Source organism: Pteronotus mesoamericanus, unplaced genomic scaffold (genome assembly GCF_021234165.1).
Source record: "Pteronotus mesoamericanus isolate MK-2021 breed Mesoamerican mustached bat unplaced genomic scaffold, CSHL_Meso_final contig_46, whole genome shotgun sequence".
Taxonomy (NCBI): Eukaryota; Metazoa; Chordata; class Mammalia; order Chiroptera; family Mormoopidae; genus Pteronotus; species Pteronotus mesoamericanus.
Window position 1 is genome coordinate 1,807,823 of NW_026555170.1, and position 60,948 is coordinate 1,868,770.

The 60,948-nt window shown below is 49.7% G+C and overlaps 2 protein-coding genes across 2 annotated transcripts; both read left to right on the forward strand.

Moving 5' to 3' along the window:
- Nucleotides 1-32,192: 32,192 nt before the first annotated feature.
- On the forward strand, nt 32,193-42,321 carry LOC129074147 (dehydrogenase/reductase SDR family member 4-like). The gene is made up of 8 exons (XM_054577842.1): nt 32,193-32,325; nt 33,331-33,508; nt 36,981-37,082; nt 39,042-39,112; nt 39,207-39,258; nt 39,560-39,694; nt 40,289-40,344; nt 41,863-42,321. The coding sequence occupies exons 1-8, from the start codon at nt 32,195-32,197 to the stop codon at nt 41,975-41,977; spliced, it is 840 nt and encodes a 279-aa protein (XP_054433817.1). The 5' UTR covers nt 32,193-32,194; the 3' UTR covers nt 41,978-42,321.
- A 918-nt stretch (nt 42,322-43,239) lies between these two features.
- On the forward strand, nt 43,240-59,596 carry CARMIL3 (capping protein regulator and myosin 1 linker 3). The gene is made up of 40 exons (XM_054577749.1): nt 43,240-43,279; nt 44,746-44,840; nt 45,145-45,195; nt 45,293-45,352; nt 45,437-45,552; nt 45,772-45,869; nt 46,110-46,180; nt 46,291-46,364; nt 46,570-46,645; nt 46,728-46,816; nt 47,276-47,370; nt 47,603-47,689; nt 47,899-48,008; nt 48,147-48,224; nt 48,783-48,859; nt 48,943-49,047; nt 49,143-49,212; nt 49,673-49,754; nt 49,883-49,979; nt 50,123-50,177; nt 50,257-50,429; nt 50,659-50,727; nt 50,945-51,038; nt 51,123-51,221; nt 51,636-51,764; nt 51,926-52,039; nt 52,441-52,616; nt 53,431-53,518; nt 53,657-53,794; nt 54,079-54,142; nt 54,280-54,488; nt 54,864-54,964; nt 55,567-55,882; nt 56,229-56,357; nt 56,988-57,054; nt 57,159-57,248; nt 58,796-58,914; nt 58,999-59,179; nt 59,334-59,444; nt 59,571-59,596. Exons 1-40 carry the CDS (start codon nt 43,240-43,242, stop codon nt 59,594-59,596), a joined length of 4,119 nt encoding a protein of 1,372 aa, XP_054433724.1.
- The last annotated feature ends 1,352 nt before the right edge of the window (nt 59,597-60,948 follow it).

Sequence of the window (60,948 nt, forward strand, 5' to 3'; positions counted from 1 at the left end):
CATTTTCCAAGCAATAAACAAGGAGTCAGATGACTGCACTTTATTGAGAAGCGGAAGGTCAGGAAAAAGCATTAGACCCATTAGTCTGCTTCCTACATCCCCATTCTGTACCACAATGTCATTTAATACAGAAATCATCTTAGTAGATTTAATGGCTTGGTTACAGGCACTGGCTGGGGCAGGCATCCCAGAGAAAGTGTCCAGGGGGGTACACTGGGGTATTCTACACACTCGTAGCCCCCCTCAATCCAGGCTCTTGGGCTCACTCTCTTTTCTGTACCCCCCATAGACTTCTGTTCTCCAATATGCAGAGCCTACCCCAGTATCTCCAGGCAGGAAGGGAAACCCTGTGGGAGGACCTATCAATGTCCAAACCGGGAAACCACACAGCAGTTAAGAAGGGCTGTACCCCTGGGATCTGATGGCGTTACCTGGAATTTTTTCTCTCCGGGGAGTTAGGATGACTCCACCCTTCTTGGGCCTTTGCTGACCCCTTCAGGTGAGGGAAGGAACTTCAGCTGTGTCCACACCAGCATTAAACTCCCATCTACCCTGGACCCCCACATCTCTCTCACCTGGCCCTTTACATAAGAAAGATGGCCAGAGTCCCCAGGTTTCAGGCTACATGGAGGAAACCCACCTGTCAGGGCATCCAGCAGGAACAAACAGGACCTCCCCTTGCCTATCAGGAGAACTTTGTAAATGCAACCTATCTTCTCACTGTACGAAGAAGCATCCCCTGGGCCCCAAAGGCATTGCTAGAGGCACCCAACGTTCAATTCTTCCATTTGCCATTTGTTTGTGACTCTCTCCCCCTTTTGAAGGAGATCATACTCCGGAGAACTCCTAGTTTAGAGACATTTAAGGCTGCTTCCCCAAGTGGGGCTTCCTGCTGGTGTGGGCCAGAATTCAGACCCGAGGCAGTCACCCCAGAGGCCGTGGGCAACGAGAGTATTGCACTGACTCCATCTGCTGCCCCTGGGGACTATCTAAGAGGCAAAGTCTCTCTCTGACCCCATTGCCTAGTACTACATACCATCTCCCCAGCCTCCCCACTGCTCTGAGAAGGCTCACCAAGACCGAGGTTGTGGGTCACCAAGACTAAGGATCATCCTCTTTTAGGATGAGACTCCATCTCAGCAGCTTTCCTAGAAGTATCTGTAAGTATGGACAATGGTGTTTGATTCCTACAGAGTACCGGTTTTGGGTATAATGTGCCATGTACAATGCGTGCTTTTTGCCCAAAATTTTTGAGGGAAAAATAAGGGTGTGCATTATACATGGATATGGTGATTTCTTACCATGGGTATAAAAATCCCACGTATAATGCGCACAAAAACCTGGGTGTGCATTATACACGGCTTTTCCCAGCACCTCACTGGTCAGACTGGCAAAGGCAGTGTTTTTCTGTTGTTTGTTCAATTTTTTTTTTTTTTTTTTTTAGGGAGAGAGAGAAGGGAAAGAAAGGAGAGAAACATTAATGTGCGAAGAGAAACATTGATTGGTTGCCTCTCGCACACCCCCAGTTGGGGACCTGGCCCACAACCCAGGCATGTGCCCTCACAGGGACTCAAACTGGTGACACTTTGGTTCCCAGGGTAGCACTCAATCCACTGAGCCACACGGGCCAGGGCCAGTGTTTTAATGGTGGATGTAATTAAAGGAGAGTTAACAAAGGGCGGATTAAGGCCTATAAAATAGGGATTAGTTTTGGGCAAAATGGCAACACTTATCGAAAAGGTTATCCTCTTCCCAGCAGCTCAAAGCCCACATGAGAGTGAGCGTGAAATGTTTAGGCTGCCGCACTGAGGATGCCTTAGAATTCTGCACAAGAAGTAACATAATCACCCTGACCAATGTGGGTCAGCTGGTTGGGCGTCATCCTGCAAAGCAAAATGTCACAGCTTCGATTTCTGGTCAGGGGACACGCCTGGGTTGCAGGCTCCGTCCTGGTCAGGGCACATAGGGGAGGCAACCAATTGATGTTTCTTTCTTGCACCAATGTTTCTCTCCCACTCTTTCTCCCTCCCTTCCCCTCTTCCTAAAAATTTTTTTTAAAAAAAGAAAATTTTAAAAAAAGAAAATAAAATAACATAGTCAATGATTTCTGCACAGTAAGCTTTCTTGGTAGAATCCAACCTGGAAGTTGTCCTCTCTTCAAAAGCCAGGACTAGTTATAAATAGCTCAGTACAGAGCAAAAAGAGATAAGCCATTCCTAGACACTAAGCAATATGCATTTTTTGCAGAGCAAACAATATACTATCTGAAGCAGGCTTAGTAACAGCCCCCCAAACCTGTCTCTATTTTAATCCCCGGAACTTGTGAATGTTTCCTTTTATGGCCAAAAGCACGTTGCAGGTGTGATTACATCAAGGCTCTTGAGATGGGGACATTATCTTGGGCTATCTGGGTGGGCCCTCAATGCCATCACAAGCGTTCTTGCAAGGGTAAGGCAGAGGGAGATCTTACTACAGAGAGGAGCAGGTAATGTGATGATGGGAGTGGAGGTTGAAAAGATGCCCTTCGAACGTGCAGGAAGGGGCCACAAGCCAAGAAATACAGGTGTCACTAAAAGCTGAAAAATACAAGGAAATAGATTCTCCTCTGAGAGCCTCCAAGAGGAGCCAGCCCACCAACACCTTCACTTTAGCCCAGTGAGACTGATTTTGGACTTCCGACCTCCAGAACTGTAAGATAATAAGCTTACATTGTTTTAAATCACTAAGTTTCTGGTCATTTGTTATAGCAGCAATAAACATACACTATCTTTAAGTCTATTACTGTGTGTTACTTTAAAACGTTTTATTGCCATAAATGACACACAATAACTGCACATATTTAAAATGCACAATTCAATACTTTTTGACATCTGTATATACCCATGAGGTCATTATCACAATCTAGATAGTGAACATACTCGTTACCTCCAAAATTAACTCCTGTGCCTCTGTAACCCCTCAATCCCTCCCTCCCTTGCAGGCAACCACTGGTACGTTTTCTGTCGGTATAAACTCGTTGGCTTTAGATAGATGAAATCATACAGCATACACTCTTTTTTGTCTGGCTTTTTTCATTCAACCTAGTTATTCTGAGATTCATCTATGTTGCATGCGTACCAATGCGGTCCCCCACCCCTCATCCGCAGTTCTGTTTTCCATGTTTTAAGTTACCTGTAGTCGACCACAGTCCAACAATATTAAATGGAAAATTGCAGCTATACACAGCTCATAAGTAACACGCCATCGTGCTGCTGATAGCGTGATGCAGTCTCTCTCCTTCCCACCCAGGACGTGAGTCATCCCTTTGTCCAGAATCTCCACGCTGTGTACGCTCCCTGCCAGTCTTCACTCGATGGCCCCCTTGGCTATGAGATGGACTGTGGTGGTGTCACAGTGCGTGGGATCAAGCGACTCTTATTTTACTTCACATGACCCCAAGGTGCAAGAGCAGTGATGCTGATGGTTCGCATATGCCAAAGCCAAGCCGCAAAGTGTTTCCTTTAAGTGAAAAGGTGAAAGTTCTCAATTTCATAAGAAAAGAAAATGAATGATATGCTTAGGTTGCTAAGTCCTAGGGCAAAAATGCACTTTCTATCCATGAAATTGTAAAGAAGGGAAAAAGAAGCCATGCCAGTTTTGCTGTCGCACCTCAAACTGCAAGCGCATCTCGCTGTGCAGGCGTTTTTTTCATCTCGCATCATCACAAGAAGAAGCAGTGTGGGCACAGGACAGTAAGGTATTTTGGGAGAGAGAGACCACATTCACATAACTTCTGTTGCAGTTATTATTGTTACTATCTTACTGAGCCTAATTTATAAATTGAATTTTATCTTAAATATGTACATATAGGTGAAAACATAGTATATTTAGGCTTCGGTACTATCCATGGTTTCAAGAATCTGCTAGGGGTCTTGGATGATATCCCCTGAGAATAAGGGAGGACTGCTGTAGTTAATTCTCTTTTGCTGCTAAGTAGTATTCCATTTCATAGATATATTTTGTTAATACCCTCGCCCGTTCGCAAACATTTGAGTTGTTTCCGTTTTGGCTCTTATAAATAAACCTCCTACAAACATCCATTGTGAAAGCCTTTGTATGCTTTTAAGTTCCTTTAGTAAATACCTATGAGTAGAATGGCTAAATCACATGTTAAATGTATGCGTTTACTTTTCAAGAAACTGCCAAGCTGCTTTCCAAAGTGGTTGTACCATTTTACATGAAGATAAGACAGAGCTAGAAATTTTTAAATGGTAGTAAGAGGGAGGAAACTGGAGAAGAGGAAAGGGGTAGAGGAGACTAAGAATGAAAAGAGCCCCGGCGAGGTGACTCAGCTGCTTAGAGCACCATCCCATACACCAAAAGGTTGCAGGTTCAATCCCTCAATCCCCAATCAGGGCACATACAGGAGCCAATCAATTGATGTTCCTCTCTCACATTGATGCTTCTCCCTCTCTCTAAATCAATAAAAACACTTCCTCAGGGTGAGGATTAAAAAAAGAGAGCGAGAGAGGGAGAAACACAAGAAATGGGTATCAGACATAGCTAGAGACAGGTGGCTCATGCACCTCAGGCTAGTTGAGGTTTAATAAAGAGACAATTTTCAAAGAGCTTATGAAACCAACAATGGTTACTGCAGCGCCTTGGTTACCACCTCTAGGCATGAAGGGCCTCAGAAGAGGGAGATTCTGGGCACCCGCAGAGAGCGGCAACAAGGAGAGGGCTACCACTGGAAGTGGGATGCAGCCATCCCTCTTAAACTGGAAGGGAGACAGCTGGTGTAATAAACACCTCCGCCGCCTCTGCACCCCCTCCACCCTATCTTCATCTCCTGCTGATAGTTTCCGATAGTTTCCATTAGCCAAACCCAACCAAAAGCCAGAAGACATCCGAGTATGTTGATAATGTCCATATGGACCAGCGTCCCTGGCTGGAAGGAAAGTGGATGGGCACCTAAGCAGCAGCAGCGGAGGGGCGGGCCGGGGGGGTGGAGATACCCAGGACGGGAGCCAGCAGAGGAAAGGGGCATAGAGCTAAGCTGCTTTTCCATCTGCTTTTATTAATGATATGAAAAGACTGAGAAAACAATATAGAATGATTTAGAACAGGCCAAGGGAAGACAGTGCCTTGCAATGTGCGCTACTATGCACCAGAATTGGGATTACAGTTTGTCCACTCAGTCTTGAAATCTATCTTGAAGGAGTTATTAACAACAAAGTGATCAGTTCTAAAACCGACACTGCTACAGATCTTAGCCTGATTGTAGTCTCATTAAAAAGGAAAAGAAACTCTTTTAAATCATGAAACACAGTGTCCATGGATTTGTGGGAATGTGGGCTAAAAAAAGCAGATAACCAGCAGGAAAGCTAAGTCTGAAGACCAGAGATGCTTCATAGAAAGACACAAAATGTCTTTAAACCTTAGAGAAGACACAGAAATTTAAGTAGGATGGATCCTCTTGGCAGACAGTTATTCTTTGTCTCTGCCAGATGACCTGCGATTTGGGGTTAATCATCTCCATTTTATTCATTTCAACATGAGAACTGCTGGCGAAAGAACAAGATGATCAAGGGAAGAACTCAGTGTCTCGTTAGTAAATCTACTGGAAACTTTCTCTGCATTCTTTTTGATTTTTTTAATCTCATAAAACCCCAGACTTCATCTCCCTTAAATTATACCTACATTTCATCTTTTATGGAATCTTTGAGATGTCCATAAACAAGCCATTCATAATAAAGTATTTTTAGAATTCTCTCTTATATCAGGTGGGAAAATTGAGGGGGATTTTTTCTCATTGACTTGAGTAAAAACTGAAGTCTTGAACATATCAGTGCCTGGTGTGGAAAAACCAGCCACTTTTTACAATGTGGACACTGAAGGGAAACCTTTGGATGATCAGTAGCAATTTTGAAATCTGGATATGCAGTCAAGTTCCCTATAATGATGCTTTCCTGTGGTGGGGGGGAGGCAGAGACAAATGTATTTAAAAAGTAAATAAATTTTTAAAAAAACTAAAACTAAAAAAAAAAAAATGATGCTTTCCTGTGATTTGGATTTTTGTTCTCCTTGCTCAGAACCTCTGAAGGAGAAAGTTAAGAGAAGTCAAGCTTATTGCTATGAATTGTTCTTTCCAGTTCCCACAGTCCAAGAACATAATGAGGTGATGCTAATAGGATAAGTAGCCTGCTGTGATTTCACACATTTTGATAGGTGAAAAGAAAGTTAACAAAATTATCTATTCATCTTCTCACACATGTAAGCCATTTCAGGGGTGGAGTAGAAAGAATGGTTAAACATGAGGTTAGCAGTTTGTATTCTAATTCCACTTATTTTACTAACCAGCTATGTGTACTCAGGTAAAATTCACTCAGTTCCTCTGTTTGCTTCCTGTAGTTTTCCAACGGAATAATTATATGTAATGAGAATAATCCACCTGACAGTGGGCATAAGATGATTCCACAAAAACAGCCCAGGACAAATTGAATGGTGTGAACGGGAGGTGTCACAAAACGCAGGTAAGGAACAGCCCAGAACAGCACGGCAGAGAACAGAAAAGGACCAAACACAGCACAGAGAAGCAGAGCGCAGGAGGCTCCTCACAGAACCGTGGCACAGGCTGAATCACCACACCACACAGCGCCAGGAGCCCTCCCTACGTCAGTAAGTCAGCAGCAGGCATTTTGTAGAGCATCATAGAGTCTCCTTGGGAATACAGGTGATGAAGACTCTAAAAAAGCAAACTTTGAGCAAGTGCATAAGCGAAGGCCCTGTATTGGTCTTCAAGGGCTGCCAGAACAAAGTACCACAGGCTAGGGGCTTTGACAATTGAAATGTATTTCTCACAGTTGTTAAGCCTGGAAGTCCAAAATCAGAGTGTTGGCAGCTCCACCTTGGCTTGCAGATGATCATCTTCTCGCTGCGTTCTCACGTGGTCTTTCCTTTAAGACCCTACACCTCTACTGTTTCTTCCTCTTCTCACAAAGACACCAGTCATACTGGGTTAGGGCTCCATCCTTATGACCTTACTTAACCTTAATTATCTCTTTCAAGGCTGTGATATCAAAGAGAGCTCTGTGCAGACTGACATGAGACAAGAATAGTAAGAGGCACAAAGAACATGGAAAATATAACAGGGAAACCCAGGCAGAGCAAAACACTGTTCTCTTAGCCATATCTGGGTAAGAGTTTTTACCAGTTCCCTGAGGATGAATTGAGAAACAATTTTTAATTCATTCAACGAAGATATTTTGAGCATCCTCTATGAGCCAGGGACTGTGATAGGTGTTGGAGGTATTAAATGAATTAAGCAAGAAAGTCATTAGACATGTAGCTGTAATACCATGATGGCCCACGTAAGCAAACCCAAATCTAAGCCTATAAAGGCCTCAAGGTTACAAAATTGAAACCTAAGGACAACCAATCACACACAACCGGCTTTATGCTATAGCCAATCAATAAATTCCTTGCTTTTCTTCCGCCTTTTCTCTGCAATCGTCTCTCCCTGAGCGCCTGTGGGTGGAGCATTCCTAACTCCTTCCTGTTTGGCACTGCCCAATTCAAATAGATCTTTGCTCAAATAAACACAAAATATTTTATATGCCTCAGTTTACCTTTTAACAGGGGCCAGGGATGAACTTTGAGCACAAACAGCTCACCTTAGAGCTTATCGCTAACAGGGAAGACAGTGTGGGGTGAAGAGTCGGAGCCTCGGAGCTGCAGGAGCTCATAGACTACGAGGCTGAAGAAGGGGCGAATTCAAGCAGAGAGACCAGCAGGGCAGAGGCCAAAAACAGCAAGCGTGAAAGGCCGGCTCCCGAGAGCAACGGGAGAGGGGAGTGGCAGACGAGTCTGGACACAACCTGAGAGACCTGGCATGCCTGCTTAGGGATTTCACTCCTTATCCTAAGATCAGTAGGAGATCCTTGAAGGGTTTCAAGCAAGAGCTGACTCGACTAGGTATCAGTTTTAAAGAGATCACTCTGGCTCCAGTTTGGAAAACACATCGGAACTCCCTATATATCATTTCAAGTTTATTATATAAGAATATACCTGGTCGCCTGTATTCCCATGCCATGGTATAAAAGAGAGTTTGTCTGGTCTTTGTCCAGGGTTCCTGGGACCGAGCTTGTAAAACCCTGGGGATGTCCCAAGGAAGAGAAGTGCACTTGTTATTTGTGAGTTCCCAGGTCACACCTGCATTTATGCTCGTAACAGGACTCGGCGTCTGCCGGACTGCTTCAGGGTGGGGCCTGGTCACCAGGGAGACCAAACATCTGTTTAGAAGGTTGGGGCTTCAAGCAACGCGCTATCAGCCCAGCCTCTGTCCTGGTGAGGAAGGGGACTGCTAATAGTGTTCAATCACTTGGTCTGTGATTTAGTCAATCATACCTTTGTGATAAAACCTGGACACCAAACCTCAGGGGAGCTTCCAATAAAGGGGCTCAGTGTACCCAGAGGGTGACAGGTCCTGGTTCCCCAGGAGAGAGGGCAGGGAAGCTCGGCACGCAGGGCTCTCCCATACCTTGCACCATGTGTCTCTTCATTGGACTGGTCATGTTTTGTATCCTTTATAAGGAAATGATAATCATAAATATAGTGCTTTCCTGAGTTCTGTGAGTCATTCTAGGAAATTATCAAACCTGAGGGGAAGCTTCCAGACTTGTAGCCAAACTGGTCAAAAGTATGAGTGGCCTGGGGACCCCCAAAGGGCACCTGGCATCTGAGGTGGGAGCCGCCTTGCGCAGGACTGAGCCCTCAACTGGTGGGGTCCGCCCTAACTGCAGGGGTAAGTGCCAGAATTGGGCTGAGGTACGCTGGCGGGGACAGACCAGTGGGCTGAAACAGAATCCAGGCCATATTTTGTCTTGGTCATTCTTAATTTCAAATCAAAAAAATATTTTGTCAAAGGGAGAGAAAAAAATTGTCCCTAAACTAAGTAATGGGCAGATTTGTCTGCATTTCAGAAAAACCCCTGGCTTTAGGCAGCTCAAAATTCAGCTGTTACGCAAGCCCCCTGGATTGATGCCATTCCTGCTTTCTTGTTATTGGCCTAAACATAATTGGGGGCTAAATTGTTATTCCCCTTTCAGGCCACACTGCAGCTGCTTGTCACTTGTTTCTGAGAAGAGCTGCTTTCACTGGCACTGAGAGTATGCATGCTTGTCACCTGAGACTGTCGGGACATGGACTTCCTTCCCCACAACCAATGGGCGTTTGATGTTTTGGTGACCTTTAACATGAAACTGCTACCTTTCCAGGGGCGTCCACCTGCGGCGCACAGGCCGCATGCAGCCCAGGATGGCTGTGAATGTGGCCCAACGTAAAATCGTAAATTTACTTAAAACATTATGAGATTTTATTTTATTTATTTTTATTTTTTACTTTTTTGGTGACTACATGTCACAATGTATTTAATGTATGGCCCAAAACAACACTTCTTCTTCCAGTGTGGCCCAGAGATGTCAAAAGGTTGGACACCCCTGTTACATTTTAAAAACTAGCTGCTACATAAATATCATTTGCCAATTCTAAAACCCCTCCTCTCATACCCTTTCTGGACAAGCACCCTCCTGTTAAAAAATTAAACATTGAATTGTGCTTAAGATCAATTCATTGGAGAAAAAATGTTTAATCTCTCCTAGAAAATTTCAGGTTAGTAATGGGCAGGGGGAAAAAATATCTCACCTAGAATGCTGCCTTAATAAGATCCATTTCTGTCTAGAGTGATCACAGGTTATACATTTAATTTGTCCAAGCAAGCCACAGTAATTAGAAAGATCCCGATACTTGTAATTAGTACATCATTTAACACATTCTTCCATTAAAGGTCTTTTGGCTTTTCTAATCATCTGTATTATAAGTTTGGTTATCCAATAGTTCATAACTAGAAGTAAAATCCCATTACACATGATTCTCAATAACAGTTCTTTTCCAAGTCATCCACAACAGCAATGCTTCTGATCCTAGTGGTAGCCTGTGTAATAGTCACTGTCCAGGAGGAAAATCCCCAACTGCCCACACTCTTTGTCACAGATAGGCTAGAAGAACTCAACCAGATCCCGGGGTGCCCAGTCTCTTTACCACATAGAGCCAGAAGGACTCCACCCGCCATGAAGCAACTCAATCCCCCGCCCCCCGCATTCCTTTGCAGCAAATGCCTTTCTACCACTTTCTTTCCCCCCTCACCACTACACCCATACCAATCACTCCCCCCAGAAAAACACACAAAAGTTAATTTTCTTAATACTTAGAAGTTGGATGAAAAATAGAAATGGGTTGGCAAGAATCTTTCCCCTTGTTCTGGGTGCAAAGCTCTTGATGCTTCACTTCAGAGTCTCCAGGCTGTGATTCTGATTCATCTCCAGATTCTACCCCCCTTGTCACTCCTCTCACCTGCCTAAGGCTGGGTTTGCAAAAACCACAGGGTCGAGAAAGAGCACGTGGACCCAGCCCCGCTTCCCGTGCTGCCTCCTTTATTTTGTGCCACCAAGACTAAACTTAACTACAGGTTCCCATTCTTGATCAACCTTACCAAGATTTCTAGGCCAACACTAGAAATACATCATTGCTAATTTCGTTCCTGAGTATACAAGAAAATAATATTCTCTATCGCAAGGTAGAAGGAAGAAAGTATATGGCATATGTACTCTATTTATTTATACCTGTACATACAGGCCCACACACATTCTGTTTCTATATTTTGGCTTTCTTTTGTTTCAGTGTGATCTGGGATTTTGCACCTTCTCATATAACTTTCCACTTTTTCCAAAAAACTTTGCCTTACAGATGATATTTAGAGATATTTTCAGGTAGCAGTTACCAGGAAGAAAAGAAAGTCGAAGTGCTTTAATAGGCATTTATAGTTTTCATCAAAATAAATGTTTAATTAATACAATTGGTCCTCCTCATCAATATATAAATGTAGCCTCATTAAACCTGGCAATGTCATTGATGAGATTTTTTTGATCCCCAATAATAGCACCAACTACAAAGCCAACTAAGATTTTTGTGTTATTCTCATTCCCAAAGAAAGGAAAGGGGAATTAAAAAAAAGATAAAATCTCCTGGGTCACAGCAAGAACTGAGAGGACTGTTTCACCCATCTCTTTGCATGAATTTTACACATAAAACATACACATAAAAAAAATCTACTTCAAACAAACCACTATCATTAACTCAATCTGATCAATAAAGTCAGCAGAAGAAAGCCTACCCCCTGTCATTAGAGAGAAAATACACCACCATTATTTAGGACACCTGGGGACAAAGAGATCTAAGGTTTTTCATGGCCCTGTTGGTTGGAGTGTCATCCAGATGCACCAAGGTTGAGGGTTCGATCCCTGGTCAGGGTACATACAGGAATCAACCAAAGAATACATGGAGAAGTGGAACAACAAATCAATGTTTCTCTCGACATTTCTCTCTCTCTTTGTCTCCCCACTTTCTTCTCTTTAAAAAAAAAGAAAAGAGAGAAAAAGGAAATAATAGGGAAAGTAAATAGCAGTCTTTTAGATTCTGTGAATGGGGGCAATAGGGCTGAAATTGATAATATGGGGTCTTCTTAAAATCCTTGTGCTCTTTTCAATTTAATGCTAGAGCTCTGTTAAATTGGGTGGTAGAAATAATTAAAACATACGCATTATGAGATAAAAACAGTACAGTATGCCCTGCTAGCTGAAATGGACTTCAGGTCATAGGAAAGAGTTTTCCTCCTCAGCTACAGAAGTCACTTTTAATTTCCTGAGGATCCAGGACAGGCAGCAGAGTTGTTGTGGAAAAGGCTCAGGGACACCACCCGGGAGTCATTTGGTGAAGCTGGCACTCATGGGAGCAGAGTCAGCGGGGGCCTCCTGGCCCCCTGAGGAGAGGTGTGCTGGGGCCAAATGAACGGACCGTGCCTTGGAGATGCACAGCAGAGGGCCCACCCTGCGGGCTTCCATCCGGTCGGGTGCGCGTAAATCTGCGTTTTACACAGGAGGGAATAGCGTTTTAGCTATGCACCCTCGTCCCAGCCTTCGGTGCCTCCTACTTAGGGGAATCTACTGTCATGCCACAGCTCCCAGACCCTGGAGAACAAGGGAGCCCCTCAGACCCATGGGACACTGAGTCTGGGAGCTGGCAACTTAGAGAGAGGCCCAGGGTCAGGGTCAGGCTCCAAACAGCCCTGCTGGTCGCCACAACACACAGCAGTATCCAGTGTGTACATAGACATACACAAGTATACAGTTGTGTGGGGTTTTATAATTAATGTGTTTTCATTTTTAGAGGGGTTTTAGGTTCTGGGCTCTGGGCGACAATGATGTGTCCGTGTAGGTTCATCCGTCGTAGCGAGCGTGCCTTTCTGGATGACCATGGGAAGGGGCCTGTGCGTGTGTGCGGGCGGCAGGGTCATGGGCAATCGCTGTGACTCCCGCGCAGCTGTGTATTTTTAACGTTTAAATTAAACCAAATTTACTTTTACTTGGCTTTTTAGACAGATGATATTTTTAGACATGTCCCTTCATTGAGATGACCTAAAGGACATCGGTGAAAACTGTAAGGTGATGTTTTTTAACCCTACCTTGAAATCTTGGTCCCCTCGAAGATTCAAGAGAGCCGCTCAGAGCGTCACCAGTGACAGCCTTGCTTTCAAAGTTGCTGAGAGGAAACACCATTCACGTCCACTGAGCGCTTCATGCTGTGCCACCGTCCGAAACTTTAGCAAATTGGCTATTCCTCCTGTTTTTCTTTAATTTCTAATAGCTTTGCCATCACCATAGCTAGAAACCATAACATCATCTTTGCTCTCTCTCCATGCATCACTCCCCCCATTCCAGCCAGTCAGAATAATCCGATGCTACTTCACAAGTCTCCAGCGTCATGTCACCTATTCTTCAGGTCCTACGCTACCTTCAGTCCCACCCTCACTCCCCACCCTGGACTTCTGCGACAGGCCCCTGGGCGGCCTCCCGTCATGCCCACCTGGGCTCCACAGCCACCAGCTGTGTCCGTCATTCCTTTACTAAGTGTTGATTCCTTACTATGAATAAGTTTACGTGTGTCTCCCTGAAGAGACAAGGGTGGATAAGATACCTCCTCTGCGGGTCTCACATCTAAAAAGCAAATTCCCGTTAGTCGCTCGCTTACCTGAAATTTTTAGGGGATCCCCATTGCCTGTAAGATGAAATCAGAACTGCTCAGCATAGCCCAGTTCGCGTTGTTCATACTCCTGGGACGTGGCCCCCATCAAACTTCTCTGTCCGGTCTCCCCCAGTCTGCCACGTGCACCCAGGCTGCACCCACCTATAGGCTATTCACCCTTCTAAGACTCCCATAAACCACATCCTATTTACCTGAAATGCCCTCCCTCTAGGAAACTCTTGGAATTTTCTTCAAAACAAATGATACTTCCCCTGTCTTCTCTCCCCAGGCTCAGTATATTTCTCCTTCCTCTGGGCACCCCAGCACCTCACATGCAGCTGTGTGATTTCCTTGGATGTCCGTCTCCCCAGGGCACAGCAAGCCCTGGAGGACAAGGGCCAAGGTACTTTGCAAGGAGTAGGCGGGCAACTTCATTCTCTCAGCGCCAGCTCTCTCCGAGGGCCTCACAGACAGCCTGTTCAGCCCTCCCAACCATCCCAAGTGGCATCAGAGTGTGAAAGAAAAAGCAGAACACAAGAAGTTGGAGTTTTCCCAGAGGCAGCCAGCTAGGTCCTTGCCTGCAGGCCCCACAGGATGTTACTTTGGAGAAGTCACCATGGCCAAATGGCTCCCTCCCAGATCCACAGGCCCAGGAACCTGGTTCCAGCAGTGCAGTGAGTTCTACCAGTTCTACAGTTTCTCAAGGGCAGCAACGCCGTGAACACCCTCACGGAGTGTAACATGCATGAGCCAGCATGCCAAGTCAGAAATGTCCCAGAAACACCGCAGGCATGTGTACAGGACAAACCACATGCCAGGTGCTGAATGCTCTTACGTGATTTAATTCCTTATTCCTCACAAGCATGAAACAGGTACTATGAGGGTCCCCATTTTACACATGAGGATACTGAGGCATGGCAAGGTCAAATGACTTGCCTAAGGCCACCAGCTAGGAAGTGGCAGAACGAGAATTTGAACTTGGTTCCAAAGTCAGTGCTTCTATTTTGGTAACCAATGAGAAATAACTTTCAAAAGGACCAGTTATTCTCACCTTCTGATAGTAAGTTTTATTCTTGTGGGGCAGGCCATGCGGGAAGCCAAATAGGGGGCCACAAGAGGGTCACTGGGCGAGCATGTTACTGTGATTCAAGTGTTTGATGGGGTCAGAGTAGCCTAATGCATTCCTTTCTGCAAAAATACTATTACACCTGTCCCAGCACCCTCGCCTGAGCAGTTCTTAGACTGTATCATAGACCAGTGGGGACAGCTGCTGCTGCTTCTTGCGGGGGCGGGGGGGGGGGGGTCTGTGGTTTATCAGTTCTTGTTCTAATGAACAAGTTAATATCATCATTCAAATTCCAGTCTGTCCCCAGTGGCCTAAGAGTCATTCTACTCCCTTAAAGTGACACGGCACTTCTCTGCTTTGATCTGTTTATATTGATTTTATAGTTTACAGCTCAGAGAGCACTTAGTTCTCCCTAATTCAAAGTTCTTGCAGGCAGCCTCACTCTTGCCTCCTCATTCTGCCTCCAGATCAGATATTACCGTCCATATCTGAGGATGGCCAAACAGAGATTAAGGCCACAGAGCTAGTCCCCAAAACAGAACTTGAACCTGGGCCTCTGACTGCTAATCCTGTTCTTCCTACCTCACCAATGATTGAAGAGAGGAAACAGCAAGGATCCGCAGCTACCCCATCACTGCTGGCCCCCGATCCTTGGGCCCAGCCCGGTATGTCTGCTTCCTTCCCACCTCACGCTGGCCTTAGCCAGACACCCTTGCAGGCCACCTGTTCGAAGCCTCCCTGGTGTCTTCACGTTATGCACCCAGAGGGTCCAGCCAGAGCAGCTCCCCACTCTGTGCCCTACACCTCGGTTTCTATCTGCACTACACCGCAGCCAGGGGGTCTGTCTGCACTTGCCGCTCTACCCTATGGCACTCACGGCACACACTCTTTCCCTCTGTGGTCTTTGCCACTGCCTCTGTTCATCTTTTGCTTTGCAGGTTTCTTCCCCCTTGGCCCTCAGCCGCAAGATCCAACCTGGCCTCTGCCACTTCTGTTGGACTCCCAGATGGGCCTGACCCGACCTGTTGCCCTCTTTCTCGCCTCCGCGTGGTCTCCACTCCCCACCTTTGCAACTATTTGGCACACTGACTAAATTTTCTGGATTTTCTAAGACTACACGGATTTCAACTCTCCTGTCGCATCATCAGACCACTTGGCCCAATTTTTGAATCAGAAATATAGTCAATGTAGAGTTGCTGCACCTAGATATCATTTTTTATAATCGGTGCCATGTGCACAGCACACAAAATTCAAAGGGCATCAAAGGGCGCAGAGTAAAAATTAAGTCTCTTCTTAGTCCTGTTTCCCAGGTCCGGGGGCTCCCCGTTCCGCTACTCAGACACGGCGACTGTGACCTGTTCCTTATCCTTCCAGATAGAGGCCATGAATCCCTGACCTGGGCACTGGCGATTTCTTAATGATATATACATTTAAAATTAGCTTAAAGAAAGACATTTTAAAAGCTCTGCATCAGTCATACCACCCAAGAGGAACACATGTGATCTCTCTAAATTGCATTTCAATTTTTAACTCTTGTGATTAAATAATATTGTTTAATCACAATATTATAAAAAACTTAATTATACTTCCTCTGCTGGTTTCATATACTCATTTCATTTCATTATTTTTAATAGCTACATAATGCTCATTTGGGCTAAAATGCAGTTGGGGCTTGGGGGGTTTATTTCAAGTTTTCACTATTATAAATAGTATCTGTATAACCATCTATAACTTTTTCTTCTTTGAACTCTTGCTTTAACATAACATCCTGGGGTGGTGGTATTGAGTCTAGGGGATGGTTCATGTCACATTTTGTCAAAGAACTCTCTCAGAAAGGCGAGAGCGGTTTGCAATGCCTCATACAGGTATGAGCACGCGTCTTTACTTTTAGTCCATCAAATATAATAATTATACAAATCAACAGAAAACGCTTTCTCATATTGTCCTCATTTATGCATTTCTGTGAGAGATAACTCAGGTCGACGGCATCTACCTAGGTTCTGTGTTTACTGCAGACTTCTGCCAGAAGCAGGCCTCAGAACTGGTTGGAATAAGATTGGGTTTCCAGGATCTTAAGAGTCTTTGTCACATTCCACACAAAGGGCAGTCTGGCGACGTCAAGAATACATGGACACATTGTCCCTCTCCTCTCTCCTCACTCATCTCTCCCATCTTTGGTGGCATTGATCCACGTCCACCAAGCCCTGTTTAGGTTACTGGAAAGGCAATAGTCCTTCTCGTTTACATTCCTTAAAAGAGATCTCTTTTCACGCATTATTGCAGATGCGTTTTCCTTATTGTTTAAAATGTATGTGACGCTCTCCCACTTTGGAGAGCAGACCTGGACTTAGACTTGGGCTCTTTACTTACCAGCTATAACCCTTGAGCAAATCACTTAACCTCTCAGGGTTAATTTCTATCAGTAAAATAGAAAAATAAAAATATTTGTCCACCTCACACAGTTGTGGTAAAATCAAGTAAAAAAGTGTATGAGTGTGAGAATTCTGTTGTAAATAAAAAGTCATTCCTCAGATGTTCATAAGTATCCATTTGTAATGGGGCACAGCCAGGGCCCCCCAAAGGGTATTTGTAACGGGGTCCAGAGATTGGGGTGTCCAAGAAAAATATATTCTCCCCACCCCAGGGCGGCCCCCATGGGGGATGGAAGCCTTGAGCAGGGCCATTGAGAGTCATTTTGCATGTCAATAACAGGATAGCTTCATTCCTCATTTGCAAAAAGGGTTATTTTGCCTATCATGAAAGCTAATCAGGAAAGTTAAAAAAAGACTTAATACGGAATGTAACTGGGAGAGAAAGAAGAGAGACAGGGGCCTGCAGGAGAGACAAAGGGACACAGACTCTGGGGAACAGTGTGAAGACAACGCGAGAAGAAAGAGGGGAGAAAGGACTCGCTAGTGGGCCATGAGAAGGTGCCACATGGTTATGGATTAAGAGCTGGAGATCGCGGCGACGCAGCGGATGGTGCCGCGACCCTCAAGAGGCCTGCCTAGCGGAGCCCGGGACTTCTGTTCCTTTTCTTCTGAAGGACGGTAACCCTGACTGGCCTGACTGGGCAAAGGGGGGAAGGCAGGACGGTGTGCGCGCTGGTGGTTGTTTTGAAGGGATTTTGAGGTTTAATGGTGACATTTAGTCATTAATCAAACCTGTATAACTTTTGAATATATAGTTCCTTATCGCCAAACTCTGCCATTCAGAGCCATAATTCCAAGGGCAGCGGGCAAAGGACCCACAACTGAGGGAAGGGGGATGTCGTTGTTTTGGTGATAGCATCTGGGCACCACCCCCACCACGGGTCCATTTGTTCGGTAACACTTTTAGGCCATACGACTCTTCTCTGTTTCCAATCTAATCTCTTTTTGGTTCTGGAAGAATGTATTATTGCATCCTTAATTACTGATTGAGTGCCCTTTATTTTGGCTGTTTATTCAGGAAGTCTAACCACTCAGTAATTGAAATGCTAAACTCCACCTCCCAGATCTGCCTCTTGAAATGTCTCATTTCTTGATTTTGTTTTTTAAAATTATGGATATATTGCTCAAGATTTTTTAACTGATTTAAGTGCCATTTCTGCCTATGCAGCTTAAACAATATTTTCCATTTATGTTTTGCAATGAGTATTAACAAAAAATTCTATATCAATTCTGTCGATGATCATTAACAAAGAATTCTTCATTCTTTTTATTCTGACCTTCTCTCACTCGAAAGGATATAGTGTCCACTTCATTTCTTTGAAAGAGACTCCAACCATTTTCTGAATTCTGTATGGTTCGCTGCAGTTGCTTTTTTCCAGAATTAATTAAAATAGAGTTTACTGCATGTTCTTTGGTCTTTTTTGCATGATGAGGCTTTTTCAGAGAGCCCACGTTAATTTTCTGAGTTGAATGCATTCTCCCTTGTTACCTTAGTGACTGATCTCTGCTGTACTGCTGGAAATTATTTAGTAAAATTTCTGATTGATTTTAATAGCATTTGTTATTAGGAGTTTGATTGCGTTTCTACCATTCCACCATCTTCCTGGATAATTTTCCCACCATGTCAGTTCCTTCTAGCCTCTGGTTCCATAGAGTCTAGAAAGAATCCAAAGACCAAAGAAGGGAGTAGAACCAGAGAGGCAAACATTTTTCAATAGCAAACTGAAAAAATTCCTTTTTGTGCATTGTTGCAGCTTCTAAGGTTCAGGCTGGGCCTAAGAAAGAAGGGGGAAGAATGGAATACCAAAGGAAAATGTTATTACAAATCCCTTAATAAACTCTACTTATTAACTGCATTCCTAAAGTTTCTGAGCTTTCCAGGCATCTTGCAAGCAGCAAAGGCTACTTTAGTTTCCTTAATTATAAATGAGGGTGATGCTAAATTATTTCCAAGGTTTTTTCCAGCCCTGAATTTCTACATTAAACAATATTTAAACTGCAGGTTCGGTCATCAATTAATGTGAACAAAACTTTCCCACTTCCACTGCACCTTCAAAATGCACACATACATGCTTGTGCATTGCTCTCACACACACGCAAATGTAACGGGGCACAGCCAGGATCTCCCCCAAAGGGTACTTGTAACGGGGTCCAGAGATTGGGGTGTCCAAGAAAAATATATTCTCCCCACCCCAGGGCAGGCTGCCGTGGGGGATGGAAGCCTCGAGCAGGACCATTGAGAGTCATTTTGCATGTCAATAACGGGATAGCTTCATTCCTTGTATACAAAGAGGGTTATTTTGCATACCACCAAAGCTAATCAGAAAGGTTTGAAAGACAAGACAGAATGTAACTGGGAGAGAAAGAGGAGAGATAGGGACCTGCAGGAGAGACAAACGGACACAGACTCGGGAACAGTGTGAAGACCAGGCAGGAAGAAAGAGGGGAGAAAGGACTCTTGCTAGTGGGCCATGAGAAGGTGCCACATGGTTATGGATTAAGAGCTGGAGATCGCGGCGACAGCACAGCGGATGGTGCTGAGACCCGCAAGAGGCCTGCCTAGGGGAGCCCCGGACTTCTGTTCTTTTTCTTCTGAAGGACGGTACCCCTGACTGGCCTGACTGGGCAAAGGGGGAAAGGCAAGACAGTGTGTGCGCTGGTGGTTGTTTCTGAAGGGATTTTGAGGTTTAAGGGTGACATTTAGCCATTAATCTAACCTGTAAAACTTTTGAATAAATAGTTCCTTTCCTTTTCACCAAACTCTGCCATTCAGAGCCATAATTCCAAAGGTGGCAGGCAAAGGACCCACAACCGAAGGGCCCCAGGGACGGAGGGTGTCGTTGTTTCGGTAACAGCATCTGGGCATCCCCCTGATGGGTCCATTTGTTCGGTAACACAAACACAGTTCTACTTCTCCATCTGGAAATTTTTCAAATCAACTGTAATTAAACATAAGTGAACCAGTGAAAGGGACAATGAGGGAACGGAATAGGAAATGCCTCCCGCTGGAATCAGGACAGTCTCTGCTCCCCCAGGTCTGCCCCACACATGTAGCTCCTAAGAGGAGACCCCACAGGCAGCCAAGGCACGGGTGCGGGACTACGTACGTCTCAGTCTGGACTCTAGGGAGGCTTGGGGAGGAGGCGGTGGAGGGCGGCGGTTTGTGGCCCTCTGGTGGACATACTGTAGAATTGCAGCCTTCTTTGCATGGGAAAAGGCACCTGAGCCCGTCTGGGCTGGCAGCCTCAGATGGCTCCAGCAGAGTGTCGTGAAACCCTAACCAAGGGCCTGCCTGTGGGGACAGACTAGATCTTTGCCTCAAAAATGGCACCTTGTGTCATTTTAAGGCACACTATCCCAGAAGCTGTTAGATTTTAGGCTTAAGGAATCTAGGCTGGATTTCAAATTGGGCAATGTTAAGTGGCCTTGGTCTTTACTAGTCATTTTGGGTACTCCCAGAAGAAAAAAAAGTGTTTTTAATTCAAGTGTTTCAGAATGAAGTTAACCATAATAAATCAACTCTAGGGCTTGTCTCTCCTTTGAACTTTAATTACACTTAGTTTACAGTGTCCCAACTTGTGTCTCAAGGAGATACCAGTGGCAACTAGTGGCAGAGAAGTAAGGGATAGAACAGCTTTGACAGACTCTGAGTGGGAGGGTTGTGGCTACTTTAAATTATTGATCGGCCAACATTTAATGCATGTTTATATATGTATTTATTCATGCAAGCAACAAATATTTATTAGTTTATACTATACCAGTCATTGCCTGTCTGTTCTCAGATCTCTTGCCCACCTCTCCTGAGAACGCTGTTTCCTGTTTATCCTTGCCAACTATCTTCCAAGGAGAGGCACTAGCAAAATAGTGAAGGCTGAGAAATGAGGAGAAGCCAGATTATTTTTTCCATCCTTGTCTCTCTGGTTTTTCTTTAAATTAATTTGAGAGAGAGAGACATCAATTTGTTGTTCCACTTATTTGTGCATTCATTGGTTGATTCTTATATGTGCGCTGATCTGAGATCGAACCTGCAATCTTGGTGTATCAGGATGACACTCTGACCAGTCGAGCCTGGGCCCTTCTTTCTCCATTTTGAGCGTCATTCTTCTGGGTGGTTCCAGCTCCCCATTAGACAGCCCCTCCATCCAGGGTCCTTGGCAGTCCTAGTCATGGTATAGCCTCAACTTCTGATTCTGGTGACATCATCCTTTTCCTGTGCCCTCTGAGCCCTTGAGGAGGTATGAGCTTCCTATTGTCACTAATATCGGGTTGTTTCGTCAGCCCATTATGCTTCCCACCTCCGTCCACTTCCTGTGTAATCCATTCCCTGATTTAAATTTCCTCTTTGAAATGCCCAGGATGATTTTGTTGTACATGGTGATAACAGGGTAAGGATACGGCAGAGGGCAAGATAGGCTCAGTGTCTGATTTCACAGAGCTCACAGACTATTGGGAAAAACAAGTATTAAATAAACAATCTCTAGTATGATAAATATTTCGAAAAAAAGTACATAAAGACATAGAGCAGAGAGATCTAACCTAGAATAAGAATACATTTTGTTTTTTCATGAATAACACTAGAAATTCTCAGGAAGTGGTTCTTTGCACAGAGACACAGCCCCACAACCTAGAATTACAGTTCGGCAAGTTTTCATGCTACTTCTCATCCTCTCTGAGTGCAGCAGAAAAGAAAGGAAGCGACCCTGAAGAAGGGGAAGGTGAGGGTTTCAAGCAGGATTCGGAGCACGGTAGTGGCAGAGAAGGAAGGATGGAGTCACCCTGGCTGGGGCCCAAGAAAGCTAGGCTCTGCCTGGTCCAGCCAGGGGAGAAACCAGAATCTTGGAGGAAAGTATTGTCTCCCTGATAACCTAAAACACGGATGTCAGGCAATGTCCAGGTCACGCCTGACTCAGAGAAAATGCTTTCCTAAACATTTAGGCTCCAACATGGCAATTGGCGCTCCTCCCAGCCCAGCACCATATGGGGATTAAGGACAAGGACGGCAGAGTCCCTAGGGAACTGTGCTCCTTTGTCCCAACAGGTTTCTGTTCTTGTCTTGATGATCCCAAGGCACCTTTATCTTCCCTATTTACTTCTCCACACTGACAAATTCCAGATTTACTCAACAGTTTGACTCCTCTTGCCAAATCATAAAACCTCTAAATTGATAGAGCAGGCTGGGCATGCAAACTTTCTTCACCTTTGCCACTTAAACCACTGTTTACAAAATCTAAAGTGTTTTTTGAATGGAAGTTTTCCAATTCCATACTACAGAGAAAAGTGATTAGTCAAATGCATAGCCGTTCTAAGCTACCCTGCTTTGCAGAGCTCCCTGATATGGAATGAGGGCAAGTGTGTCTTCTCCTCCCTCCAAGTTCTAGGTCAATATTAGACATTAGTATGTTTAATAACTGTCCTAATCTCTCCTTTGAACTCCAAATGGCTCAACACTGTCAAAACTCATGATTGAAGAAGTCGCTATGGGTCAGTGATGGCAACTAAGAACAGAGGGGTGAGTGGGGCACAGGATGAAGATTCATTCCTCTCAGTGCCTCCAGAGCCCTGCCAAGTGAGCCAGGGTTGAGCCTCCCCATGGGGAGAGGCAATGGGAGGGTGGGAGGGAGGTGGGAGGTGGATAGATAACACTTAGGTTAGCACTGTTTTTAGCAGTTGTTTTCTAGGTGTTTCCTTGACAGGCCCTGTCTCGTCAGCTCAAGTGTAAATTCTTTGAGTGCAAAGACTAGGTTTATGCTGTTAATCGGTAATCTCCTAGAGTGTTTAGCACAGTGCTTCTCCTACAGATGCTTAATCAGGATACTGTTGGTTAATTACGATCTGCTTTAGGGGGAAAAAATGGTGTTTCCTTGAAACAACTACAGCGTAAGGTTTATGTGAAAGTGCTATATGAATATAATAAAGTATAAACCACTTAATGTCTGTGCATTGCAAGGATCTCCCCACATCCCAACCCACCATGCTTCACAGGGGCCACGCCACCCCACCCTGTTAGACAGAGGTAGGATCCTGAGCTGGGGAGCCCCTCATGGCTGCTGGAATTGAGCAGGCTTCCCCGGGAGACAGAGCCTGAAGGCTTCTTTTTCACCTAACTCTCTGGCAACAGTAAGACAGAAACTGGGGAGAAAACTGACCCTCTCCCTTCCACCTCTGCTCTGCTCCCTAGAGTCAAAGGTTTCTATCACCCTACCCCCACCTGAACACCCCCTTTATTGCTGAGCTCTACAGTCCCACCAACAGCTAAAGCCACCTAACTCCCAGTCAGGAATCAGATGGTCAGAAAAGCATCTGCCCTCAGGGTTTCAGCTCAGCCTTGGGGTCTTCTCTGGCGGGATCCCAGGGGTTCCTCTGCAGTCTCGGAACCTATGAGATCTGATGCCCATCTCAGGCTGGCGTCACAGGGCCCTGCCCTCCCTGTGTCTCTCAGACTGCTCGGCCAGGAGTGTGGACAGTCAACATCTCAGCGGGGCCATAGCACTGGCTCTCACAACCCAAACTGACATGAAATTGATTTAGTCCTAAATGCCAGCAGATTAGGTTTCACTGGGGAACACATCCTTCCAGCCATGAGGAAAAGTGTTGTCCATGGTCCACACCTCCTGCCTGAAGAACAGTCAGGAAGCAGAGGAATTACTCTGGAATCAGGAGAGAGGGAGTTGGCTGGTGCTGAAGAGCCTTTCGACCAGGCCTTCCTGGTGCTGATCAGCACCCGCCTCTACATGGCAACACAGCTTCAGGGTGACCAGAACGCCCACGGCTAGCAGAAAGCATGGCTCTTCCCTGGGACAATACTAGAGAACTTAGATTTGTAACTCACAGGCATCTTCATCCTAAATTTAATGAGCTGAAACCTCCTTCCTTTTTTTTTTTTTAACTTGTTCCACTGGATGTTCAACCTATTGTTTTTCTTTTCTAAATATGGAGCCAATCTTATATCATGTTCTGACAAAAAGGATCTTCAACTTACACCTCGATGGCTGAGCAACGAGCTGCTGTCTCACCCTGTCCTTGGTGCTGCCTTCCAGATCCCACCTCCACTCGACTTAGGGAATTGGTGCTCTCTGTCCTCCTCTCGTGGCCTCCAGTGGATTCTGGCAGCCAGGCCTGCCCTGGGATCCCCACAGATCTGACTGGCAGAGACTTGCCTGTCCTTTGCTAGGTCTCACTGGTTGTTAGTGAGTATTGTGGTGTATTATCTTCCCTAAGCCACACTGTCTTTGGGGGTAAATGGAGGGCCATTCTGATGACCTCACCTCCCTCCATCTCAGAGCTCTGGGGTGATGATACTGCTTGGTGGGCAGGCACACCCTCTGGCTTTGCTGCAAGGCAAACTTGGTCTTCCTGTTTTGGTAGTCCGCAAAAAATTAACAGTCCACCATCATAACCTTTATACCACATTTGTCAACATTAGCAAAAGGAAATCTGGACTCTGAAAGCTCTTTGGCAGGCTTGACTGCCCAGAGAAGTTCAAAGAACAGCCTCACCAATTGTGTCAAAGTTCAAGGGGTTCTCTAGACCCATGACTACACATTTTTATTCAATATAAGCCTCTGTACTCAAAAAGGCAATGAAACTTGTAATCTGATGTGCAGTTCTGATTCTGGGGCATCCAGGAAACTTTCCAGCTTACTGACTTACGCACAAATAGAAAGACTGTTTAATGTGGTATAGGACAGCGGCTTTCACACTTTTGGGCTCCAAGTAAGAAATGCATGTTAAATGGCAACACAATACAGAGAGACACCCCCACACACACACCTTTCAAGCTGAAACACATTTCTTGAAACAATATTGGCTTCTAGGAAGATGCAGGTGAAAGTGATTTACTAGGACATATTTCCAGGAAAAATAGAGGAGTGAAGACGTTGGACCAGGAAGGGACCTAGTAAGGGTGCAATAACAAGCTAAATCACATAGAGGGTAAGGTGACTCATTCCCACAGAGGGCTTGGGAGTATTGTGGGTCACGCCTGAAAGTCATCCCAATGAGAGGGCAATAGAGCTGGAGAATGTCTATCTCTGTCCCCATCAGTTGTTGATTATGGGCTGTAGAGGCAAGGAAGGCCCCTCGGCTCTCCTGAACCTTCCAACAACGTGCTGGTTTTGAGGGAGGAACTCACATTGGGACGCAGATGGTGTGCACACAGAGAGTAAAGGGACTCCCAGGTGACCCGGGCAGAGCAGGGACATCGTGATGTTTTCTATTCTAGAGTTTGTTTGTTTGCTGGTCATGGATTAGAATCTCAGTGCAGCCAGCTATATGCTGTTATTTAACCTGCTTGAAGCTTTGCTACAGTTCTAAGATGGGGATAATAATACCAACTCTGCTCCTGGTGGTGAATATCAGAATTGACATAGCAAATAGGAGGTACTCAGCTTGTAGCTATTATGATTAATAAATGTAGCCTCAAAATGCCTTGAAAGAGTAATACAATAATTTCTGTTTGTTCTTGACTATACTCAAGACATGACTCCAGGCCTTTGCTCTTTATTCCCTTGGGCTAATGTTGCCACCATTCAAGCTTTGTCTTAAACGCTCTTCTTTCATGAAGCTTTTCCTAACCACCCCAGCTAAAAATCTCTCTCCCGCCTCTGAATTGCCATGCCATTCTATTTGAAATTGTTTTATGGTACTTTTTCCACTTTCCTTTTTCCTCTTTGCAATATCTATTAAAATCCTGACTTGGGAATGAAGGACACGTCAATGGAATTAAACAGAATCCAGAAACAGGCTCAAATGTACATGGGAATAATAAAGAAATCAAGGCATGGGGGCACCTCAAACAGTGCTGAGACAACGGTTAACCATTTAGGAAAACATTAACCTGGGTGCCTCTCACTGCCCCTGCAAGAACAAATATCAAATGGCCCAAAGATTTAAACACACACACAAACACAACATTGAATAATTACAGGAAAACATGAATTTTTTTTATACTCTCAGTGTAAAAAGACCTTTCTAAACATGACATAAAACTCAGAAGTGATCAAAGTAATTTTGACGCCATAAAAACTGAAAAACATCTACATGATATTAAAGACATACATTCAAAAGTCAAACTGAGAAAACACATAAGTCAGATGGTTAATTTCCTTTCATAAAAAATGCATAAGAAAAATGTAAACAACCCAATAAAAGTGGACAAAAGATATGAGAAAGCGGTTTATAAAACAAGAAATGCAAATACTTGTAAAACATGAAAAAATACACCTTCATCTTAATAAAGAAATGTAAATAGAAAAAGAATTTTTTTTCACCCAGATTGGCAAATATTAAAATGTTTGGTGAAACTGAGTACTATGATGCTGTGACGAAATGGATACCATCACACTGAACCATCCCCTTCAGGAAAGTTTCCTAACACTGGAAAAGGCCACAGCTTTTTTGGAGGGCGATTGGCAATTTCTATCAAAATGTCAGATACATACTCTTTGCGCCATCACTTACACTATTTACCTGGGGATTAGTACAGGTTCTTCTGGTTATGTGTACAAAAGTGTTATTGCAACATCATATGCAGTAAAGATATAAACAACTAAAGTAAACTTCAATGGGGACAAATTAAGTGACAGTCTATCCCGGCAATGAAAGAGTAAGAAAGGGGTAGGTCCATGTAGCTTGCTAGTCAACGATCTCCAAGACGTACAAGTTAAGGAGCCTGCATGCATGTGTTCACACACACTGCCACATACTGACACACACAAGTGAGTGTGTGTAAAAAAATGAACACCGAATAAGGTCTTTAATCTAGTTTAACAGCACTGCACCAACGACAATGTCCTGGTCTTGACATTGTGCTACAGATGTAACCGTGTAAGATGTCACTGCTGGGGAAAGCTGGGGGAAGGAGACATGGGATCTATATGTACTACTTTTGAGTCTGTAAGTGCTGTGAGTCTATAATTACTTTAAAATAAAGTTTTTTTAAAGTGCAGAACATGTGTATTGTATGATTCTTTGTTTTTTTATGAAGTATCAATAGGTAAGAACAATCCCTGTGTCATTAAATTCAAAATGACTGAGCAGAGCTTTTGTAACTAGAACCAGCCCACCCATTCCTTTCACTACTGAGCCTTTGCTAGAGGCAGAAGGATAAAAAATTCTTAAACCACTCCGACTTTCTTTGCAGAGATTTAAAACGAGTGCAGTTCTGCTCAAGAATTTGATCTAGCCCAACAAAGTGCTGCTCTGTCCTTTGGCAAGGTTTGTGATGGGCTTTAGTCATTTTATTCCGCCGGCCCCTTACACCGATCTCAGACATGAGAACTGAAACTACTTTGCATAACAATGTCAAACATCTGCAGAGAGGGCAGGCTGGCACCTCCAGGGAAATAGTTCTCTTTCTTAACGTGGATTTAGATTATACTGTCCCTAAAAATTGCTGTTGGTTCTTGAGTTGTGTGTGTGCACACACACGATCTGGATATTCCTCACAGGAAAATGTAATACCTCGGGAGGGATGAGGGGATATTTCTTCACCTCATGTTAGTAGAGAAACTGACAGAAAACATGTGGAGCCTTAGACTGCTAAAGTCCATCCCACAATTTTCTACAAAAGCCTCCCATCAAATAACCCAAACTGGCAGGAACTGTGGTGACAGGATTCTTGCTTCAGAGTGACCTGAAGCTCTGAATAGGGAGGAAAGGACTGATCCTTCGACATCACTGTGCGCTGAGAGGAGGGGCCGGGGGTGGGAGGGCGTGGGAGGTGGCCTGCAAGGGAAAGATTCTGAAGAAAGGAGAATGTCCGTGAATCCTCAGCAAGACAGATGCCTGATTGGAGTCAGGAGCCCGAAGGTGTAGTCAGAGTAAGACCTGTGAAAGGAAAAAGGAGGAAGAAGCAGGATTGAGAAGGAGGAAACGTAAAATCACACAATGCAAACCTGACAGACAAACGCCAACAGGAGGTTCTAAAGGACACATGGCTGTTGGAGGAAGCCTATGTTAGCCAAAAAGAAGGAGGTCCCTTGTATAACCATCGTGCTCAGTCACTGGCTGGGGCCACCCTGAGAAGGAGTTAACTGCCAGCTTGAGACTGACAGCTAATTGGACTCCCAGTCACCAGCCAGGTCATCTCCAGAAGGGGGATCTGAGAGCTATTATCTGCATCTCCGTGTCTGCCACAGGCACTAAGGGAAGAAGGGGGAGAAACCCCAGTTTTGAAAACAGGACTGGGAATTTAATTGTGCCCATAAAAGACCCAATGGGAAGTCGTATTAGGCATCCCTTTGGAGGATTTGTCCCTCTGTATTGTATCTCACTCTACCCCCAAATGTTCAGTGAATTTCTTGGTCCAATGACATTTGAGGAATTAAAGGGATAGGGCAAAGTGTGCTCTTCCCCATCTTGTCCCTGCATCTCAGCCTCCACTCAGAAACCACACCACTCCTGGATTTCCCAGAAGTGACCAGTAGCAGAGAGGACTGAGACTTAAGAGGGAGCAAACTGCAGCTTGAAAACAGATTGAGGGACACCCCTTTACAAACCAACCTTGGAAAGCAACCCTGCGCCTGAGGGAAAAGATAAGCTTGTCTTTCAGAATCTTTTGCTCGCTGCTATACAGAGTTCCTATAAAAGACCTACTATACAAATACTGAATGGATCATCCCTAAACAGCATTCACAAACAACTGCCTAACTACAGGGTGATCAGGAGGAAAAAAATGAAAAACCAGAAATTGAATAAGCTGTGCAGAAAAATTATGAGATCCTAGACAGAGCAATATCTCACAAAACTACTAATCCATTACATTTAAATAGGTGGACACTGTGTCAGTCTCTGGCACCCACAGATCCACTCACTGTCTTGTTTAGTTGTTTTTAAATAAATTACTTGTCAACAATTAAACATCACATAATTTGTGTTGAAATCCAGATTTCTACCTTTTGTTTAAAAATCCCAACATCTGGCAGTGCTGGGCTGGCATTCTCAATGTCAAAAGTGGGTGGAAATGAGTATGTCTCAGTTCTGTGAGCCGTAGGTCAGTGGGGCCAGCATCCCTCATCGGCTCCCAGCCACTGAGACCAGGGTAGGTCAACACTTGTCACTGAGCTTATGTCATCATCTGAAGTTGAAAACCTTTCTACGTCAATGTGTAAGAGGGCAGAACAGCAGATACATTCACTGTACAAAAACAAATTCATCAGAACTGCTTTTCAAGGTAATTTGATCATAGTCATCCACTTAAAACATTTGACCCAAGGTACAGATTTGCACCAAACACAAAATTGTATATATATACATATGTACTGTACATTCAAGGTTGTTCATTGCAGCGTTGTTTGAAATAGCAAAACACTGGTAGCTACCTAAATGTTCATCAGTAGGAGACTGGCTAAGTAAATTATGGAATACCCATACAATGGAATACTGCACAACTATTTTTAACGGGAGGGAGAATGGAGTAGATCTATTGTCAACTCAGAACACTCTCTGAGAATGTATTTTAAGAAACAAAAGAAAGAAGAGGAGAAAGGAAGAAAAGAAACCAGTGATTTGAAGGGACCGATAAAGTATAGTGTCATTCCATTCATGGGAACATTTTTCAGGGAAAAATGTATGTTATACATAGGAAGTTTCTGGAAGAATACACAAGATCAAGTGCTATAGGGGGAGTAGGTAAGAGAATCCATAGGGAAGAGTAACCTCTTTACTTTTCACTTCATAACTTTCTCTTTTTAAAAGCATGTACATGTGTTATTTTATTATTTAAAGAATAGATATTTTAATGATCAAAACAAAACCACATTGGTGATGGAAGTAAAATCCCAATTCAGAGAACATTATTTTCTAAGAAAACTGTCATTCTCCAACGTCAGAAAAAATAAGTGTAGCTATTCAACAATGACAAGGAGTCAGCTCATTATGAGTCACTGTGATTTAACATGGAAATAAAAAGGCCTATTTCACTGGACTGGAAATATGCAATAAAATATATAGAAAGTGCCCAACCTTTGCTGGCATTTAGTAAGTATGCAATGAAAGTTGCTGTCCCCAGACCTCCCACACTGCTCAATCCTGACTTTGTGTCAAAGACGGTACATGAACCAATAACCAACCTGGGATGGCTATAGCAAAACCCAAGATTTAAATTCCATTCCAGAATTTCCTTCTGGACTCCAGTAGACCCTTAAAGAATACGGGAGTGTGATCTTCAATCATAGAAGCATTTCTTCAAGATCTGCAGATGATATCACATCCATACAAGAACAATCTCATTGCCTGTTAAAAGTTCCCATTTCAAAGAGACTCCTCAATACCCATGCAGTTCCCCCCAACATGTCCTACCCCATCTCCAAAACAACAGCTTGATGAGTAGAAGCTAGAGCCCCCCCACACCTTCTACCCTTTTCTTTTCAAAGATCCCCCCCTAATGTCCCCCGTGCTCTCCCAAACGGTGCTTGAGGCCAAATACCGACTTTGCCCAGATGAGGAGAAGCCAATATTCAAGGAGCTCCCAAGCCAGAATTCCCTTCCCAGAAGCCTTTGTTCTTTGGAGTGTGATCTCCCTCTCTCGCCCTCCCTCGCCCTCCCTCTCCCTCGAACCTCAGCTCCTGGATTTGGCTGTCCACCTCTGGGCAGGAGGTGATGAGAGGTCAAATTCGCCCTGCAGTCCTGTCCCTTTGACCCGAAAGCCCTGGAAACGCCCACTCCAGCCCGACACACCCTCCCCCTACCCCCGCACACCGGTGGGGCGCGCTGGAAAGGGTTCCCACAGTGCATTAGCTCCGAACAGGGGAGGAGGAAGAGCAGTGTCACACTATCCAGCCTGTTGTCAATAATTCATGAGTTTCAGACTGAGGGGCACCAGTCAGAGTCAGTTTTCCCCGGATATGGGGAATATTAGACTTAAGCTCTCTTATCTCATCGGAATGTGCTGAGCACCGCATCTCAGCTGAGGAATAAACTATAAATCTTGTGCGTTGTTGTATCACTTGCCATCCAAACAGCCCCTTTTGACTGTTGCAATCCCTTTTCTTTTTAGCTGATCCGCTGACCTTTACTATCTCTCACCCCATCTGTCCTGCAGCCCTAAGAGATGGCAAAGATGGTTTTACAATCTTTAGCCAGTATAAATTCTATTAAACAGCAATCCCTAAAACTGAATTTCACAGACCTACATTTTCCCTCCTCCAACTGAAGGGACTGACATAGGGTTGCCAAACTGGTGTTTTCACCAACTGACACTTTCCTCAACTTACCCATCTGTTTTCCTCACTTTTTCTTAACAAAAAGACTATCTCTCTCTCTCTCTCTCTCTCTCTCTCTCTCTCACACACACACACACACACACACACACACGAAGAAAAGAACAAAAGCCTATCTCAGAATAAAAGATTATCTATTAAGTTAAATAAGCTTAGCTTTATGAAACTTACTCCATTTTCTTTGTTTTCCTCATTTTGCCTTGAACTAGTGAACACTTTGCCCTGGGTCAGCATTACTTCTCAGTCTGGCTTTTGGAGGCCACTGGGTTAAACCAGTTCAGACACTGGCACTTGGGTTTTCCAGGGCCCTTCTGCAGTGCGCCATAAGCCATCCTGATTTATTCATTCTCCCAGAAACCCAGAAGGGAGATCGTTTCAGCCCACTTGGCAGAAGTGGAGGCTAAAGTCTTGGACACAGAATTTATAGCTGGAGAAGACTTTATTCATCTTCTATTCCAGCATCTTCAGTTTATAGATGAAGAGTCTGGCTTGTAGCAGCAATAATAATTACTTTATAGTGTCAGTAATTACTATGGTTAGTAGTTTACAGTTTATGAAGTGCTTTTACATTCAACAAATATTTATTAAATTAGGATGGAGGCTAAGACCTGGGGACTTGGTGACTGCGGAGAAATGAGTGCTCTTGAGTTCTCAGTATTTCTACCACTGGTTCTCTGTAGTCCAGTCCAGCTAGGATCTTCATCCTGCACATGGTTACCACAGCGATCAGAGTCTGCCCTCCAGGCTTGTCAAGATGAAGGAGACCTTGAGCTAGAGAGAAGGGCAGTGCCAGGCCCAGCCCAGCTGCTCCCCTTCACGTCTCTCTCCCGGGCTCCTTTAACCTCACCTGAGACCTTCATGCAGTGACTCCCCGGGGACCACATGCTCACCTCCATGGGCAATCTCAAAACATTTGCCTTCTTATGGGCTGTCGCATATTTAGACTCAGACTTTTTCGGAGAAGATGGTCCATCCTGAAGTTTGGGAAGCAAAAGCAACCAACTCAAAGGTGCCTCTCCCCACTGGCCGCCCCTGGAAAATGACAATGAGCAGGCAGATGTGGAAGGAGAAATGTGAGGAAGTCTGCAGGTTCCTGCATGGGGCCTGGCCCTGCAGGAAATCTGGACGGAGAGCAGTCCTACACCCGCCAGAGCGGAGCAGAGGGGCTGCGGCGCGCAGCAGCCGTGGCCCGGCAGGGGTCGCCTGCAGCCACAGCATGCCCTCCGCCCAAGAGGCGGGAGCCGAGCAGGGGGACCGGTCCTGGCCAAGGGCGGGACCAGAGCCCGGCGCCGCGCAAGCCAATGGAGGCGGCTTGCCACTCGCACCTCCCTCCCCCGGCCAATGCGGAAACGTACGAAATTATGCTTAAGACGAGGTTGCTGCTGGGCGGCTGTGTTCAGTCGTGGAAGTCGATGCGGATGGCCAGCTCCAGGGCGGCGCGCCCGGACCCGCTGGCGAATAAGGTGGCCCTAGTAACGGCCTCCACCAATGGGTGAGTGCCCGGGCGGGGGTCTTTGAGGTCCCCTGCTATCTGGAAGCAAGTGTCCTTTGTCTCCCCGGTTCCGTCCTCTGGCCTAAGCGCCACACCGGAAGTAAGGAACCACGTGGCTGGCCCGAGGCCCCCACCGAATCCCCTGGCCCTGCTGCCTCCGGCTCGATTGCTCCAGTTCAGTGATGCCTCCGTCAATCCAGTGTCTTAGTGCCCTGGGCTGCCCCATCAACTGGCCCCACTTAGAGTCTAGGAAGACGAGACACCAGAAATTCAAGACAGCCCAAATTTCAAAAATACTATCCCACTGCCTGTATCGACTATGGGAATGTTCCAGACACCCCAGCTGGGCACCCCTGCAGGTCTCCCAGAGCCGCGCCCTGTACCTAGACAGAACGCAAGATTCGTGTATACAGAATTTTGTTTGACTAAGTATATTTTGGCCTCCCTTGCCCAGCCTGTCTCTCACCAACCATTCTTGTATATACTGCTTTGCATTCCCAATGGACTTTGCTACACAACAGCTGTACACAAATTTAAAATACAAATATACTCGAAATGCTAATGGATAACAGTTGCAAAATATGTAACACTTAGTCCCAGGAGAGTAATGTAAAAATTTACATTTTTAACCACAGACCCACCCTTTCAAATGCACCCCAAAACATAACTAACGACAGAATTTTGAGATGATGCAGAATAGTAAAATATTTGAGGGCAGGGCTCTTTTGAGTGAGACCCTCCAATCGTGGGAGTGGATGCTACTACACCCCTAGCTCATTTCTTTCCCCTCAATCCCTACAGAGTATGGGGTCTGTCCCCCGTGGTTGGGGGGGTGATGTCATTTTCTGGGAACCTAGTCAGAGGACCAAAACCGTAATAAATTACGTAAATGAGTGCCCAAAAGGAGAGCTAGAATTCAAACAGGGGCCTTCTGACTCCAGAGCCCATGCTCTCAGCCTCTTCCTGGTACTGGCCTTGACAGTCCATATCTCTCTCTGCTCACAGGATTGGTTTTGCCATCGCCAGGCGTCTGGCCCAGGATGGGGCCCACGTGGTGGTCAGCAGCCGGAAGCAGCAGAACGTGGACAAGGCAGTGGCGGCGCTGCAGGGGGAGGGGTTGAGTGTGACGGGCACCGTGTGCCACGTGGGGAAGGCAGAAGACCGGGAGCGGCTGGTGGCCACGGTGAGCAGCAAGGATAAGTGCACAGAGCCAGGAAGTGGCAGAAGGGCGCCAGCCTGAGCCTCCTTCCCTGCTTTCCTGGACAACATTGGTGTGATCCAAGCCAGCACTATTAACTACAACATAATCGTGTGTCCCGCAAACCCACACCAGTCCATCAGCACTCTTTTATGGTGTGCCTTTCTGTTATGTCTCTAAGAATCACCCCGTCCCAGTCAGAGAATCAGTGCTTCAACCCTGCATTAGCCCTTAGGGGCACCGCAAAAAAACAGTGGGTCCTGGTTCTCAAGTAGTTTCCAATCTAATTGGGCAAATGAGAAGGGTAGATACCATCACAAAATAGATGTTGCCACCTGTGAGCAAAGCAGCACTCCATCCCCTGTCCCTCAGCGTAGAGACAGTGTCTAGAAACCTGCAGGAGGTAACCACCATGTTTCAGCTGCCTGCTGTGTGCCGTTCACTTTGTTCAGAGGCTTACACAGGTTATCTCTAAACGTGACAACAACCCAAACAAGGCAAGGACTACTCTCCCTATTTATATTCTCAGGTGGAGCCATATCCCAAGGTCCCACAGCCAATAAGAAAGGAGCTGGGAGTCAACCCAGACCTGCCAAGCTACCAGGCATTACCCCATTATTGTTGGGTCAGGCCTTGGATGCCCATTTGGACTCTACTTTCAAAGACGGTGTCTAAGCCAGGATCAGAGTTGGTACTTGGCACCGGCTTTCCAGCTACACAAGAAAATACGAATATCTGGCAAAGGAGCCTCCCCTCCTCTCGGGCTCAGGGCCTACACTTTATTCCCTGGAAAGGAAGGGAAAATCTACCCAAGAATGGAAAGTGTAGGATTGTGCTATTGGAAGGTAGCAGAAATGATGTGGTAATCTTCTTAGAAGAGGGGGATGTGAAACAATAGTAGATGGCATAAGGGTATTCCATATTTAAGGAACCATTTGGAAATGCTCAAATGTGCATCGAGAGAGCCAAATGTAGGTCCAAGAAAGTCACCTTGTCTGGCATAGGCTGCTGGACAGAGCCTGAGATTTGGGACCTTGATCCTGAGGGTGAAAGGAGCTACCTGGGATCCTGGGCCAATTAGTGACTAGCCATATGAAATGTATGTAGCAACTTAAATGTCAAAATCCTGCCAGGAAAACCATCTCTCACCCCATCTGTCCTGCAGCCCTGGCCCAGTGGTGGGGTTTGAGCAAGACTGTTAGGGGTGGGTGGGATAGACACATGGAATAGGATGGAATTCCAAATGACCCTGCAAAATGAGCAGACAGCCAGGGGGAACTGAAGGGAAGAGGGGAGCACTGTCAGCCCGCAGCAGAGAGGCCAAGTTCAGGAGCGCTGGTGTAACGGGCTGGTGGGAAGAAGAGGGCACAGGGGCCACCATAGCCTCCCAAAGAAGCGGGGACATCCTTGCAGGAAATAAGAGGCCATGCGAGGTTTTGGGCAAGATGAAAATGGTTATAAAAGGAAGAATCTGTCACTGGTAGGAAGGATATATTGGAGTAGAGAAAACTGAGCCAAGGACATCAACGAGGAAGTTGCTGTCATTCAGGCCTAGAGCAGTGGTGGTGGATGGACCAGAATGGATATGCCTAAGAGACATTCAGTGGGAACCAACCAAGATTTCTTTTCGAACTCAGTGTCAAGAAATGGGAAACAGGAAGGATGAGTCAAAATGACTCTCAGGGCAATGTCAGGATGGAGAATAATAGGACACTTGTTAGCAGTTTGAGAGGTGTTCTGTCTGTTGCCAGTTGTCACCCTGTGGTGAGGAAAGCTGCCACCCAAGGACAGTTCCTACCCAGCCCTCCCAACCTGCACCTTGAATCTTCTCAAAGGTGTGGTGAACTGAAACCAGACCAGCCGCTTCTCCACTAGATTATGCTTTTTCTAAAAAATGTACCTATCAGAACACAGAGCAAACACTGCTTAACCACTTCTGTGTAGTGATAGCACAATTTAGAGGAAGACTCAAAAGACACCAGGTGGGTAGTCAGAGTACATTTCTCATTCATCTTCTGTGGTTCTCTGTCTCTGTTCACTCAACACCCAGCCTCCTCTGCTCTCTGCGCTGGTAGGCCTGGAAGGAGAGGGGGCAAGATGCAGAGCAGAAATAAAAAGTGCTCCAGGTGATTCTGGTGCAACCCCCCATCTTCCCCCCACTGTCAGGCACACATGTACAGGGCAAGCACACATCACTTTCTAACATGTTCTGCACTTTCCTAGTCACAATGTCATAGGCCAGACTTTGGCAGAGCTAAGGCAAGTGACCACAGCTTTGTGCCTAGACACCAAAATTCAAAGAGTGCAGAGTTGTGCTTTTTACATGTTGACAAAATTTACATGTTGACAGCTCAGGCCTTCCTTCAGCAGTGTAGAAACATCTGAGCTTTGCACCCAGTTAGCAAGAATAGTTAGTTAAAATGGGAGCTAGCAGATGGTACACATTGTTAACAACACCCTTCCCTGAGCCAAATCGTGAAGCACGGAAGTTGACTGAGGGCCCATTTACTGCTGCTTGCCCCCGGCATCAAAACTGTCAGTTCTGGGCAAATGCAAAGTCTGGTTTCAGGGTAGTATGTTGTTGGCAGATTCTCTTTGACCACTCCTTAATCATGCATGACTGCCACCACCTACTTACGATTTAAGGAAGTAAGATGTTACCTTTCTTAGTTTTCCCAGTTTCAATCTCTGCTCTGCCTTGAATTTACCATGCCTCCAAGCCAAAATAAAGGTGAGGTGGGGGGATGGCATTATAACCAAGTGTGGAACTGCTTTAAGCCCAGACTGGTGTCCCCCCACCCCGTCAGACCGATTCCAGTCCTGCCACCACTAACTAGCTTTGTGCCCTGAGCAAATCACTTTGCTTCTCCCAAAGACCAAAGTGAATAGGCCTCCTATTCTTACCTGGCCCTAATATGTCATTCCTGAGCTATAGGGCCTTGAGAAATTAACTCCCCTGGACCTCCGTGTCACCCCCTTCACCATGAGGATGTGGTGTTTTAGGACCCAAGAACCCCCTCCCAATGGTAACTTTCTATGAGTCTATTTAAAACAGTTTCTCTATTCCGGTAGGTATGAACAGGTCGAGTTGGAAATAATGGTAACAGTAAGCACTTGGAGAAATGGGACTGGGACTCAGTGTGAAAAGAGAAAGAGTCTAGAAATAGATTTTGAGGTGACAGGCAGTGAGAGCAAAGGAGCTCCCCAAAGAGAAAGTGTAGAGAGTAAGAGGTCAGCAACAGCCTTAAAAGAAGTGAGGGCCAGAAGATGCCAAAGAAATGAGACAACCCTAAGTGTTTAGCAGCAGAGGTTAGGGTAGCTTTGGAGAAAAACGTCTCAAGAAACGGAGATGTCATTTCGACCTCATTTTGTACCTAACAAGGAATTCTTTATCAACATTGATAAATGCACCTCCCCGACAGACCCGGTGCCCTGATTTAGACCCTACTCTCTCCAGGCTGTGAAGCTTCATGGGGGCATTGACATCCTGGTCTCCAATGCTGCGGTCAACCCTTTCTTTGGAAACCTAATAGATGTCACTGAGGAGGTGTGGGACAAGGTAAGAGAGGATTAATGCAGCAGGGGGCCTCGGGGAACGGCAGAAAATTCTGCCTGCTTTTAAAATGCATTTGTCAAGAGCAATGTAACTGAAGAATCTTTGCAATTTGCCGTGCACCTGAAGTGCACCTGGTACAGAGCTAGTGGGGGTGGGGGGCTTCCTCTTTCCCTGCCCATTTCTTTCATTGCTGCTTCTCCCAGTTTTGTCTTCTTCCATTTGCTCCTAGCGAATCGCCTTCTTCCCTATAGCCCCACCCCGACTCTGCCCTTATCCGAGCTTATCCGGGCTCTTCTTCCTGGTTTATTTCCAGCAGATGCCGATAACTAATACACTTCAATTTGCATACCACCCGTCCCTTTCTTCAGCTGCTGAAAAATAGTGTTTCTCATTAGTTGGAAAACTTTAATAGCTGCTAGTTAAGTGAAATACCAGTTCTCGTGAAATGACCTAAGTTGCTGCTTTATAACATACAGCTTTGAAGAAGACCTGCACGCTTTTCTTAACTGCGGTGTCAAGACGGTTGGAGCTCCAGGTGTCTAAATTCAAGTGTGGAATGTTGGTTTTGTGTCAGCATGTAAATTATAAAGCCTTAATTAAAATATTTGTCTTTGTTTATTAAGGTTGATATTCCCTCGATATGGAAATGCTCAGGTTTTTTCTAATTGCCCATAGTTTTCCTTTTTCTTCTGACGTCATCAATAATATCTCAACTCTGAAGTTTAGAATACTGAAATATTGTGCTTTATCAGTGTTTCACACACATAGAGACCAAAGTGCCAAAGGCTCTTTCGTGAGTTAGTTCCTGATTGATATTTTTTATGCAGAAAAACATCTTTCATGAGCAGTCTGCATGGAGACCACAGGAAAATAACTTTAAGCCAAGTAATTTTTCTGTTTAGTTTGCATTTTTTTTTAAATATCATAGTACATCGAATCTAAATGCCAGGGTTGATTCTTGATTGAACCTTGGACTTTTAAAATAAGGGCATTTAGGGAACAATTGGGGAAACTTTATTATGGACAGCACATTAGGTAAAATCATCATTATCAGTGTTAAATTCCCTGGCTCTGATTGTGGACTGTGGTCTGTAAGAGAACATCCCTAAATCCTTAGGTATTATGACACCTGCAACTTAACTTCAGTGGTTGGGGGGGGGAAGCTGTTTAAGTACATAGATAGGGCAAATGGGGCAAAATGGGAACAGTTGAGGAATCCAGGTGAAGGATATTCATTGTATTTCTTTTTCAACCTTTCTGTAAGATTGAAATTTTTAAAAATAAGAAGTTTGCTTGGGGGTGCGGGGAGGGTCTATCCCTGCAGCACCTAGAACAATGTAAACGAGGGTCATGCATTTGTTTTAAATTATGGATGTGGAGTTTTGATTCTAGCCTGTGCCCCAGCTTCCCCAGAAAGCGCCTCCTCATGGTCCCACTTTCCAACAAATGTCCAGCCAGACAATCCATCCTGGAGGGCCAAGAGCACCTCACTCCCTGAACTCAGGAGTCAGAGGAGTGCTGGAAGGCTCCAGGGGACCAAGGGCAGGCCGCATTTCCCTGAGAAGCATGGCTCATTCCATGACAGGTCCTAGGAGGCCAACCTCATTCCAGATACTCCCTAGTCAGAAGAAACACAGAAAATCCAGCTCAAATCCAAAGTAGCCATGAGAGTTTAGGTCCATTCTAGGCCAAATCATTCAAGTACATGGCTAGTTGGGAAACAAGATGAAGCAGGCTCCATTTTTTTTTTCTCACCCAAGCCTAATGTTTCTGTCTCTAGCTGAATAAGCTGGTGAAAGACAGTTCTCCCCCTGCCTTGGTTTCCTCCCTGATAAGGTCCAGGGAAATCCTCTCTAAGATCTCCACCAGCCCTAACAAGCAGATGTTAGGGACCTGACTATGACTCCTCACCGCCCTGCCCCCCTCCTCCTCTCATGCTGTTTCTTCTTCTCTTGGTTTCAGATTTTGGACATTAATGTGAAGGCCACAGCCCTGATAACAAAGGCAGTGGTGCCAGAGATGGAGAAACGAGGGTATGGAGAACAAGAAGGAGTCTCTCGTGGTCTGAGGGCAGGGGGTATCTCTGCTGGGGAAAGCGTCATTCTCTTCATTCTCTTCTTTTTCCAGAGGCGGCTCAGTAGTGATTGTGGCCTCCATAGGTGCCTACACCCCACTTCCTGTAAGAATCCCTTTCTTTGCTATTTCCATCCCTTCCTCCGCCCTGCACCTTTCCACCCCTCCCATAACACGAAGAAGTTTGTGTCCCCTTTTAGAATCACACTACCAAGTCCCTTCCCATAAATAGATGCCTTGCCTCCACAAACCCCAACCTAGGGGAGATTTAGCCACAAGACAGTTTTCTAACTGGGACCCTCCCCTAACAGGACATGCCCTGTTACCTACTGCCCTTGATGTCTTCCAGTAAGAACCAAGAATGAACCAGAAATAAAGAGATTAACCCATTTCCTTCTTTCCCCCAGGGCCTGGGCCCTTACAATGTTAGTAAAACAGCCTTGCTGGGCCTCACCAAGAGCCTGGCCGTGGAGCTGAACCAAATGAACATTAGGGTAAACTGCCTGGCACCCGGAATCATCAAGACTAACTTCAGCCAAATGGTGAGGAGGGGCAGTCCTGCGTCCTGCTGGGGAAGCCTAGCGCCTGGGTCCTGCGCTCCCAACCACCCCTGCCCTCCTCCCCAGGCTTTTCTAAAGCCACCTGTCCAGACCAGTCCTGCTCCTTTCTTTTTATCGATTGACTGATTGATTGTAGAGGGAGAAACATCAATTTGTTGTTCCATTTATTTATGCATCCACTGGTTGCTTCTTGTATGTGCCCTGGCTGGGGATGAAACCCTCAGCCTTGGTGTATGGGGACAATGCTCTAACCAACTGAGCTACCCAACCAGGGCGACCTGCTCCTTTCTTGAGGTATGCAGTGGAGACTGAGAAATTCAGATTCTATTCACACCGTTCCGTATCTCCGTAAGTGGGTGGAAATTGGGAAGACCCAGGGGAATGCCTCACTAGAATTTGAAAAGAATGACCCAGAAGAGGGCCGTGGAGAAAGACCGGGGGCTAGGATGGGCTAGGAAGTGAAAGAGGGCATCTCTCCACTTTTCCTCTCAAGTGACGTGAGGACAGACAATGTCTCCCCTCTCTGTCCCTCCCTTTCTTCTTCTTTCACGTAAAGAGATTCCCTTTTTCCTGCAGTTGTGGATGGACAAGGAAAGAGAGAAGAATACAAAAGAATTCTTGCGGGTGAGAAGGTAAGGCTGTCACAGAGAGAGTTAGGAGGGATAAAGACTGAAAGGCCTGGTCCCCCACACAGCCTGCATCTTGTGTCCCTTGGTCCCCCGTACAGCAAGGGCATGCTCTCCTCTGCCTCAAAAACACACACACTTCTCAAGTACGTGAACGCTGCATCACTAGAGGGGGGTATGTGCAAGGAGGTGCCCAGGTTTCAGCAAAGAAGAGCTCTGGGAGAGGCCCTGACTCCTCTCCCCAGCTGGCTGTTTGCCTGCACCTCAAGGCATCCCTATCTCCCAGGGACCAAAACCAAAACGTGCTTTTTTAGTTGTCTTTGAATAAAGAATCATGTTTTCAAAGCTCAGGTTGATGACCCTGAAACCCAAATAAAAGGAATGAAGATCTTTTACTAAGTCCCCTAACTCCCCTTGCCTACGAAAACTAGACCCTTCCCCAATGGGCTGGATGAACTGCTCAGGTACCTTCATCTGTCTCCCTTTCCTCCAAGTTCCCTGCCTCTCTCCAGCTTCTGGCTTCTAAGAACTCTCTTGTCTTAAGCTTCTCCATTTGTCCCCCAAGGACTACTTGTGCAAACAAGGCCTACTTATGGAAGGAGACCCTCTCCAATTCTCCCAAAGCCATTCTGATGCCAGGCATGAGCTGCAGGCCTAGCTCAGAACTCACTAATTAGTTAGGGTACTGTCAGCTTAGAGCCCCATCTTTGAAAGGGCAGGGTGTTAAGCCTTCCTGATGATTACAATGTACACTAGGATGAAGAACCACTAATCCAAACCTTCTGGTTTCAAGATACCTACTCTGCCCCTCCTCTAGAGCATTTTACAGCAGTTATGTTAAAGTGTTCCCAACTATGCAATCACTGATACAAACACTGAGAATGAGCACATTCTCACAAAATGAACCTGACCCTAAGGGACAAAAGTAGATTCCTGAAAAAGCTGGCTGTGAATTGAAGCTGTGCAAGGGAGTCATTTTAAACAAACCACTTACTGTCTCACAGACTCCCTGATACTTGAGTAGTATGCACACGTGTGAAACAAATTTTTTGAAGTATGAAATAGCTACTCACCAGTTTATCTATACAACTTTGGATTTTGGTGTCCTGAGTTCTCTAAAGCAGCAGTCCCCAACCTTTTTGGCCCCAGGTACCGGTTTCTTTTGTGAAAGACTGGGGCGCGGTGGGGGGATGGAGGTGGGGCTCAGATGAGCTTCGCTCTCCAGCCAGGTTCTTAACAGGCTGCAGACAGACCAGTATCAGGAGTCGGGACCCCTGTTCTAAAGAACTAAGTATGTCTACATTATTTGAATATAATTTATAGTGGCTTTTACAGAGAACAGTATTCATGCTTATACTAAATTGCAATAGCTTATTATCTTAACCCTAGTTGATGGACTTGTACACTGGTCCTGAAAAATCATCTGATACTTTTTGATTAAGCAAATTTCATTCCCTGTGGGCCAGGTCAGTGGGCCTGGCCTCTTGGATTTTTACTCTCTTCCTTGTTTTCCCTATACCCCAGGATAGGCCAGCCAGAGGACTGTGCAGGCATTGTGTCTTTCCTGTGTTCTGAAGATGCCAGCTACATCACTGGGGAAACAGTGGTAGTGGCTGGAGGGGCTCTGTCCCACCTCTGAGTACCTGGAGAGAGCCTTCAAGAGCAGAGATTGGGCTCCAACTTCTGGTCCAGTTCCCTCATTCATCGAATGGCCTTTCCCACCTCTACCTGTCATACTGCTCACCTCATACCCTACCCCCACCCCCACCCCAAATCAATTCTGCCCTGTGACAAAATCCAGCCTTCCCTGCTGTCAAAGTTTGGTCTTATGAGGATACCCGCTGTTGCTGTAGCCTTGGATAAAGACCTCCGCTGAGGACACAGGGCAGGCCTGCTGAGAAAGCTGAGTCTACCTTGGCAAAAAGCAACTGATTATATATATATAAATATATAGACAGTCATTACTGTGACTCTAAGGAATTTGAGGGAGATGGAAAAGAAGGAACCTGGAGTTGAAAGAAGGAGTAGGAAGATTGAAATTTAATAACTTGCAAATGAGGTGCAAATAAAATGCAGATGATCATAGTTGTTTTGAATCAATGTGCTCATTTTTTAGTTTGGGGTGCATAGGTGTGGTAGCTGAGCAGAGAGCGTAAGTCTGAGTGGATTGGATGTCTGGGTCCCTCTAATCCTCCTTCCTAGTCTCCAGGACCTGAGCCTGATGCTCAGGGACGGAGGTGTCTGCAGAGCTACCAGCTGGAAGGAGGTGGCACGGGAATTCCCAGGTGCTACATCCGCAGGGATGGTGCCAAGGGCGCCACAGGGATCCCCATGGCTGGGTGGGCAGGAAAGGAAGGCCGAACTCCTCCAGATCTGGCCAAGTCCTATCCTTGGATCCCGAGTTCCCTCGCAGGTTAGCGAGGGCGAGGTGCGCCGGCCCAAACAAACAGGAAAAGGGAGGTGCCTTGCAAGGATGACAGGGGTACTCAGGCCCACAAACAAAAGAAATGGATTTTGCTCAGGGTGCCCTAAGAGTGTGTGGCACGCAAAGCGGGGACGATGTCCCCCGCCAGGGAGATGGCCCGGGCTCAAGGTAACACGGCGAGGGCGACGCACACGGGAGCGGTTGGGAGGAGTGGGCTAGAGCGCGCGCAGGGTCTCACGCGGCCCGGAGGCGCGCCGCGCATGCTCAGTCCGGCATTCCCCGGGCAGGGTGGGGGACCCGGCGCTGGGAGGCGGGGGCTGGAGCGCTCGCGCAGCCGCCCCTGACAGGACCGGGCTCGGCGGCTGCTGCAGCGCTCAGCGCTCAGGCCCTCCCGGAGCCGGATCTAGCATGTGCCGCGGCTCCCCGGCGGCGGCAACGGCGGCTCCTCTGCAGCAGTGGCAGCAAGAGCGGCTGCCATGGCCAAGTCCAGCGCGGAGCTCACCCGCGAGCTGCAAGGTACGAGACTGCGGTGGTCTCCGGGACGCCCGGCTGGGAGCATCCCAGACCCAGTGCGTTCCTCTCCGCGGCACACCCCAGCCCCGGTGCCTCCCGCCGCCGCCCCATGTATCCCGGTGGCAAGGCAACCCCCTGCCCCTGTGTCTCAGCTCTGGGCATCTGTCTCCGGAGCATCCTCCGCTCCCCCCCTCGCCTCACCCGGTCAGGACCTTACTGTCCCGTAGCCGCCCGTGCCGATCTTCGGTGCAGTCCCCTTGCGTTCCCTAAAGCCGACTCTCAGCGGTCCTGACCCAACCCTCAGCAAGGCATCTAGTCTCCCCTCCGGAGAGTCCAGGTTTCCCCGCCGGGCGGAGCCAGGCCCGCCCCGCCGCACGATGGGAGCTGCCCCTGGTCCTGACCGCCTCTTGGCTCCACACCCTCCCTCTCCCGGCCCCGCCCCGGAACTGGCCCCGGAGAGCCCCTCTAGCTGCCTGGCAGCGCCCCGACCAGTGGGGCAAAGAAGAGAATCAGGAAAGAGGGCCTGGATTGGAGCTAAAAGCAAGAGCAGGGTCTCTGCGACTCGCTCCCCAACAGCCCCCGTCCCAACCTGTCCCCTTCTCGCAGCCATACACTCACACCTCAAGGCCTCTCCTGTTTGCATGGCCCTAAGACTCAGCTCAAACCAAGGCCCCACCCCACCCCCAGCATTGCCACAACCCTGACCCCCAGAGGCAGGAGCGCAGGCTAGCCCACGCAGAGACCAGGACGCTCAAGGATACTCAGAGGCACGCTGCACCTTGACAATTTCCCACACCTCCACACACATACAAGCACAAACATGAGATGTGTGTACACACGTCTTTGTAGCACCTGCACCCCCACCTCATTCTCTCCCCACCCCTTTCTGGGATATTTTGCTGGGTACGGTCTCATTTAAACACTAACTCCTTCCCACCCCCACCTCCACCCCCCCCACACACACCAGAATCTTCTGGCTCTGTGCCCCTTTCACAACTGCAAGCACAGCATACTCATTCACACTTACCCATCCCTGCCAATGCCACAGATGGGCTCTGTAGCATCTTCAGAAGGCACGCACACACGTGTAGTAAAAGGCAGACACGCACGCCCAGACCACCTAGAATATAGTCAAAGGGACACCCCCACACCCCCACACGCTGACTCACTGTGTATGCATTGACAGTTGTTCGAGTGAATGGGTTGGAAAAATCCTTCACATCCTCAGATGTATAAGACACATCCTCCCACAGAAGTGTCACTCAGTGACTGTCCCTTGACTCAGGAACATCAGGAGCAAGTTTTCTCCACACCTGCCTCCCTCTCTAATAGGAACATAAAAGTCACCCAAGAAGTAAAGGTCTATGTCCCTATCCTTTGTCTCTCTTTTTCTCTCTACTCCCACCTGCCCCTGCCCCTGGAGAGCCCTGGGTAAGGAGAGCTCTGAGCAGGCCCCTATCCACCTGCAGACAGCATCCGGAGGTGCCTGAGCCAAGGGGCTGTGCTCCAACAACACCGTGTGAAGCTGGAGACGAAGCCCAAGAAGTTTGAGGACCGCGTGCTGGTGAGGACGCTAGGCTTGGGAGCAGAGGGAGGTACCAAGGGCAGCAAGGTCGCTGAAGGCAGAGCACCTGGGACGCAGGGGAGACAGAGGTAGGGAAGAGCTGAAAAGACAGCCTGCGAGAGGGGCAGGCTGGACGGATGGATATCCAGGAGATTAGGACGGGGCATGAGGGAAAGGGAGGACCCCCACAGCAGAGGGCTGTCGCTGGCAGGGTTGCACCCAAGCTGAGAGGGCTAAGCGAGCACAGGGGTCAATGCCCAGGAAACTGCCATTTGCTGCTGACTTTCTTTTCCTTTCTCTGAAGGCCCTGACCTCCTGGCGCCTCCACCTCTTCCCCCTTAAAGTCCCAGCAAAGGTGAGTTGGGCTGAGGAGTGGGAGAGCACCTGTCATGCTCCCCCCCAAACCTGGGGGCCAGACCCTTACCACGATATGAGCACCCCCACACCCCTAGGTGGAAAGTTCCTTCAATGTCCTGGAGATCCGGGCCTTCAACACGCTCAGTCAGAACCAGGTGAGCACCGGGGCCAGGGGCCCCTCCGTTGGGCCAGCAGGAAGAAGGGGTCAGTAACTGGCCCTGCTGCTCCCTCGCCCCTAGATCCTAGTGGAGACAGAGCGTGGCATGGTGAGCATGCGGCTGCCATCAGCGGAGAGTGTGGACCAGGTGACGCGACATGTGAGCTCTGCCCTCTCCAAGGTCTGCCCTGGTCCTGGGTGAGTGGCAAAGGAGGAATCTCTCAAGGAGTTGGACAACGAGGAGACTTCTTTCTTCCCTCCTTCTCTCCTTCCCCTGGACCTAAGCTTCTAGGGCACCAAGGAGCAGAACAAACTTGTTTCTGCTCCTGTTTTTTCCTGGGGATCCAGAAGCCATACAGGGGAAGAATTGAGAGCCTGTTTTCACCTCTCTCTGGGATGGATTTGTTTACCTTCCAGGTGTCTAATCCGACGTGGAAACGCAGACACTCCAGAGGGGCCCCGGGATACATCCCCCAACTCTGAGACGTCCACGTCTACCACTCACAGTGTCTGTGGTGAGCAGGGACAGACTTGACAAAAGTGGGACCTAAATCACCCTGCCCCTCGTCCAGAGTCCTTTGTATGTGGGATTTCACCTGCCCTGAGGACTCCGCAGCTCCCAGACCTCAGAGGTTCATGGTGTTGCAGGAACCCAGGATACTAGCACATAAAATGACCTTGACATTTCCTTGACTGCCAAACGTGTTCCTCATCCCCTTGCCCCTCACGGAGCCAGCCCATCTACTGCCCCACAGGTGGTTTCTCCGAGACCTACGCTGCTCTGTGTGACTACAATGGGCTGCACTGCCGTGAGGAGGTGCAATGGGTGCGTTGGCCCGGGACCCACTCCTTGGGCGAGTGGGACCTGGAGGGCGGGGGCGGAGGTGGAGGCGGAGGAGGAGGGGAGCGGGTGTGACCCGGTTCCACCTCTCCAAGGATGTGGACACCATCTATCATGCCGAGGATAACCGGGAGTTCAATCTTTTGGATTTCAGCCACTTGGAGAGCCGGTAAGCTGATGGGATAGAGACTCCCCACCCCACACCAAATGCCCTTCTTGTCCCACCCACAGCCCCAGCTCTCTCTCCCCAACTCCACCCACCACGGCCTTCTACCTGTGCAGGCTTTCCCCGGCCCAGCCACTCCATCCCTAGTCTCTTCTTTCCTGCTTGGCCACCTGCTCACCACGTTCTACCCCCTTCAATCTCTCCACAGAGACTTGGCCCTAATGGTGGCAGCCCTGGCCTACAACCAGTGGTTCACCAAACTCTACTGCAAGGACCTGCGGCTGGTAGGGACTGGCAGGGATGGGGGAAGCGGGAGAGCGCAGTGTCCTCTCTGGTTCCCGATAGCAGCACCCCCTCTGTCCTCAGGGCTCTGAAGTGCTAGAACAGGTGCTACATACCCTGAGCAAGTCGGGGAGCCTCGAAGAGCTGGTGCTGGACAACGCCGGACTTAAGACGTGAGGCCAGCCTCCTCCTTGGGTGGCGGCACCCCCTTATGGAGTCTTAGGGCCCCAGAACTTCAGCGCACAGTACGGGCGTCTGACCTATCTCATCCAACTCCGCACTTCACAGAACAGGGCATTTCCTTGACCCCAAAAAAGGGCAGAAAACAAGTCAATGGTCCAGCTGGGACTCAGACCTAAGCCCCCGCCCCCGGGCTCCATGGCCGTCCCCAGCGTGCTCCATCAACTACCAAGCAGGGTGGGCTTCTCTAACCTCAAGGACCCAAAGCTGGGCTTTGTCTCAGCACAACTCCTCACGTGCTCCCGAGTGGTGACAAGTTCTGTGGCAGACCCTGAGCTGCTGCTGACCTGTGGGGGCCTCTGGCCTTTGCAGTTCCTGCCAGGCAGGCAAGTGGAAGAGGAGGGGAAGCCTGGCGGCTGGGTCAAACAAATCCTTCCTCCCCTTGCCTCAAGGGACTTTGTCCAGAAGCTGGCCGGGGTGTTTGGGGAGAACGGGAGCTGTGCGCTGCATGCCCTCACTCTGTCCCACAACCCCATCGAGGACAAGGGTGAGCCCCAGCCCCAAATTCTACCCCCGCCACAATGCAGACTCCTGTCCTAGCCCAGCTTCCAACCCGGGTCTGAACAGGGCTCTCCACCCTGATGCCAGCCCCTGCCCCAGCACCGCCATCCCTGACCCCGGGCCTCGGCCCCACTCAAGCCCCTGCTCTGACTCCGCACCGCCGACTCCCGCTGCCCAGCCTCTCACCCACCGCACGCATTTCTCTCCCCGCTCCCCAGGTTTCCTCAGCCTGAGCCAGCAGCTCCTCTGCTTCCCCACTGGCCTCACCAAACTGTGCCTGGCCAAGACTGCCATTTCCCCTCGAGGTATTTGCACTAGGACCCCTGACCTTTGACCTCCGATCCTCTCCGGTGCTTCCTCAGTGTTGAGCCCCAGAGGCATACTCACACACCCACACAGCATCCCAGGGATCAAGGAAAGGAAAGAAGGCACATTTCGGGAGCAGGGAAGAGTCGTATACCTGGGGCAGAGGTGGGGATGGGGGCCGACCCAGCCCAGTGCCCGCTGTGCTCAGGGCTCCAGGCGCTGGGCCAGACCTTCGGGGCCAATCCGGCCTTTGCCAGCTCCCTTCGATATCTGGACCTGAGCAAGAACCCTGGGCTGCTTGCCACAGACGAGTCCAATGTGAGTCCACAGAACATAACGTCAAGCCCCTGGGGAAGCACGCTCAGGCTTCCAGGCCTGGGGGCTCTGCCCTGTAGCCCGGGGGTGGAGGGACTCCAGCACCCCTTCCCCTGCAACTCCTCTGTCCTTCCTTCCCAGGCCCTCTACAGTTTCCTGGCCCAGCCCAATGCTCTGGTGCACCTGGACCTAGCAGGGACTGACTGCGCCATTGACTTGGTGAGGGGTTGGTAATGGCAGACCAGCCTTAGGTGATTTGGGGAGACCAGGGGGGATCTGTGCCTCACCCCCTTCCTTGAGTGTGGAGGTGGGCAGAGCTGGCAGGATGACTTCAGGTTCAGCTGAGTTACAAAGCAACACCCATAGCTGACACCTGTACTTCACTTTATCTCAGTCAGTGCCCAAGGTCGTGCTGGCTGCGCCTAAAAGCCAGCACTCACTCCCTTCCCCTGGCTCGGGGCTGAGTCCACCAGGAGGGTAAGATGTTTTCCTTAATGTGAACAAGGCACCTTAAGAGCCTGTGGTGACGCTGGCTTGATACATCCACTGCCTGTGAGCCTCTCTACCACCCCTGGGGATCAGGAAGGGAGTAGAATCACTTTCCACAGAAGGGAAACTGAGGCAGTAAGAGGCAAAGTGGATGTTCATAATGGGGGCTCACACAGACTAACCACAGAAGGTAAGAGCCAGGACCTCGACAGGGAGGAAGGAACCCTCACCCACCCACCAGCACCCCGCCCCCAGCCCCTATGAGACCCCCCATGTCTCTCCCCACAGCTTCTGGGTGCCCTGCTCCACGGCTGCTGCTCCCACCTAACCTACCTCAACCTGGCGCGCAACAGCTGCTCTCACAGGTAGGAGCATGGGGGCAGTGCAGGAAGGGATGGGGCAAGTGGTGGCTGCCCCCCTCCCTTGCTGACCCCAAGGGTCTCTGCAGGAAGGGCCGGGAGGCCCCACCGGCCTTCAAGCAGTTCTTCAGCAGCGCCTACACACTGAGCCACGTCAACCTTTCCACCACGAAGCTGCCCTTGGAGGCCCTCAGGTCGGGTGGGTGCAGGGTTGGGGGAGCTCCCAAGGGGGAACCGTAAAAGAAGGGGGTAAGAGGTAAAAGTGGGCCTGCTGACCTTCCTCCCAAAGGGCACTGCTCCAGGGCCTCTCCCTCAACAGTCACCTCAGTGATCTGCACCTGGACCTCAGCAGCTGTGAGGTAAGCCCTCAGTCCCCCAAGCCCCACTGCCTGTCCCCCACCCTCTGTTCATTTCTCTGATCTAAGTCAACCTCTGGCAACATCTTGCCTCTGCACATCTCCTCTGGGACCCTCCAACCTGATCGCACCTCCAGTTTCCCCTCTCCCCCTGTGGTGTACATCCCTCTTTCTACAGGTCATTTTCAGTCTCTAGTTAATCTGCCCCCTTAGAGCTTTGGGGAGGGAGATACCAGACTTTCCCACCAGAGGGCAGGAGCGAGCTATTTCTGGTGCCCCGGCGTGGCGACTTTGACTGAAGAGAAGGCAGAGAACCCTAGGGAAGAATTTGCTATGGGGAAGGGACCTCCTGATTTTACCCTCTAGCCTTGATATGCCCTTGAGTCCTGGCATAACTACTTTGGCCTCTGAGCATTGATGGTGCCCTGCCCCGACCCTCAGCCTGCCCCCCTTGTCCGTGCAGCTCCGCTCAGGAGGAGCCCAGGCTTTGCAAGAGCAGTTGGGAGCTGTCACCTGTGTAGGCAGCCTGGACCTGTCGGACAACGGTGAGTTGAGGTGCTTTTCTTCCTCGGGGGCCAGGTGGGGACGGGGCCTGGAGTGTGGGGGAGAAACCTTAAGGAGACTCCTGTGAGCCTCCGGCCTCAAGGGCAGGCCTCTCCCATCTACTGGCCAGGGTTCGACTCAGACCTCCTGACACTGGTGCCTGCACTTGGCAAGAACAAGTCCCTCAAGCACCTGTTCCTGGGCAAGAATTTCAATGTCAAGGCCAAGTAAGGCCCTTCCCCATACCACAGACCTCACTCCATCATCCGCCTATCCTTTTGGCTCACTGGTTACCCCTGACTCCCTCCCTGCTCCCCCAGTAGCATGACCCCAGCCCCCTCCCCTCCGACTTGGCCCTCACTCCCCTCAGGACCCTGGAGGAGATCCTCCACAAGCTGGTGCAGCTGATCCAGGAAGAGGACTGTGTGAGTGACTGGGCCTGGGAAGGGACCTGCTGTGGCAGGGACTTTGGAGACTGGACCCAACCCCCACTTGCCCACATAGTCTCTGCAGTCACTGTCGGTGGCAGACTCCCGGCTGAAGCTGCGCACCAGCATCCTCATCAATGCCCTGGGCAGCAACACCTGCCTGGCTAAGGTGGATCTGAGCGGCAATGGTATGGAGGACATCGGGGCCAAGATGCTGTCTAAGGCCCTGCAGATAAACTCTTCCCTCAGGTGGGCCTCCACTTGGGCCCTCTGACCTCCTACACACACACACACACACACACACACACACCCTCCCTGCTTGCCTTGCTCTGTACCCTAACTTCCAGGGGACCCTCAGTCCCAGAGCCATCTCTGAGGCAGCCTCCATTACCCAGGGAAAAGACAGGGGGTGCTGTGCCCTGCCCCTTAACAGGGACCCCGAGGGTGGGGTAACCAGCTGTGCTCACCCTCTCTTTAGAACTATCCTATGGGATCGGAACAATACATCTGCCCTGGGCTTTCTGGACATTGCAAGGGCCCTGGAGAGGTGAGTGGACCCAGGCCCTGCCCTGACTCGAGCCCCCTGCTTCCTGTGCCTGGGCCAGGCCTGAACTCACGCCAGCCCCCTTGACCTCTTTGCACAGAAATGTTAGGAAGGGCCATGGATGAGGGAAGTGGTCAGCAAGACCAAGCGTGTGGGTTTGGGGGAGCAGGGGCGTCTCCTCACCGCTTCCCCCACCTAGCTGTGCTACTATGTCCCACAGCAACCACACGCTGCGTTTCATGTCCTTCCCCGTGAGCGACATCTCCCAAGCCTACCGCAGCGCCCCCGAGCGCACTGAGGACGTCTGGCAGAAGGTGGCGGCCTGAGCAGGGTGGAATAGAAAGGGCAGGGGCCAGCCCACAACCCCAGGCCCTCATCCACTCACCTATCACCCCCAGATCCAGTGGTGCTTGGTGAGGAACAACCACTCCCAGACATGCCCCCAGGAGCAGGCCTTCAGGCTGCAGCAGGGCCTGGTGACCAGCAGCGCCGAGCAAGTAAACGTTTCCCTCTGGGACACATGGGGCGTGCAAGACACAGGTGTGATGTGACAGGGGCGGGGTATGAAGGGGGCATTGCCTGATGCCCATAACTGGACTCAATGTGCGGGGGAGCAGGAAAACAGGACATTCACAATAGGGGTCCCAAACATGAGAGAACATGTGGGCAAACAGGGTGGCTCCCCCGCTCCCCCACCAAGGAGTGCACAGGACTGGGGGAAGTCTCCTAGGCATTCAAGAAGGGCTTCCCCAGAAGCGAGAACAGGCCGTCCAGCAACATCTCCACTGCCCCTGTAATGCTAGGCACCAATAGGGTTACCCAAAGAGACCCAGAAATGACGTGCCTGGGGTCCCAGCTGGGAAGATACTGTGTGGGGTCCCCCTCTAACACTCCTGCCGGCTGTGCTCCAGATGCTGCAGCGGCTGTGTGGACGAGTGCAGGAGGAGGTGCGGGCCCTGAGGCTGTGTCCCCTAGAGCCCGTGCAGGATGAGCTGCTCTATGCTCGGGACCTCATCAAGGACGCCAAGAACTCCCGGGCGGTGAGCCTCCATTGCTCCCCCTCCCCTGACAGTCCAGAGGACACCTGGCAGAAGGCCAGCCCTGCTGACCCAGGCCCTGCCCCTTGCGTCTGCCCTCCTAGCTCAGGGCACCCAGGGACCTAGTAATCATCTACTTCTCACCTAACCCCTTCCTTACACAGCTGTTTCCCAGCCTCTACGAGCTGGGTCATGTGCTGGCCAACGATGGGCCTGTGCGGCAGAGGCTGGAGTCAGTAGCCAGTGAGGTGTCCAAGGCTGTGGACAAGGAGCTGCAGGCAAGTCCTGGGGAAGGAGCCCAGTGTTGACCCAGGCTCTAAGCTGAGGACTAAGGTCTGTGCGGGGGAGATTTCTGGGGGCAAGAAGGAAATGCAGAGCTGAGACCACCCACACTCCCACTGTGCAAAGACATTGCTAGAAACCCGGGCTTGAATGTGTTTTCTGCTAGCTTCAGTCTTGGCCCCTGAATTCTTACCTCTGCCCCCCCTCCCCCGTACTGACTCTTCCCTGTCCATATGGTAGGGTGGGAGCCTGAGCATTGGAGGCTCTGCTGCCAACTGGCCCTGCGACCTTGGAGAGGCACGGGGGGGCTGGAATAGACAGGCTAGAGTCTCTTGGCTGTGGAGCCGCCCCTGATCCTGCTGCCCTTGGGGCTCTGGCCTCCCTTCCCCCATACTAGGTGATCCTGGAGTCCATGGTCAGCCTAACGCAGGAGTTATGCCCCGTGGCCATGCGGGTGGCTGAGGGGCACAACAAGATGCTGAGCAATGTGGCCGAGCGCGTCACTGTGCCCCGGAACTTCATCCGCGGGGCGCTGCTGGAGCAGGCGGGGCAGGACATTCAGAACAAGCTGGAGTGAGAGGCAGATGGGCTGGGGCGGGGCTGGATTGGGCCCAGAGCACTTAGGGATTTGGGGCCCAGCTCCCAGCAATGAATAATGAATGGCACAATCTCCATTACAAGGGATAAATCTTTAACCAACTGCAACCTTGCTATTTAGGGTCAGACTGGTCTTTACCCTAGAAGTCTAAGAACTGAACCGGAGTTTAGGAGCTGGGTTTTAGGTGCTGGGCAGCGCACACACAGATGTGCGCGCGCACACAGCCACACAGGGACACCCAGATGTATCTCCTGAAAACAAAGCACGGTCTCCTCGGAGGCACAGTCAAAGAAAATTGATGTGATTGGAGTGCATGGACTATGCTCTCTCCCCCCCGCCCCCACTCCCACCCCTAGACCTCTTTCATCCTGGGTCTGGGTGGCACCACTTGCCAAAGCAAAGAAAAAGAAAAATTATTACAAGAAGCACTGGTTTCTGCTCTTCCCGCAGAAACCAGCAGAACTCACTCAGCTCCCGTTTACTCAGCTCTCTTCCACTGGAGCTCCAGGGGTCTGACCCGGAGCCCCTTTGCTCCTTCTTCTCCTTCTGTCCTCTGTGCCCACCCTCCCAAACCACACACACCTAGGCTGGAGGTCTGCGGGTGGGACAGGGTGTGCCTTTATGAAGACTCGAGCGTGGTGGGCCTCAGGTGCCTCCTACATAGCGCACGTTAGGGCCTCCTTGGACAGCCAGGCTAGCTGGCCCTCTCCCTCAGGCGCCTGGGGAAGGGCAAGGCTGAGGCCCAGGGCTGGGGAAGGAGTGCTGAGCAGCCCCTACCTATGCCCACAGTGAAGTGAAGCTCTCAGTCGTCACCTACTTAACCAACTCCATTGTGGATGAGATCCTGCAGGAGCTATACCATTCGCACAAGAGCCTGGTAAGGCTTCTGAACCCCGGCAAGGCTCAGACATGCCCTGCATGTTGGCATCATACCATCTCCCCCAGCCCCTTCCCCTCGAGACTCTGGGAGGCGGACCGCTTCCTTGGGATCCTGTTCACGGCTGTCCCTCTCCAGGCCCGGCACCTGGCCCAGCTAAGGACACTGTCAGACCCACCAGGGGGGCCAGGCCAAGCACAGGATCTGTCCTCCCGGGGCCGGGGCCGTAACCACGACCACGAGGAGACCACAGATGATGAACTTGGGACCAACATTGTGAGCATCCCACCTCCGATCCCCTTCCTAACCTAAGTCCTGCCCTTAAACCTACAAAATACCATCCCCTTCTACTTCCCTGGACTCCACTTTCCCCTAACTGAGCCTGGTCGCATCCCCCAGCCCCAACCAGCCCAGCCTCTTCCCTAATCCCAAAGCCCCAGCCACCTGAGGAGAGGGAGGCACGAGGGACTCTAAAAAGAAGGCTTTCTGAGGAATGGAGACTCCAGGTGAGGTACCTGGGATGTACAGCCTGGCAGCACTATTCGCCTCCATTTCTGCAGGACACCATGGCCATCAAAAAGCAGAAACGCTGCCGCAAGATCCGGCCAGTGTCTGCCTTCATTAGTGAGTCCCCAGCTTCAATTCTAATGGCCCTGTTTCTCTTTCTTTCTTTTTTTTTTTTTTTTTTTTTCCTTCTTTCTCACCAGCCCGCTTTCTCCCTGTTCCTCCTGCTAGTCCCTCTAATGCTGCCGTCCCTGCAGGTGGGAGCCCTCAGGACATGGAAAGCCAGCTGGGGAGCCTGGGGATCCCCCCTGGCTGGTTCTCCGGACTCGGGAACAGCCAGTCCACAGCTAGTGGCTCCTGGGAAGGTCTATCCGAGCTTCCTACTCACGGCTATAAACTAAGGCATCAAACACAAGGCAGGCCCCGGCCCCCCAGGACCACCCCTCCAGGACCCGGTCGGCCCAGTGTGAGTCCCTAAGGCCTTGCAAGAGGATTGATTGATTACACTTAGAAAAGCCAGAGCCAGGGATTGTAGCTTTAGGACCCAAATGCCAAGGCACTAGCCTGGGGAACCTGGCAGGGGACCCGGGAGGCTGCCAAAAGTGGGATTACCCAATTTGGCTGGGATCTAGACCTTGTTGCCTTAGGAAATCTGCCTGCCAGACAGTGACAGGCCTCATCTTGGTGAGAGTTGCCAAGCAAGGAAATTTCCAGGTGGACTGCAGTCTGAATTTCCATGGGGCCAGGAGTGGCCCGTCCAAGGCCACATGGGAAGGCCCTTAGTGGAAGGGAGGGTCTTCCTGGCCAGATGAGATTCCCTACAGGACTTTCCTCCCAGCAGGTGCCGGTACCTGGGACGCGTCAGGAGAACGGGATGGCCACCCGCCTGGATGAGGGGCTGGAGGACTTCTTCAGCCGAAGGGTCATGGATGAAAGTTCCAGGTGTGGCACCTCGACATGCTCCCATTTTCGTCAGGCCCCGAGGCCCTGGAAGGACTCATTGTCTGCCCAGCTCCCATGGAGGCCGCTCCCATGACAGAGCCCGAAGCCGGCCTCTCTGGGCCACTTCCCCCATGTTCTTGTCCTTCCATACCTAACCCTTATCTCCCATGTTTTCTTAGAAAGGACGGGGCCATCACAGTGGAATGGTGGGGGTGGGCGGGGAGGGGATGGCGGCAGGCCCTGGGCCAGGGTGGCCCTGAGCACAAGAAGCCTGGAGGGAATGTTCTCGGTCACTGCCCTGCCCGGAAGGAACTGGGTCACTTGGAGAGACGGAGAAAAGGAAAGGGCAGAGGGGTACCTGGGGGGAAAGAGTTTGTCACTAGAGGATTAGGACAGGGAAGGTGGGGACAGCCTCTCCCCTGAGATAAGTGGAAAGGGCTACAGAGGGGCAGGAGAAAGCAGATGAGAGAGGAAGTGGGAGGTTTATGAGAGCCAAGACTAACCAACACCAGCACCACCCTCGGCCCTGAGCCACCTCTGCATCCGGCATTCGCATCTGCCCAAGGCTCTGTCATTAACCCTTAACCCTTAACCCTGCCCAGCTACCCCCGGACCCTGCGGACCCTGCGGCCAGGCCTCTCCGAGCCACCCGTGCCTCCACTCCAGAAGAAGAGGCGCCGAGGCCTGTTTCACTTTCGCCGGCCCCGGAGTTTCAAGGGGGACAGGGGGCCAGGGTCCCCCACCACCGGGCTCCTCCTCCCTCCACCCCCACCGCCACCCCCGACTCAGGAGAGCCCCCCCAGCCCAGACCCCCCCAGCCTCGGCAACAACTCTTCCCCCTGCTGGAGCCCAGAGGAGGAGAGTGGCCTCCTCCCTGGATTTGGGGGGGGCCGGGGACCTTCTTTCCGCAGGAAGATGGTAAGTGAGGCAGGAGGCACTATATCCTCCCCGTTTGCTGTCCCACGCACAGCCCACCTGCCCATCCTACCACAGGCCATTAATGGGAAAATGCTAGGACTCAGGGCTCTGGGGAGCTTTGGTCATTCCAACTCCCTGCTCCTCGAGTGGGCTAAGCCTGGTGACCCAGAGCATCCTGGGAGCCCTGCAGGCATATTTGGGCAGTGAAAGGACTCCTCAAAGGGTCTGGGCAGGTCTTCCCCCAGGCGGGGGGCTCAGAGGGGCAGGGGCCCTCCCCGACACCCTTGCAGCCCGTGGAGTCCCTTCTCCCTCAGGAACTGCTGGTAAACCTGAGACCTTGTTCCAGGGCACCGAGGGGTCAGAGCCAGGGGAAGAGGGCCAGGCCCCTGGGACAGCACAGCAGCCAAAGGTCCAGGGTGTTGCCCTTCCTGGGTTGGGAAGAGCCAAAGGTTGGAGCTTCGATGGGAAACAAGAGGTGAGGGGAGCCCAAGGCGGTGAACTGAGGGTCCTTTGGGTCACTGTCTACCACCCTCCACTTCCCGCACCCCCGTCCCTGGTGAGTCAGTGGGGAGAGCCATGCTTCGGCGTTAAAAGGCGTCGGCTGCCGCTCTGCCCATACCGGACACGTGCCATGGAATCCTGGACGGGTCGCTTCACCTCCTGAGGCTCTACTCCCTTGTAAAGTGGGCGGTCATAAAGATACTTACCTCCACAGCCCGCCTCTCAGACTTTGGTGACTTGATTACCACCCTTAGGACTGATTCTTACCCTCTCCACATTCCACTTGTGTTATTATTTACATAATATTTTAATTCAACTCACCTTTTTTAACTCAGCCTGGACCAGTGCATTATTATCTTTAAAACCAGTCATGTTGTCCTCTACACATAAAATAAATATATGACTATTAAAATAACAGTATTTTCATTTGTGGGAGCCATTTCTTACGCCCCTAGGGTGGTGGGGGTGCCACTCTTTGGGGAAAACGGCCCCAGCGTCTAGGGACTAATGACCCGAAATACTAGAGCAGATGCCCCTTGCTGACTGCAGCACCACACCCCCCCGGGGGGTCTTTCCCAATGACCTGACTCAGCTGTCCTTTCAGGGCGCAAGCCCCGACCTGGAGGGCAGTGTCCAGGCTTGGCAGAAGCGGCGCTCTTCGGATGACGCAGGTGAGGACGGCCACCCTCCCTTCCTTCCTTTGGCCCCTCTCTCAGGGGCCCCTCCTAATTCACTTTTCTTGGTCCGCTTCGCCCATCCCTTCCCTCCCCTCCAGGGTCTGGAGCCTGGAAACCCCCACCGCCACCCCAAAGCACCAAGCCGAGCTTCAGCGCCATGCGCCGCGCAGAGGCCACGTGGCACATAGGTATGGATCACCTCCTCTCAGGCAGCAGCACTGAAGGCCCAGGGTATGTCCAAACAGACAGAGGCTGTGACCCCCGCATCGGGGAATTTTATGACCAAGGTGGGGCAGTGAGAAGGCAACACAGTGAAAGTGTTTAAGGATATTTACAAAGTTATATCCGAAAGAGACAACCCAACCCAAAGGAAGACCCTACAGAATAAACATGGATTTGCAAGCATTGGCAGACAAGAGCAACGCTTTGTGGCTGATTCTGGATAATTCTCTAGGGCTGGGGCCACGCTTGGTCACTGTCAGCAGAGTGACACCCTCTATAAAGAAGTCTTCTCTCAGACCCTCAGCTGGGAAGAGAGTGGGCAAGTACTAGTCAGGCCAGGCCCACCTCAAACATACCAGTCTCCTCCCAAAATAGCTTGCAGAGCCATCCTCAGCTCCTGCAGAAAGGTGCACGAGGAAGGGGCAAGAGTCCTGCCTTGGAGGTCAGAATCCCTGGGTGTTAGTCCTGGCCCAGCCGCCACCAGCAGTGTTGACCTTATACAAGTCATTTGCCTTCTGGCTTTGAAACCCTGACGGAATAAAGGGGAGGGGTTCATGATGTGGCACCCCCTTCTGCTGGGCTCAGAGCACCTTCCACTTACAGAGCCTCTAAAAGAAGGCTTGGCATCAAGCTACGTTCCCACAGGCCTGGAACACGACATGGCAATACTGACTTCAGCAATACTGACGCGGACAAATCTCCTTGTAGATAGAGACACTCCCTAACCTTCCTCCTCTCCCTCCCTGAGGCTAGGGTGCAAGAGCACGGTGCAGAGCCAGGCTGGCCCTTGATTTGGCAATGGCTGTGCTCCTGTCCGTCCTCCGAGGCCCAGTCAGTACTTGGGGGGGCATCTTTGCTGGTTTCCCATCCTCCACACAAACTAAACACCCGACGTGGGGCTCCATCCTCCATCGAGGAGACCACAGGAGTCGGATGTTCCACTGCTCACACAACCACCGCCAGTGCCCTTCACCCTTCTGGCCTCTCTTCCTCACCTCACAGATACACACACAGACCACACCTTCCCAGTGGATTACGCTGGGGCGCAATTTGCATAAAACCCCAGAGGCGGAAGGTGGGGGTGCCAGGGCACCTCTCCTTGAGGCTCTCACCATCTAAATCAGACTGGCAGACAAAGTCCCAGGAGTGCCAGGCTGCAGCCTTGGCAGAGCCCAGGGGCACTGCAGCCCTGGATGGGCAGCCACGCCTGTGGACCCAGACGGCCCCAGGCTCTGGCTCTATCCCCGCAGGAAAGATCTCAGACCCTGCTCTTCAAGAGGGACAGCCAGAGACCACTCCAGAAGGTGACAGCCTCGGGGCCATCCTGGAGACCACAGGCTGAGGAAATGTGGGAGAGGAAGGGAGCAGCTGAGGCAGAGGTGTAGGAGCAAATAGGCTTGCAGGGCGAGGTCCTGGCCTCCAGGGCTTCAAAGGCACAGGGGACAGGGTGGGGTGGGGGTGGGTGAAAGAGCGTCTGTTCCTGCCGTTTCTCTTCTCTCTCCCCATCCCCTAGCTGAGGAGAGTGCCCCCAACCACAGCTGCCAGAGCCCCAGCCCAGCCTCCCAGGATGGGGAGGAGGAGAAAGAGGGGGCCCTATTCCCTGAGAGGAAGGTTCCTGCTAGGAATGCCAAGGTGAGGGCTGGCAAGGCGGTGGGGAAGGCACGTTAATGAGGCAAGAGGACCAGTGAACTGACCCAGCATTCCTTCTTCTGCCAGCTGCAGGACCCCCCCTTAGCTCCGCGGCCCCCCAAGCCAGTGGCTGTGCCCAGGGGCCGCCATCCCTCCCAGGAGCCAGGGAGCAGGGAAGACGCTGAGGCCGGGGGTGCAGCCCCTGGGATGAGCAAACCCCGGCTGAGGCTGGGCTCACAGCAGGACCAAGAGGAGTCCGAGGTCCAAGGTCTGTCGCCTGGCTGGAGGGAGCCTCGGGATGGCTGGGAACCCTGCTGCCCACAGCGGGTCCCCATCCCAAGCACGAAATGCGTTACAGCCTGGATGAGCACCCGGCCTGTGAACCCCGCTCACACGCCAGACCCACCTGACTGTCATTTCAGGGCCCCTAGATCCAGGCCGCCGGACTGCCCCCCTGAAGCCCAAGAGGACTCGGCGAGCACAGTCCTGTGACAAGCTGGAGCCTGACAGAAGACGGCCCCCTGACCCCACAGGTGCCAGTGGAGTGGGCGAGAGGGCAGTCCCCCTTCCCACCCATGTGTCCAGCATGGCGCGCCCTGTACTGGGCGGCTGGCTCTCCCTGCCCAGGAAACAGGGCTCCCTGGATTTGTTCCCAGCAGGAACCAGTGAGCCAGGAACAGACTGAGAGCCGCTGCAGCGCCCTCCCCAGCCCTCCTCTCGACATGTGCCTCACAAGGACTGACCCCTCCCCGCCCCCAACCTCCAGGCCCCTCTGCCAACCCATCCCACAGGGGGCTGGATGGCAGGATGAGGTGTGAGGGACAGGAAGGGAGGGAGCGACCTGGAGAGAAGGAGGCTCTGAATGCCGACTCCCTCGGCAGAGTGCTTCGGGGTGGGGGCCAGCTCCCTCCCTGGAGGACAGATCTGTCCCTCTATCCCAGGGGCTCTCCCCCTCCTTGTATAGAATAAAAATCAAAATCACTGCCTGCCTTGAGTCTTTGCCATCGTCCCCCATTTACTGCCCCCAAGCCCCCACCCCCCGCCCAGTCGTTTCCCTTCAGTGCTTGGCCTCAGTGAGGGGAAATGTGAGGAATACCTCAGGGGGGTGAGGCTGAGGCTCTGAGCAGAGAGGGAAAGACCAGAGGAGTGATGAACAGGTGGGAAGGGACCGAGAAGTCCCCAAGCCAGGGTGGGTGTCATGTATAAGATCTGAGCTGAGCTGGCTGGAGAAGGAACCAGAATGACAGGAACTGACGCCAGTGTGTGTCTGTCCGGCTTTGGGGGTGTGGTGGGAGGGGCAGACTGACTCCAGGGTACCAGGAGGAGACCGGGGAGCTGTGTGTGCATGTGTGTTTACACACAGGCAGGCTCACTAATGATGTTATGAAATGGTGTGCCATCCTGGGGGCACCGTCAATAGTCAGAAATCTCAACGGTAGAGAGGCCTGCAGGTGAACACAGGTGCCTGTAAGAGTGTAAGATCAAACAATTAAATTAATTTCGTGTACCACCAAATACTAGGTTAGCATTTGAGATTCCCACTCGAGAGCCTCCTCCTCTGGGAAGCCCTGCCTGGTGCCTCACCTGGACTCATGCAAATTGAATCCTCCCTCTTTGTGGCCCACCGCACCCTGAATAGGCCCACATCTTTGCACCTGACACACTTAATTGCCCATGTGTATTGGTTTACTGTCCCTGCCTGTGGGTCTGTCTGTTCCATATGCACACGCCTCCCCCAGGAACAGCAGCTGTGTCTCGATCAACCGTATAGCCCCAGCCCCTGGCACAGTGCCTGGCACCCAGGAGCTGCTCAATAAATGGCTGCTACCTTAACGTATGAGCATCTTAGGAGAGGGAGGGCAAAGATGTTCTAGAGAGCCCTCTTGGATACTCATCCCAGATCACCATGTACCTAAATGTCTTCACATGTGGCATGTAACTCCCAGGCAATTGCTCACTTCCACTGGTCTCGCTAGGGAATGACTAACACCTTGCTTCCCAAGATCTGTGCATGGCTTGGCCCCTCCCACAAGGAGT

Bases quoted from the DNA above. Each gene is read 5' to 3' on its own strand.
- LOC129074147 (XM_054577842.1), top strand. From the start codon at position 32,195: ATGCTTAAGACGAGGTTGCTGCTGGGCGGCTGTGTTCAGTCGTGGAAG. The intron at 39,259-39,559 runs GTAAGAATCCCT...TCTTTCCCCCAG, and splicing joins GTGCCTACACCCCACTTCCT to GGCCTGGGCCCTTACAATGT. The intron at 40,345-41,862 runs GTAAGGCTGTCA...CCTATACCCCAG, and splicing joins GAATTCTTGCGGGTGAGAAG to GATAGGCCAGCCAGAGGACT.
- CARMIL3 (XM_054577749.1), top strand. From the start codon at position 43,240: ATGGCCAAGTCCAGCGCGGAGCTCACCCGCGAGCTGCAAG. The intron at 45,870-46,109 runs GTGAGCAGGGAC...ACTGCCCCACAG, and splicing joins TACCACTCACAGTGTCTGTG to GTGGTTTCTCCGAGACCTAC. The intron at 49,213-49,672 runs GTAAGCCCTCAG...TTGTCCGTGCAG, and splicing joins TGGACCTCAGCAGCTGTGAG to CTCCGCTCAGGAGGAGCCCA.